The following is a 72,089-nucleotide window of genomic DNA, read 5'->3' on the forward strand; positions in this document are numbered from 1 at the left end:
AATGTGAATAACTCAGAAGACCGCAAATTACCGCAAGATATTTTTACAGATCCTTATTCAGGAAACTTCCAGCTTTAATTTAAGCCTAATTTGAACGTGTATATCTGTGTAGAACACAACTTTTACCATACATAAACATTAAATATCTCCATTCTTTCTATTTCGTCCTATATCACAGTTAAAAATAATCATTTTGTTGTGCAAATTACATAATTATATTCAAAAAGGATCATATAAAGTGGCAATGTTAGCGAAAGAACATAATAGTTAAAAAATAATGAACAGCATTATGTTAAACTTTGCCCGATGAAACTGACTTCACAAAATCATCAACTTTGAAGGCTCATATCTGCTAAATGGTAATAATAAAATCATTAAAAGTGTCAGAACATTATGCACACATTTCTTATGAACAAGTTCCATTAAACCGATTTCAAGAATTCCGATTTTCATTTTTGGACTTTTGTCCACGTTTTCGGCGATTCTCGCCACTGTGCGACGTCCCGGCAGTCGGTATGACGCTTTCCCTGTTACTCATCTAAAAACAAGTCAAAGAAATAATGAAACTATAAAATGGATTTGAAATTGCAGTAGAAGAGTATACGTTTATCAAGGTTGTACATTCGGGTATAATATAGGCTGCCTTCGGCCAAGATTTACCGCAAGAGAGGAATGTTCACATTTATAAACGCTGGAATTTCCAAGTTCAAAGGCTTTGAAATGCAAACATTTCCAAAATTTGTAATTGTTACATTATCATATTTCAAAGTATCTGTATTTTCAAATGTCTAACTTTTGTGATTTTAAAATTCAACTTCATTTCCACTAAAGGAAACCTATATTGCACCCGAATGTATATATTTTTTCTAGACATTTCGCAGGTGAATTATAAAATAACTTTATTATTCTACGTGAGAACGAATACACGAATCTGTGATTGTAAATGTTACGTCCCTAGTTATAACCTATTTTCGTCTTTCGCCATTCCAAAGAGGTCTTGCTTTGGAATCCGCAAACCGTCAGCGTTTTCTCGCTTAGCGACGACCGCGATACGAAATCAGGGAACTTGCGGAATGCGATGGCGAAAACCCTTTGCTTGCAGGCTTTCGCAAGCAAAGAGCGTGACCTACTCCCCTTTTGGGAGTATAAGTTATCGGTGCAACGCAAGTACGCCAGTTCCATGATAGCGTCAAGCAGAGACCGAAGTTCTGTCCGTTCGTGACCCGCAGTAGATCCGCGTTCAAGGCTACTCGAAACCAGGAAGATCATCGACGACGTGCTCGGCCGACGGTTCAACACGAGTGTATCGCCGCAATCTGAGATAGCAGATTCATAATTGGACCAAGTCCAGGAGTGCACCCGTGTGCTGTGCAGGACCACCACCAACCGCTTGTGTCTCCAAGGTCGAGTCGTAGCCGCGCGCCGCGAGTCTAGTGTAACGTCCGAACCGCGAACATAGCGTAAAACGAGACCTCTCGAGTGAATGAACTGTGAGTGAATACAAGAACGAACGAGTGACGTACAACACCTGAAGTCAGCGAAGGGTATGTAACGACAAACGAGAATATATATATTATTGAAAACCCATACACGTATCAACAATTACTAAACGCCCTATCCTGCATCCTTTATTACCCGCAAGGAAGGTCAAGGTACGCTTTAGCGTTTAAATCGGCAGAACCCAAAGATCAGAGTAACAGAGTAAGAACCACCCGTAAGGTGGGACGTAACAATTTGGTGTCAGAAGTGGGATACTTTTCGTTAACCATACGGATTCACGTAATATTAAAATTCAATAATTTCCGTTGCTTAACGCGCCGTAACTTGATCAAACCCTTGTCCACTCACAACGCTCACTATGCCTCTCGTTCACGACACGATTCCCCCTCGCAACTCACCACTGCCTCCGACAGCCTCGCCGTCCATAAGAGACACGAGGAGCCTCGGTCAATCCGGGACATCGCATATTGAATCATGGTTTATCACCGAAAGGGAGGAGAGAAAGGTGGATCGGATTTTAGAAAAAATCCCTGATTTCGACCCTGACAAGGTTTCGTTCGAAGACTTTCTAAACGCGATACACAAAGTAAAAGCACGAGTCTCCCCCCGGCCAGGAGACCACTTTTCTCGAAGGTCTGATGGATAAACTGGTCCAACACGTTAAATTTTACGTAGAACAGCAAGAATGTACAAGCGTTGTAGATCTGTTAAAATTGCTCCGGAAAAGATACGCCCCTAACAAAACATATAAGGAACTCTGCTTAGAACTCGCAAACCTCCCAATGAGAGATAACGAAACCGTTTTGGAATATACCCACCGTTTCAGCAGGCTCCTTTATAAGGCATCAGCCAGCGGTCGCGACGAAAAGGGCAAAAACTTTGACCCCGAAAAATTTGACATCTTAGCAGGGCGAGCCTTCATCCGAGGCTTGCCAGCAAAATTAGCTCAGGCTGTAATGACCGCAAGAAAAACAACGCTCACTAGTATCATGGACGAGGCTCTTTTAATAGATAAGAATGATGCAAAAATGAAAAAATTGGCCCCTCCGGCAAATTCTCATGTTCATCCTTTACCAGCAACCCCTGCTTCACCATACGACTACAATCGAACCTGGTCTGAATGGCGAGAACCGCCACCGCAGGTACAACCAGAATACCCTAGCCATCCCTGTGGCTCTTGCTATGCGAACACGGTTCAGCCCGCGGCCCCTCCGGCAAACACGTGCCAATCTCGGTACGCAGCTCCACCGTGCGGGTCCGGATGCCCACACGGCTGTGCACCATACGTACCCCCGCAGCCGTCTTGTTTCTGCGGGTGCGGCCACGCTCAAAGGGCACCACCCCAAAGTCCATATTACCGTAATTACCATAACGCACACGGAACTCAATATTCAGGTCCAACAAACTATTCAAATAATTATTCACGCGGACCTAATCGGCGCCAAGGACCACGCCGACCACTAGGAAATAGCTATCCTGAACGTGGGCGCGATCCTCCGCCGAGACTAGATAACAGACCGTCGCAAAGTAATACGCCGGAAAGAGAAAATTTAAACTTCAATCGCGCCCGTTCACCCGCGGACCATCGAGCGGGCGCAGCTTTTACGCCTCGCCGCGATCACCACCAGCCCCAAGCGAGTCCCCAGGACTCTTACAGGCTCCTTCGCCGCGAATCAGGATCCGCTCAAAGGAACTAAAGAAAGGAAACGGAGAATTTATAATAGACACCGGCTCGATGTTGAACTTGATTAAGTCAAACGCGCTACGGACCGACGCGCCGATCATTAAATGCGAGAGCGTCAGCGTAAAAGGACTGCAAGGATACATCGTTGCTGCCGGCATTATAAGCATTAAAATAAATGGAAGCCAAACTCTTTTTTACGTCGTCGACAACCCGGATTTCCCTGACGGAGTAATAGGATTATTAGGTAGCCCGTACCTCCTACAAGAAGAAAGCGAAATTTCTTTTCATCATAGAACCCTAGTAACGAGCAAACGGCCGATTCATCCTATCGGATTCTCGAACTCACGGGAGATAAAAGAAACGCTGACATCTTCTCAACGCAACCAGGAAGCCCCACGAGCGCTCCTCGGTGAACAGGAATGTACGAAAATTGCGTCAGCCGATTGCACAGACGATAACGACGAAGACGCGGACCGCGCCGTCGAACGGCTGACCCAGCAGAATCCGCAGGAGTCCAGTGACGAAACGCGCAACGTCACCGACATTACTGACCCACCTAGGCCGCTGACACCGCTGACAGACGAACAGCTGGAATTTCATGGCGAAGACCTAGGAGACTATGTCGTCACGCAACACTCCGACGTTGAAAGAATCCATAAAATTAACAAAGCGTTAAAATTAGATCACTTAGAAGATAAACCGCGACGCATGGTTGAAAGTATCGTAACACGTTACGCGGATAGATTTTTTATTCCCGGTGATCCCCTGAGAGATACGAAAACAATCGTTCACAACATCCCTGTGGACGACAAAACTCCGGTATTCACGCGACAGTATCCCTTCAGCGTTGACCAGGAGAAAGAAATATCGAAGCAAATTCAAAATTTAGAGGATTTGGGAGTAATAGTTCCCTCGAACTCACCATACAATTCGCCCCTCTGGCTAGTTCCAAAAAAACCAGATTCGAAAGGAAATGTGCGTTGGAGAATGGTCGTAGACTTCCGTAAATTAAACGCGAAAACAATCGACGACCGTTTCCCGATTCCCCGCATTTCAGATATTTTCGACCGGTTAGGAGGTGCGAAATATTTCGCTGTGTTTGACTTGGCAAACGGATTTCATCAAATACGCATGGCCCCGGAGGATCAGGAGAAAACGGCATTCTCAACTCCGGATGGACATTACGAATACGCGCGCATGCCGTTCGGTTTGAAAAACGCACCTGCCACTTTATATATTGACGACATAGTAGTTTACGGACGCACCTTGGAAGAAATGGAAACACGACTCGAAACGTTATTCCAACGCCTACGCGACAATAACCTCACATTATAACCAGATAAGGCAGAATTCCTGAAAAAGGAGGTAACCTATTTGGGCCATATCATCTCATCCGAGGGAATAAGACCAAACCCGGAGAAAATTCGAGCAGTAGAAAGTTTTCCGACTCCAACCACGCGCAAAACACTCAAACAATTTTTAGGATTGGTAAACTACTATAGGCGATTCATCCCGGATCTGTCACAACAGGCCAAACCTCTGACAGAATTAACGGGTCCCAAGAAACCATTTGCATGGACCGAAGCCCACCAGAAAAGTTTTGAAGAACTACGACAGACGTTGTGCAAAGAACCCGTTTTACGCTATCCGAATTTTGATGAGCCCTTTATTATCACCACCGACGCATCAGACATCGCTGTCGGCGCTGTCCTAAGTCAGGGCAAAATAGGCGAAGATCCACCTATCGCCTACGCATCGTTAGCTCTTACGCTGGCTCAGCAAAACTATTCTACAACGGAAAAAGAATGCTTCGCGATCATTTTTGCGGTCAAACATTTCAGAACATATATCTATGGTAGAAAATTCACGTTAGTAACTGATCATCGCCCTCTACAATGGCTATTCTCGGTTAAAGACCCGGTGTCTTGGCGCCTTGTCAAGGAATCCGGTACCTTTTGCATTACCAATAACACCTTCGGAAGAACCCATCGCAACCCGGGTAAGCGCACGTCGTGCGGCCCAACTTAGGCCAAGTTATGAGGAACCACCATCCTTGATCCTGGATGAAACACAACCCATAGGGAATATAGAATCGGAAGAAATCGAGCCCAATGCAAACTCCACCATGAGGGATGACAACGTCACCACGGAGCAAGAGCATGAGGCACTGGCGAGTAGTACCCCAAAACCAAGAAAACGTGTATCTTGGGGGTCACCTCTCTCCACCCGGGAACCTACGCAGATATCCACGGATTAAGGTGATTCAGAACATGAACCGTCCTCGCACGACCTCTCGAATACAGATACCGTCGGACAACCGACACGCATCTCCTGGGATCTGCCGTCCCCTTCAGAAATACTAGATATACCGCAATCAACATTTAGGACCCCCGAATTTACTCGTGAATGGAAGGAAATCGACAATATTTACGCACCAGATCCACCGGTCACCACCAGCCCAACAACGGCTAAGGCAACTCACTGCAAAATAGTAATTTCTAAAGCTCCTCTCACGGAGGGCCCTGGTAATATCGCGCACTTTATCCCTGCCGATAAAATTCTCACCAGCCCTACCTGCAGAACTTTAAAAGCTCTAGGAATGCTCTCCGAAACAAACCTGCTCACTGAAGACCTAACCGAAGGCCGTGTAATCGTTACCCAAGCCGAAGAAAGGCGAATCTTTAGCATGGTAGGCGCTAAATACTTCTTCCAGACTATCGAACAACACCAGACACTTACTTATTGCATGCTTTAAAACTGGCAGCAAAAATAGAAGGAGTAGATAATCTTCGCATCCCAACGAGCGGAGAAACGATGCACCAGTTAGATGCGCAAACCATACAACAACGATTATCCGAAGTCTTCAACGAAGAACCGATCACAATAACAATATGCACAGGCGAAATACAAACTCCACCAAAAGATCACAGAGAGGATATCATTCGACATTACCACGAAAGTTTAATAGGAGGCCACAAAGGAGTGACCAAAACGTATCGACGCATACGAAATCTTTTCGATTGGCCTAGAATGCATCGAGATGTAGAAGATTACATCCGATCCTGCAAAAGCTGCCAAGAACAAAAATTAGTGCGTATTAAAACACGAGAACCGATGCTTATCACAGATACTCCAGCCAAACCTTTCGATAAGGTAGCATTAGACACAGTCGGACCTCTTCCTTTCACCCCAAGCGGAAATCGTCATATCCTCACACTGCAATGTCAACTCTCAAAATTTTGCATGGCTATTCCGTTACCAGATATCCGAGCCGAGACCGTAGCAGACGCCTTCTCGCGTTACTTCATCGCAATGTTTGGCGCGCCACGGGCAATCCTCACGGATCGCGGAACGTCATTTATTAATCAAGTTCTTAAAGGAATAGCAAAGACTTTTGATATCGAACACGTTACTACCTCCGGTTATAGACCTCAAACTAACGGTTCCCTTGAGCGTAGTCACCACGTACTCATCGAATACTTAAAACATTTCATTGAAAACAAGTATGACTGGGATATTTTCCTCCCATTCGCAACATACTCATATAACACATCAACACACGAAGCAACAAACTTTTCGCCTTATGAAGTAGTTTTCGGCCAGCTAGCAAGAGACCCCTTCACTTCTATGACCCGTGAAGAACTCCTGACCTATCCTATACAGAAAACCTGACCTATACAGAAATTAGAAGAGATACGGCAAACAGCAAGGAAAAATCTTGAACAAAGCAAAGAACGTTCAAAACTGCAGTATGACAAGAAAAGTAAAGAAGTCCAATTCTCTCCCAATGACCAAGTCTACGTATTAAAAGAGCCACGTCTTAGTAAATTCGACCCTCACTATATCGGCCCGTTCAAAATCTGCAAAATAAGTGAAAATAACAACGCAATCCTCAGGGACGAACAGGGAAGAAAGTTCGTAAAGCACCTTAACAAGTTAAAAATCGCACATTCAAAAACTTTTGAAAACAAATCCGACAACACCTGGAAACCTCCCCCTTTCGACCCTACTTGAAAGAAAAGGTATTTATTTTAGGAAACCAGTAAATAATAACAAACCACTAGATAGTGCAACCAAACCACCATGGGCCCCTGGTACCTGCTGTTAGGAATCGTCTCCATCCAGTTCACGATCGCGAACCATATGGAAGGCGACTACTCCGTTACCCGGTTAAGGTACAACCCCGGACTGTATCCCGAGAAACTATCCCCGATCCGCACGTTTCGGACGACGTGGAGACTAGTAACAGCTCTGGATGTAGCGGAAATCCTAACCAGCCGCCCGGATACCATCTTCGCGGTGAACCGCATGAAGATCATGTGCAGGACCCAAAACATAACATCATGCCCCGCGGACACCCTAAGGGAAGACCTAGATAGAAAACTCGCGGAAGCAGTACGATATGAAAATTTATTAGCACACGCGCTCGGAAAGAATACGGTTAGAGTAAGACGAGCCCCTCTCGGATTCATCGGCTCGGTCAGCAAAATTTTGTTCGGAACACTCGACGAAACTGACGCAGAGTATTATAACCGCGAAATCGATAAATGTTAGGAATATTCAAAATTTGTATTTGTCGTGTACTCTCTCGAACATTCTAACGTCTGGGGTATAAAAGTGTAAACACCGGGCATAGGTTCAGTTCAATTGAAATCCAACTACCATGACGGGTAAACAATCACGGGAGTACCTTTGTGTAATTTCTTTATATACATCTATATGTTTGTGTTAAATAGAATAAACGTTTTCCTTTCATGTTTTTCTTTTCTAAATCTGTCGTGCACTTATTTTTATCTGCGCAAACAGGTTATGGGCCCAGAAAACGCGGATTAAAATCGGAAAGCGAAGTCGCGAAAAGTCCAAGTGCGTGGTAAAATAAGACGCGAGTGTGAAGTGCGCGAGAGAAAGCGGGAAGACGGCTTACAGTGCTCGCAACACGAAATGGCGTCCACAATTAAAATTGAGCCGCTCACAGAAGAAAATTATGATGAGTGGAAAATTCACATGATGGCCATTCTGAGGAAGAATGATCTGTGGGGGTATGTCAACGGAGAAATCCCGAGACCGGTGGCAGCGGAAAAATTGGCGGAGTGGGTCGTCAATGATGGAAAAGCGCAATCAGACCTTGTTCTACACATGAGAGGAAAAGAGCATAAACTGTGTGCGCGTTTGGGATCAGCCAAAGCGATATGGGACAAACTTCAAGAAACATTCGAGTCAAGCGGAGCGACGAGACGGTCGGCGTTAATGAAGAAATGTGTTGCGGCGTGAGCAATGATAGTAGTTCAGATGAAAGAAGACCTTTCGTGGAATGCTCACTTCATACGCAGACTTAACGGCGTATGAGTAGTTGAAGGATGGATGATGAATACACAGTGGTAGTACTATACGTTATATATATATTTTGCAATTACAGATGAACTAATGTTCGACGACGAGTGATGTCTACGTATAATGTCTTGAGAATTGTGTTCATGGTGTTTGTTTTACATTGCTTATATATGGTTACTTTTTCTTCGGACGGTGGTGATTGGCTGGTTGTTTGGGAGAGGGGGTGTGTATTTGTACAATTCTATTGGCTGATTTTCTTGGGATTTGGACTTGACTTTTGGCAAACTCCGCGTGGAGTACCGTTAGACACCAGGTAGTGTTTTCCTGACGCTGCTGGTGATAATAAACTAATTTGGGAACGTCTATGTTTCAGCGCAAATAGCCCTTGCCTTTGTCTATTCTTACGGTCGAGAATTAGCTATATTCTTGGACCGTGCGGCCCGGTTACCTGCTTTTTGGGCCTTGTCGCTTAGCGGCTTTTATTAATTTGTGTTTCTCTCTTTTGTAGTCTACCATAGAGATAGACCCTAGCAATTTATTTGGATTTTCTTTATTGGTCTTTGTTACGCAGTAACATGCCGCCCGCCTTGAACGACTGCGTTCAATGAAATTGATTACAATTATTGTTCATTCTAACTGACTATTAATTGTGAATATTTGGCCTATGTACTACAAAAGGTAAAAAAAATATCAGTTTCGCTAATGGGCTTACATTGTGTCTTTAACTATGACCTAACCCTTCCTCTATGTAACTTGCACATGACCTATAGATTAACATGTCCTTTTCTAGCCTAAGTATGACTAAGTCCGCTTGATTTGTATAACGCTTAATTAAGTAGTACCTATGATATAGCTGTTTATAATTATCACTTATGGTAGTATCGACGCATTGTCTGTTGGATTGTCTATTGGTAGTGGCGCGAGTTTGGTAATAGAACGCTTATACACTCCTGTTGGTGTTTTTACCGTCGCGACACGCACTACATTGTCTGTTCCTGAATGGACCGCGATGATGCGCCCGATGCTCCAATGCATCGGTGGAAGGTTGTCTTCTTTTATGGTCACCATCTTGCCGACAGTGATTTCTGTGCCATTTCCTAGGTGCCACTTCTTTCGAGTACGTAATTCATTTAAATACTCTTTGTGCCATCGTTGCCAGAAATGCTGCTTCAGCTTATGTATGTGCTGCCATATTGACAGTCTATTGGTTGGCACACTCCGCAGGTCGATTTCCGGTATGTTAATAAGAGATCCTCCAATTAGGAAGTGTGCTGGAGTTAAGGCAGTGAGGTCATTGGGATCACTGGAAATGGATGTTAAGGGTCTGGAGTTCAATATTGATTCTATTTCAATTATGAATGTATTAAATTGTTCATATGTGAACATTGCATCACCCACAGTGCGATATAAGTGTTGTTTAAATGACTTGACAGCCGCTTCCCACAAGCCTCCGAAATGAGGAGAGCGGGGTGGAATGAAGTGCCAATTAATTTCATCATTCAAGAGACTGTGTGTTAATGTTGATTGATTTTCTTCCGATAGAAAGAATGCTCTGATCTTTAAAATTTCGTTTTTAGCACCGACGAAGTTGGTGGCATTATCGGAATATATATGATTGGGCTTTCCCCTCCTAGCACAAAAACGTTTGACAGCTTCCAAACACGTATCAGTCGTCAGATCTGTCACAAGTTCCATGTGAACAGCTCTAGTTGCAAAACATACAAATATTGCTACGTACGCTTTCAATTTTCCCTTATTTCGAAACTTCTTCTCTTTCAACAAGAACGGACCACAATAGTCAAGTCCTACGCATTCAAATGGACGCGATTGTATAACTCGATTCTTGGGCAGGTCACCCATTACGTATATTGGTAGCTTGGGGTTCACCCTATGACAGCGTATGCATTTACGAATAATGTGTCTAGTGCTATTTTTACCGTCAATTGGCCAATAATTGTTCCTAACTGAATTTAACGTAGCCTGCATGCCTGCGTGCCAATTTCTTATGTGCTCCTTTGATATTATCAATTTTGTTATGTGATGATTTCGTGGCAGTACAATTGGGTATTTTCGTGAGTAACTAATTGCTGCATGTGTAAGTCTACCTCCCACCCGTATAATACCATCAACATCTAAAAACGGAGTTAAACATAGAAGTTCACTCTTTGGATGCACTTCCCGTCCCTCCTTTAATCGTTGTATATCTCGCGAAAAAGATTTTTGTTGTACTACTCTAATAATTTGATGATGTGCGTTCTGTAACTCTTCTACCGAATAGTTCCCCTTTACCTTGTTTTCTAATTTTCTATTTGCGATGGCTCTACGACAAAGAGCAACGAACCGATTTAATTTATGAATGGATGAAAATCGCTCGAATGTATCATTGCCTTCTGTGTTGTCTTGCTCTGCTCGCCCTGGACTCTCAGTAACTTGTCCGGTAACCGTAAGGGTTGTTGTAATTCGTTGATCAGGGACCGTTATAGACGATAACTCCTTGATGTTCCATCTACTTTCATCTTGCGAAAGCCACGCAGGTCCATGCAACCAATGCGTGTTGGATAAGAATTTGACGGGAGCTTGACCACGAGAGATATAGTCAGCGGGATTTTCATCCGTAGCTATATGGTTCCAGTCATCAGGATTGCTGTTTGCTTGGATTTCCGCTACTCGGTTTGCAACGAATGTTTTTAGAGTATGAGGAGATGCTTTAATCCAATGAAGTGTGATTGTGGAATCCGACCATAGTTTAATTTTGTCATAACTAATCTGCAATGCTTCAGACACGGCTTTTAACAATTTTGTTAACAAATGTGCCGCGCACAATTCTAATCGCGGAACGGTTATTGTTTTGACTGGAGCAACTCGAGATTTTGCACAAACTAACTGCACTGAACATTTGTTGAACTTATCTATTGAACGTAAATAAATACACGCGCCATACGCTTGTTCACTGGCGTCGCAAAAGCCATGCAACTGGTAACTAACGACATCAGCTAACGCGATTTGCCGTACTACCTTGAATTGACTAAGAGTTGGTAATGCTTCTTTAAGATTTGTCCATTTTTTGTGTAGTGATTGTGGTATTGATTCGTCCCAGTTTAGATTAGCCTTCCACAATTCCTGCATTATGAGTTTTGCTAGAATAATCACTGGTCCTAATAATCCTAGCGGGTCAAACAAATGAGCAATTTGTGAGAGTATAGACCGTTTTGTGGGGCGCTCATCCTTATCAAATGGTTTAATGACATACATTATCGTATCCTCGATCGAGTCCCAATAAATTCCTAATAATTTTCTAGTTTGATCGTTAGTGTTTAAACAAACATTTTGCACATGATTATCGTTGTTGGACTCTACCGCTAGTTCATGTTTATTCGATGCCCATTTATGAAATTCGAATCCTCCGCGCCTTAATAGCTTAATTAATTGATTTTTTAATTCTACCGCCCTTTCAACCGAAGATGTGCCGGTGAGCAAGTCATCGACATAAAAATCGTTTTTTAAACTAACAGCTGCTAATGGAAAGTGTTTGCTCTCGTCTTCTGCTAATTGTTGTAGTGTTCTGGTCGCTAAAAATGGTGCTGGTGCCGTACCTTGTGTAACCGTGGTTAATTTAAATACGCGCAGAGCGTCATGCTCATTATCTCGCCATAAAATCTTTTGATAGACCGCATCATAATTATTGACCTTGACTTGTCGATACATTTTTTGCACGTCAGCTGCAAGTACGACATTGTGTAGTCGGAATTTCATTATTGTGAATACTAATTCCCGTTGAATGGTGGGACCAACCATTAATGTATCATTTAACGCGATATTTGTCGTACTTTTGGCTGATGCATCAAAGACTACCCGCACCTTAGTTGATAAGTTTGCCTCCTTTACCACCGCGTGATGTGGTATATAGTAGCCTTCAAATTTGACGTTGTCCCGAGTAATTTCTTTCATGTGTCCGAGATCATGATATTCCCGTAAAAATTCTGAATATTGTTGCTTGAGTATTCTATCTTTCGCCAATTTTTGTTCCAATGAATAGAACCTACGCAGCGCCATTTTATAAGAATCGCCCAACATCCCTTTTTGATCATTGAATGGTAGACGTACAGTATATCTTCCATCAGATCCACGAATAGTAGAATCAACGTAGAATCTTTCACATGTTAATTCTTCGTTTGAAAGGTGCTTGTTTGTTGGTACCTCTTCCACCTCCCAGAATCGCGTCAATTGTTTGTCTACTGCGGTTATTAAATGGCACGACTTAGTTATCGCTACCCTTTCGGGGTTGCCGACCTCACCAGCAACAATCCATCCTAACAAGGTTTTTTGTAATACTGCGTTTGCATTATTGGATAGGCTAATTTGCCCGATGCTGAGTAATTTATAAAACAATGTTGTTCCGATCAACGCGTCGATTTCTGCCGGTTTATCGAATTCAGGATCCGCTAAAGTTATATTATGAGGGATTGTAAGAGCCCGTCTGTTTACCTGCCGCGAAGGTAGTACACCCGTAATTGTGGGGAGTGCCACAAATTCTACCTGCGACTCAAAGTCGTTGATCCGAGACCTAATTGTCGTCTTCACCTTATATTCAGCTCGCGTGGTTAATTGTCCAAGTCCCGCAAACGGCAAGTTGATTGTTTGCTTTTTTAGTTGAAGTTCATTCGCTAATTTTTCCGAGATAAAATTGCATTGTGAACACCCGTCTAATAATACTCTACACTCGCGCGTTTTGTTTAGTCGATCTAATATTTTGACACGTGCTGTCCCTAACAAAACTTCAGAATCATATGTTACCGCATAGCTCTTTTTTACTGACTCAACAGAATTAGACGGAATTAAGTTATTAGCAGGAGGCCGTTGTTCTACGTTACTACGTTGGGTACAAATATCCTCAAAATGTAGCAACGTATTGTGCTTTCGATTGCATTTTTTGCAGCCAGACGCAAGACATTTACTTGTATTATGATTATTGCGTAAACAGTTTATGCATAGTCGCTTGTCTCTGGCTGCGTTACTACGCTCGCGCGGCTTTAATTGCATAAATTCCGGACATGCATAGATATTGTGGTCTGCCTGACAAAACACGCATTCAGATCGCTTTTGGGCACTTACGTACGCCTGTCCGCGAGCTCCCGATAGCTTCTCTATTCGATTTGTGCCTCTATTAGTGATTGTAGGATTGTTGTACTTATATTTCGCGGTGCTACATTCTTCAATTTCATCTCCCCGCTCTTGTTTATTTAAAAAGGCAATTAGTTCATTGAATTTTGGCATTTGAGCATTATCAAGAGACCGTTCCCAAGTTCGTCGCGTTGCTTTATCGAGTTTTTGAATAATAATGTAGATTAAAATGGCATCCCAACTATCTACTGGTACTTGAAGAGCCTTTAATGCATTAACATGCATTAATGCCTTTTCTTTTAGTGTTCGCAGACCAAGAGGTGAATCTTTACTAATCTCGGGCAATTCTAAAAGCAGTTTGATGTGTGTTTGTATTATTTGCCGGGGTTTATCGCATCGTTGTTTGAGCATTTCCCAAGCTACCAAATAGTTTTCTTCGGACGCATTCAAAGATTCGATTATTGTGGCTACGCTACCGCGAAGTGAATTTTTTAATAAGTAAAACTTCTGAACCGCGGGAATTTGAGCATCAGTGTGTACCAATGACTGAAACGTGTCATGGAAGCTGTGCCACTCAATGGGATTACCGTCAAATGGACGAATTTCAATCTTGGGTAATAATGTATTTTGTTGAATAATGACCTTTGAATTACTCGCAGTTGATGTAGCCTGACTGATGTCAGCCGTAGACTGATTATTAATCGGATGTAACTCGCGAAGTTTGTGACTAATTAGATCAGAGCATTCATAGTAAATTTCATCAAATTGTTCCCGTTCTAAATCTTGATCTGCATCAAGCGACACTTCTTCTGCAAGATCTTCAATTTCGGATTGTACCTTTGTAAAGGCTTGATAGTATTCTTCTAATTTACCTTTACGTGTCTCTAATGCTTCTAGACTTAATTGTGCATGTTCATTCAAATGTTTAATTAGGCGTGATACATTTGCCTTGTTTACTCCGCGGGCTTTGATAAATGATTTTAACTTTATTGCAGACATTGCGAACTGAATTAATGATACTACTTAATTGAAATAGAATCAAAATAGGTGTATATGGAGAAATTGATACAAGGAAGTGGAGATTCTCTGACTCACGTATGTTGACCTTGCAGCTCTCCTTTGGGTTGAATGTTGTCTTCGTATTCAATGATTCTGGATGATGCTGAGATGACTGCTCTCCAACGGGATATGCAGCGATGTTAGTCGTCCGATGCTTGGCATCGGGAAGGTTGATGACTTTGTTTCCTTGCGTGGGTGTTGTCCAAACGGGACTTGTCCACCAGGGTGGTATCCAAATGGAATGATGATTGACTCGTTCGTCCGATGACTCCGCTCTATGGGATGTCTTCGCTGTTGCCTTACGCTCGACTTGGATGTACGTCGTGGCGTTGTGGTGATTGGTGAGAAGGGTTGTTAATACGTCCTGTCTCACTTTATGTATTTCACGAACAATATCGTGCTGTTTTATGCAAAGTGTTTATCAATTGATTTCGTTTCAATGTCACTTGTACCGATTTCACTTCACTATGTCGTTCAACATCCGGCTCGAAGGACCATGTTGCGGCGTGAGCAATGATAGTAGTTCAGATGAAAGAAGACCTTTCGTGGAATGCTCACTTCATACGCAGACTTAACGGCGTATGAGTAGTTGAAGGATGGATGATGAATACACAGTGGTAGTACTATACGTTATATATATATTTTGCAATTACAGATGAACTAATGTTCGACGACGAGTGATGTCTACGTATAATGTCTTGAGAATTGTGTTCATGGTGTTTGTTTTACATTGCTTATATATGGTTACTTTTTCTTCGGACGGTGGTGATTGGCTGGTTGTTTGGGAGAGGGGGTGTGTATTTGTACAATTCTATTGGCTGATTTTCTTGGGATTTGGACTTGACTTTTGGCAAACTCCGCGTGGAGTACCGTTAGACACCAGGTAGTGTTTTCCTGACGCTGCTGGTGATAATAAACTAATTTGGGAACGTCCATGTTTCAGCGCAAATAGCCCTTGCCTTTGTCTATTCTTACGGTCGAGAATTAGCTATATTCTTGGACCGTGCGGCCCGGTTACCTGCTTTTTGGGCCTTGTCGCTTAGCGGCTTTTATTAATTTGTGTTTCTCTCTTTTGTAGTCTACCATAGAGATAGACCCTAGCAATTTATTTGGATTTTCTTTATTGGTCTTTGTTACGCAGTAACAAAATGCGTAACCATGAAAATGCACGAAGGTGACGATTTGAGAAAACATGTCACCGAGTTTTGCGATACAGCTGCAAAATTAAGCGATATTGGAATAAATGTTCCTGATGAGATGTTGGTAACGTTATTAATGCACAGCTTGCCGGAATCCTTTGCAATGTTCAAGGAGTCTATAGAATCGCAAGAAAAATTGCCTACATTGGATGCGCTGAAAGTTAGACTACATGAACGTCTTCAAGGGCAAAAACTAGACGGAGAGCATTCCCAAGGCGCGTTATATTCGAGAAGATCGAACACAAGTTACCAAGGACCAAGCAATCAAAACAATAACAAATTCAGACGACCTGACCAAAGCCAACCGCCAAGACGAAGAGTCAAATGTCATAGGTGCGAGAAGGAAGGCCATATAGCGAGGGAGTGCAGGGCGAAGCAGCCAGTAAAATCAAAATCAAACTCTCTACGTTCAGAGGACAGCGAAGTTGCAAGTTCAAAAAATCAATCACACAAACAAAATACGATGCTGAGTACATCCGAAGAGGTCATGTACGCCATGCCGAGCAGTGACTGGTGTCTTGACAGTGGAAGCACCAGTCACATGTGTAATGAAAGGGATAGTTTTGAAGAATTCACACACACAAACTCTGAGTTAACGTTGGCGAATCATGAGAGTACGCGCATCACAGGAACGGGAAACGTCCGGTTGATGGTGGACGTCAACGGTAATCGTGAAATCAACTTTGAAAAAGTGTTGTATGTGTCAGATTTGCGCACAAATTTATTATCAGTGTCTAAGGCCACTGATCATGGTTTCGATGTGACTTTCCGCAAAAATTACGCGATTGTGACTAAAAACAGTGAAGTTTTTCTACGTGCAGATCGTCGCGGGGACTTATACTTTGTGAGAAAAGGTGAAAATTGCGCGAAAAATACAGTTTCGAGTAAGACAGACATCGATATTTGGCATGAGAAGTTAGGCCATCTCAACGAACGTGATATTAAACTAAGACTCGTACACGGTCTTAAAATCAACGACAATGAAAAATTGTCAGAGTGTGAAATATGTATTCGCGAAAAACAGACACGACTACCATTTAACAAAGCTGAAGAAAACCGTACGCGAAACCTGTTAGAAATAGTCCACAGTGATGTTTGTGGGCCTATGAGACACGCATCGGTCTCTGGCATGCGATACTTTGTCACATTTATCGATGACAAATCGCGCTGGTGTGAAGTTTACTTTGTGAAAAGCAAAGGTGAAGTGTTAAATGTGTTCAAACAGTATAAAAATGAAGTTGAGAACTATACTGGACGCAAAATAAAGGCGCTACAATCTGATAACGGCAAGGAGTATTGCAATCGCGAGTTTGACCTATTTTTACAAGAGCAAGGCATCAAAAGACGTCTAACAACGCCGCATACGCCACAGCAAAATGGCATTGCTGAAAGAAAAAACAGGACGCTGGTGGAAATGGCACGCTGCATGATGAGACAGGCGGGAGTACCACCACGTTTTTGGGCGGAAGCGATATACAATGCTAACTATACGCGAAATAGATGCTCGACAAGTGCGTTAAAAGGCGGCATACCTTACACAGTGTGGACGGGGAAAACCCCCACCTTAGGTTACCTGCAAGTCTTCGGTACAAAGGTGTTTGTGCTAAATAAAGAGCAAAACAAAGGAAAGTTCGATTCGAGATCGAGAGCAGGAATTTTTCTGGGCTACTCAAAAACATCTAAGGCATATCGCATATACGTGCCAGAGCTACGTAAGACTGTAGAAAGTAGAGATGTGAAGTTTTTAAGCTACTCTGGATTTCAACGCGAATATACTGAAATATTCGATGAAGAAGGCAGCGACGATACAACTCGTGTCGAACTGACAGGAGATGTCAACAAAAGTGCGCCAAAGTTAGTAAACACCGGCGACACACCTATAGAGTCGAGACTACCGCTGAATAGAAAGAGAAGAGCTACAGTGCCGTGGGAAAATCTAGTTCAACCGGCTAAGCGCGGAAGAGGTCGTCCAAAATTCGTACGCACGGGTCAAGTGGGAAGACCACGAAAACAGTACCACTCAGCTACAGAGGAAGGAAATGCGTATGAAAGTGAAAACGAATCCTTAGGAGAAGGGGAGGATCACGTCGACGACGAGGAATTTGAAGACGATGTTTTTGAAAACGCGAACTTAACAATAATATCAGGTTCTACTACATGGGCGCAAGCGAGCAAGATGGAGGAGGCCAATGATTGGATACGCGCATTAGAAGATGAGTTCCTTGCGCAAATCAAAAATATCACTTGGGAGATAGTTGATCGCCCAAAGAATCGAAAAGTCATTGGGAGTCGATTCGTTTTTTGTACAAAAATTGATGGCAAAACACAACAAAAAAAAGTACGCCTTGTTGCAAAAGGGTGTTCACAGAGGCCTGGAGAAGATTTTTACGAGACATACTCGCCAGTCGCACGATCAACGTCAATACGGCTTCTAGCAGCATTATCAGCGGAGATGGGGCTGGAAATTCATCAGATGGACGTGGTGACAGCTTACCTTAACGGAGACCTTGAAGAAAGTGTCTACATGAGTGTACCTGAGCAGTTACGTGAAGTGACAGAGAAAATCGTCAAAAATGAGCCAGTGGGCTCTAGTGGAAAAACAGTGAATGACAGTAAAATAAAAGAGACAGCAAAACGTTGGCTAAATAGCATGCAGCGAAACAGTGAGTGCGTATGTGTATTGAAGAAAGCGTTGTATGGGTTACGACAATCAGGACTTCAATGGTACAAAAAGTTAGTGAATAAACTGCGCACACTAGGATTTAATCCTTCGCCACAAGACTCTTGTTTATTTATATGCATGAAAAATGAAAAATGTATGCTAATTACTGTCTATGTAGATGATTTGTTAATTGCGTCGGATGATGACGAATGGTTGCAAGAAATAAAAGTGTCATTGTCAGAGTCTTGTGAGATTAAAGATTTGGGAAAAGTAAATCGTTGTCTAGGTATCGAGTTTTCGCGAAATAATGACAAATGTGTCTATTTAAAACAACGATCTTATACCGAAGACATTTTAAAACGCTTTAACATGGAAAATTGTAAACCCGCGATAACACCGAGTGAAGTGAATCTTAAACTAACGAAGCCAGAAAATGTGAATGAACGTGAAATGAGAATGTACCCTTATCAATCATTGATAGGAGCATTGTTGTATCTAGCGGTGACAACTAGGCCAGACATTGCATTTACTGTCAATTATTTGAGTCAATTTAATAAAAATTACAATGTTACGCACTGGAGTGCAGCCAAACGGGTGTTACGTTATCTTAAAGGGACACTAGATTACGGATTAAAGTACGAAAAGACAGGTTTATCCTTGTTTGGTGTAGCAGACGCGGACTGGGGAGGTAATGTTATAGATTACAAGTCTTACACTGGTTTTGCATTCATATTGGCAGGCGCACCGATCAGCTGGGAAGCGCGTAAACAACGCGTCGTCGCCCAGTCGACAACAGAATCTGAATATATAGCTTTGAGTGAAGCTACTAAGGAAGCAATTTATTTACGCGAAATTTTAAATAGTTTGAATGTTGAAACTGAATGTGTGAGAATTTTCAGCGATAATCAAAGCGCGATTGAACTGGTGAAGAACCATGCTTTCCATCCGCGCACTAAACACCTCGCTCTAAAATATCATAAAATACGCGATGAATATCAGAATAAAAGGATTGATATCCAGTACTTATGTAGCGAGCAGATGCCAGCAGATGCCAGCAGATATGCTGACGAAGGGGTTAAGCGGACCCAAACATGATAAGTGTGTGATGAACATTGGGATGAGTGATGTGCAAAATACATAATAAATACGTAAATTTTGAGGGGAGGTGTTAGGAATATTCAAAATTTGTATTTGTCGTGTACTCTCTCGAACATTCTAACGTCTGGGGTATAAAAGTGTAAACACCGGGCATAGGTTCAGTTCAGTTGAAATCCAACTACCATGACGGGTAAACAATCACGGGAGTACCTTTGTGTAATTTCTTTATATACATCTATATGTTTGTGTTAAATAGAATAAACGTTTTCCTTTCATGTTTTTCTTTTCTAAATCTGTCGTGCACTTATTTTTATCTGCGCAAACAATAAAATTTATAACGACCAAAAGCAAATAACGTCCTTAATTCATAATCAAACATACGTAATTAAATCCGAATTCCGTAAAGCTTATGATACGCTGAATATTCTTTCTAAATCGGCAACAACTATGAACACTAGAATCGAGCACATGCTTTATAAAACATCAGAAATTAGCAAACGAGAAGATCAACTAGAATTAGAACTAGCTATCTCCTCCTTGGGAACCAGACTAATCCGTCAAACCGACGAATACGTACTTACGCTATCCACCATAACTGACGCCGTAATGTTCGCAAAACTGGGAATGTTACATCCAATGATCCTATCACCGAACCAATTAATCACAGCATGCAAGGCCATCCAAACTTCAACAAATCTGGAATTCCCGCTCTCAATGGAAGAGTTGAGATCGGAGCAACTTCAGGGCACGACAACAATGAGTGCTGTATACGCAAAGGGAAGAGTAATCATCACGATAGACTTTCCTCTCCTAGAACCAAATTCCTATGAACTATACCACCTCTATCCCTGCCCCTCTTTCCAACAACTTAATGCAAATACTTCCACCCCTTTAATGATCCAACCACAAACAAACTTCCTCGCAATAGATCAAACAACCACTACCTTTTTCTCCCCTGACAGAACTTACCTCAAAACCTGTAAAAACCCTAATGGAAGATTCCTCTGTGAAATCACGCTCCCGCTCCAAAACTACGAGCAAAGTCATATCTGTGAAATTGATCTCATCTTGCGTCCAGAACACCTACAGTGGAAGCAGTGCACTGTGAAAGCGGCCCCAGCGAATAACATACAAATCACGAGGCTAGAAGCTCCAAATACCTGGCTATTTTCAATGAAACACAAAGAAGAAATCCAAATAAGGTGCAATAAAAGATCGGCTGGCTACGAACAAATCCAAGGCGCAGGAATAATACAGCTACAAAGCCATTGCGAAGCAATCATTGACCACGTCAGAATAATGGCATCCGGAATAAAAACCCAGAAATATAATTACTCGTTCAAACCAAGTTTCGGCCTAAATATATCCAACCTCATCCCAGACCTAACCCCACATCACATACAAATACTGACAAAAAACCAAGAAAACCAACCAAAATTCACACCCATCAACATAGATCCAGACAACCTTTTAACCTTACAAGAAGTAGACAATCAAGCGCAGGATATAGCACAGCACCATCGTGCTCTAGCCCACACAGCCTACACTACCTACGGTTCATTATCAGCCATAAGTGTTGTCCTTATGATAATAATAGCGGCAATAGGATACCGACACTACAAAAAGCGAGCAGAGAGCAGCAGCCAACCCAAATGTCACCAATTCACGCCAAAAGATATCGAAATGCAAAGCCAACCGACCGTCACCCCAACAACGGATCCATCAGATCTGCAGATAGCAGAATTACCAGAAACACAAATACCAAATGGAACAACGAACCCCGGTTTCGAGAAAAAATGAATCCTTTTCTATTAAAACTAAGGAACGGAACAACAGGATTGGAATGAGCAAAGAGACAAATCTGGATAAGCTATATATTGTTACATTGAACTTGAATCAATACATTTTATTGAAAAAGGGGCGCAATGTTCAACAGGCGGTCCTCATCCCAATCCCACAAATCTACCAGATACCGCCGATACTCCTTCCGGTGCTGACGGACGGCCTCCCGGTATTTTATGTTCATACATCCTGGGTGGATTACATAAGTCCCGTCGGTGCACTAAAACGACAAAAAAAATACATATTTAAAAAAAAAAAAAAATAGAGGAAAAACTTACCCAAGTGCGGAATAGCTCGCGCATAGGCGGAAATAGTTCCGTACAATTATATGCATACATATTGGAAGATACTTAAAGGCTGCCTTTTCTTTTCACTCAAGTAAGGAATACAACTCGACCGATCACTATATATACCACAAACTCCCCACCAGGTTTACCAGGAGCATAGCAACGTTTGTATTTTACGTCGACAATTTTTCAATAGCCACCGTGGAATATCTAACTCAGCGTATTCATAGACACGGCATTTCAAAATCAAGCCTTTTATGGTCATATAAATTTTCACTCGGCATCTATTTCAAAATTATCGACTGTCTAACGTGGGGGCGGGGGGGGGGTGCCCTGTTGCCACTTCCCGCACAATTTTTTCCACTTCATACGTAAGAACAATAACACAAAACCTGTACATATCTTCGACACTTTATACACATATTTCTTTTCTTTATATTTTCAACAGCTGCGCACCATTGTATTCTCTTCGGCACCTTTTTACTTTTATATTTTGAACAGCCACTTTTTATTGTAAATTTTTCACTATTATATATATACTTTGTGAGTGCATGAAAATGTATGATTGAGCAAATGAGGGTGGCGAACGACGAAAACACCTTACACAAAATGCCCTCGCGAGAGCATTTTGTGTCTAGCGTGGGGGGTGTTACGTCCCTAGTTATAACCCATTCACGTCTTTCGCCATTCCAATGAGGTCTTGCTTTGGAATCCGCAAACCATCAGCGTTTTCTCGCTTAGCGACGACCGCGATACGAAATCAGGGAACTTGCGGAATGCGATGGCGAAAACCCTTTGCTTGCAGGCTTTCGCAAGCAAAGAGCGTGACCTACTCCCCTTTTGGGAGTATAAGTTATCGGTGCAACGCAAGTACGCCAGTTCCGTGATAGCGTCAAGCAGAGACCGAAGTTCTGTCCGTTCGTGACCCGCAGTAGATCCGCGTTCAAGGCTACTCGAAACCAGGAAGATCATCGACGACGTGCTCGGCCGACGGTTCAACACGAGTGTATCGCCGCAATCTGAGATAGCAGATTCATAATTGGACCAAGTCCAGGAGTGCACCCGTGAGCTGTGCAGGACCACCACCAACCGCTTGTATCTCCAAGGTCGAGTCGTAGCCACGCGCCGCGAGTCTAGTGTAACGTCCGAACCGCGAACATAGCGTAAAACGAGACCTCTCGAGTGAATGAACTGTGAGTGAATACAAGAACGAACGAGTGACGTACAACACCTGAAGTCAGCGAAGGGTATGTAACGACAAACGAGAATATATATATTATTGAAAACCCATACACGTATCAACAATTACTAAACGCCCTATCCTGCATCCTTTATTACCCGCAAGGAAGGTCAAGGTACGCTTTAGCGTTTAAATCGGCAGAACCCAAAGATCAGAGTAACAGAGCAAGAACCACCCGTAAGGTGGGACGTAACATAAATAACCCGCGGACACTCAAACAGTCACAGTTGGCACAATACATTTCGCACACAAAATTATAACAATACGGTGACGATAATGAAACTTCACCCGCAATATGTCTAAATACCGTCTTAGGTGGAAAGTAAAATGTAGACGTGTTTCGGTTATTATGAAAGTGGCGTCAATCGACATTAAAAAAAAGAAATAAATTGAACTGTATGTTTATTATGTATCATGTTGATGTAATACGTAATAAATTCGCTACATCAACAATGTGTATCCATCACCCAATTCATGATACGATAAAAGATAAAAGAATTTTTAACAAGAAATGCAACCGATTTCAAAATGCACTAAAATGATGAAAAAAATAAGTGAAATGTAATAAACGGAAAATTTTGAATTAGACCACTTTCATATTACCGGCACATATAGTGAAAAAGACAGGAGTAGTAAGCGAAAAAGTACTTACAATGTTCACTTCTTGACGGTCACTTTTTTTCTGACGATCGAACTTTTGCTACCCTCAAAAGTGGACAAGGCCCAAACTATCTTTCTCACTCACTTAATATTTTGTATTTCACTTGCACCAATGACAGAGGGATACGTCAGCGGCCCGCGTGAAATTTCAGATGCGCAAAGATATGAAAACGTGCGGCGTGCCCGCGCATACTTGCGGGGTGTTTCTTCGCCGTTAGGGAAGTGGGAAAGGATAACTGTAGAACGAAATATGAATTGTTCCCTAATAACGTCCTTGATACGTCAAAAGTATACGCACAGGGTAATTGCAATAGTTTTCTTCAGCACACAAAAATCTATAAGAATCACTCAATAAAAATTACAAAATAAAATAACTATTGCAATTTATCAAACGTTGTAGTAGGTGGACGATTTTCACTGTGACGTTCATTTCGGACATGATTCTATTTGCAATGCCATATCTACATTATTATTCCACAGAATCTTTTGCTTTTACATTATATTATGTAGTTATTTATGTAGAATAATTTCATATGCGCAATCGTTGTATTCTTTTTGTATTTATTATTTTATTTATACTAATATACGCCCCGTTGCGGGTGGACGATTTTCACTGTGAGTGACTGTACCTGTCCTTTTCTCCTTATCTTTCGTTCAGCCTCTCAAGATCTGCATCTAATGCAGTGAGAACGAAAGCTGATCAGTTTTTCGTCGTTCGCACTACGGCAAAGACGCAGAAGGCAATCGAGTTTTTATATATGGAACATTCATAATTTGTGATTTGTTTCATTTCTGCGTAATTTGTAAGAAGTGTGTGATAAGTGTGTGCGACGTGCAATAATTCCATTGGTATGGAAAAAAAAAGGAAGGCGCAGATACAGACAAACGGTATTTGAAAGGCAATACAAACAGGAACAAGCCTAATTTATGTACAAAACGTTTGTCCAAAAATAAGAAGTGGCAACAAAGGTAAGTTATGTTTTACTTGAGCACATGTCATTACTTGAGCACTATTGCTTCAGTCATTGTTTTCCCATTTCTACGTTCATCATTTTTATTTAATTAATTAATAATGCAATTTATACTGTGTTTTGACTTACTTTTATGGGAAAAATCTGAGTAGTACGTCCCTATTGTTACGTTGCGCGTGCGACGGCGCAACGTAAAAAGGATAATTAAGAAATAAACTAGGAAGGAAAGACTGCTATTTCAACTAGAAAATTGAAAGGCAATTTCCTATACTTTTTACCCTATTCTGAGCGCGATGGTTGGTATCGCTGCCACCAGTCTCGAGCGGGTTAGCGCTCTCGACAAATTAAAAGACGAAAGATAATTATTAAGATGTTAGAATTTAGAATTTGAACTTTTGATCTTTCGTTTGGGTTCGTTCAGCGCTTTAGGTCCCGTACGGGTCCCTCCTTGAATCTGTATGTAATGGTAGGCGTGTATAACTAAAAGAAATGTGTTTGGTGTGTTTGAAATAAATTTGAAACTGTTTAACTAGTGAAACTGGTTTAATTATGAATAATAATCAAGAAATTAACAGAACATGGAAAGCCAAAAATTGAAGATGTTCTAATTTTGAAACTCGTTATTGAGGATACCAGTTTTATACGCATTTGTTAACAAGGGTAAAGATGATTCGTAAAAGTAACAAAAATATAATATATAAAAATATAAAAATATAATGATATGCGCGCGCTGAGATCACACTTGGAGGTTTACGATTTTTATAACGATCGCGGGAGATGATTGTTGCAATCCCGTTTTCCTCTGTATTAATTCGAAATTTGGCGTATTTCCGCCGTGAGGATACACCCTAGCCAGAGATACTCTCGGCACCCTCGAAAGAGCAGGACTAGGATGTCCCTTTGATTTAATAAAAGAATGACAGAAATTATAGAAAACGAAATCGCAGCACGATAATAATTGAACGTTTTTATCGATACCTCAAACGTTGGAACGATCTGACCGGAGGAATTCTCGGAACCCAAGAAGGGCTGGACAGATCGCCCGTTTTGCCAGTAAATTGTCGTCGTGTTCAAAAATGGTACAGAATCGACTTACCGAAACGCTGTTTAGTTATTACAAGATAATAAATTTGCTTGTAGATTTCTATATAGTATTCGCTGGTTAATCTGGAACACCAAAGAACGGTAAAATATCGATCACTGCACTTGTCGCGTCGGAAAATGAATTAAACGGACGAGTACGTCGACGAGAGACAAGCGATTACGAACAGGGAAAGAGCAAATAAATATTTAATTACGCGGCATGAAGCAAATACGATTGATTACGCGAGCAAACGATTTAAAACGAGAAAGAAAGATAGAAATTTAGGTAGAAGGAAAATTTAACGTGCGCGTCTATGAGTCCTTATTCAGAATTCTGATTATTTTAACTCGCACGGCACTCTGCCTCGCTACGCGGAGGACTTTACCGCAGAGAAAATATCGCGAAGTTCCGAATAACTCTGTCTCTCGGACACACGGGCTCAAGATCACGTACCTCGACGATTGATCGATCAAGAGTGTCGAAATTTGCGCGAGATCGACGGGCGAAGGGCCCGTCGCGCGATCATCGTCCTTGGAGGGGACAGATTGACGAATCGTGGCACGCGCTCGGAAGTGTCGCGTGCCCGGTGATTGGTTAAGACGCGCGAGCTAGACGAAGATTCCTCATCCCCTTTCTTTGGTGTTCCTTTTTCTTTCTAACACGTCGCCATGATAGTTTCAACGGTTTTCTAGAAACTACGCAGTATTTCCTTCAAATGTATTATTGCTAATTTATCAGTTATTGCTTTAATTCGAATATCCAAATGTTGAACTGTTAAATAATACTATTAATTTGACCAAAACACGAATGATCTTGAAATCGAGATATATAATTTAACAATTGAAGCCGTTATCCATTTATTTTTCCTTAGCAGGATCAGAATTATTTATCTTTCCTGATTTATAATAAGATCTTATCAGCGTAAAAGCGGACGATGCATTTACGATGATCGCAATGCCGATTATGCATTCATTTACAATCTTTCGCATAACTATTTCGGTGGAATCGACATTTCGTTAGCGATGAATTTAAACATTTCTACCGGAACATTCCTTTGTTCAAAATTCGTCGTTGTCGCTAGGTAGTTCTTAGAATTTCGAATACAATGATGTTTATTGCTTCGAACGACCCTTGATTTTCGAACGGCGGTCGAACGTTCGCGACGTTAGGCTTTGTAAAGGTTCTCATTTATTTTAGTTTCGTCGTTTAAATTCATATTCATCCATCCATTCTTTTCACACCATCATTCAGTCAGGTAATAATGATCCTGATTGGACCGGCTGACGCTTTGTGCAAATGAGAGGGAAAGAGTTTCCTCGACAAGGAAGTTATTACGGTTTTCCCGTTTCTACGCAGTTAACAAGGGAAATTCCCGGAATGCGAAGCACTGGATAACTGCGTAGCGCTGGTGTTGTGCTAACGGCTCTCTCTCTCTCTTACGAGCTAACGCGAGTTTTTGTGCGTTACCCGATTGTAAACTGTCTTATATATCTATGGTTGGCGACGATAGTTTCAAGGAGGGTCACGTAAACTATTGTAAAGAAGGAAACAGAAATAACCTTTCCTCGTGTACCTCGCATGAGAAATTCTCGGAACCCAAGGGCTTGACAAGATACACGATTCCAGGGTAGAATAGAATAAAGAAGAGAAAGCAATAGAAGAAGTCAAAAATAGAAAAGAATTAAACTCAAACTCTTCCTTGCACACCCCTGCATGAGAAATCCTCGGAACCTCGAAAGGCTTGTCAAGGATGTACAAGGTAGAGGAGGAATAAAAAGATTGGCGGAAAAGTGAAACACCCACCTCACGACCCTTACATGAGAAATCCTCGGAACCCCAAAGGGCTTGATAAGGGACGCAAGGCGGATAAATTTCAAAATTTCCGCCGGGGCGTAACACTATAACTTTTGTACCGATGAAACGAAATGTAGAAATTTTAAATTTATTTAAATAAATGTTATACATTTGTGAATACTTATTTCTCTTTTCTTCTTTACATATATTTATACAACACTAATGTAGCATTTTGTTTTCATTTGAAAAATGGCATAAAATTTATTTCAAACTCTATACGTTTTGAGTCAGGATTGGTTGCTATCCGCTGGCCACTTATCCGCTGTTTAGAAATAAGGATCGGGGGAACGTAAAGGCTCCGTTCAGAACTGCATATACAAGACTCCAAGAAAAACTCAATTACAAATGAATATTATTGATGTATTAGCTTCGGTTATATATTTAAATTCGACTATCGTAAGGCGGATGACATTCACTAGTTCATGATATTTACTAATTGAATTATAACAGACATTTCGTGCAGCCTCGCATATGCAGTTGTGTATGGAACCTTTATTCTCGCTCTACTACCCGCTGGCTTTATTTCTCGGCTGCTACGGCCCTCGTTGTATCCTTCTCTTTTACGATCCATTGATAGCGACAAAGTAACCGCGAGGATCGAAGAATACTGTTCGCTGAACCTACGTCGTACAAATTAGATTTCGAACCGAGAGACGATGATAAAATTTACTAAATAGGTGTAACACTGTCCCCTTTTTAATCTTTTATTATTTACGAATTATTGCAACAAGTGAAAATTGTTTAATATATTTCTGTTTGATAATAGTACGTTTCTTTATGAATGAGATACTAGACGCGATGTTAAGGTCAAGTCAGTTTTTTGTAAGAATACCGCGCGACGAATTATATAGCTATACATATCCTACAATCCTATTTACAATTTGAATATTTTTAAATTTCGAAGTATATTTTTTTATTGAGGTGTCACAGGATGGTATTTCAATTTGTCGCTATTGTCCTGAATCCGGGGAAATGAAAGTTCAAATTCCCGTAATTGTTTTATAACATTTATTATTACTCGGTTCCGTATATACTTTGGATAGTTCGCGGCTGCTCGCTCGGAGGTCTGGGATATCCCCACCGATGTGTACGGTTGACTTCGTTTAAAATAAATAAACGTAACCCAGATCTTGATCACATTGAATGGGAAAAAAAGAACGTGCATGTCGTCGTAGAACGTTCGATCCCATTTCGTAGCAATATCGATCGTCAAATCTTTCATACATTCCTGCGTACCAGAAATATTTATCCGGACGTAAGAAAAGTAATTATATTTTTTATCCGACTTCGAAAAAGAGGAGGATACTCAATTCGATCAGTATATATTTTTTTTCTATACTACATCATATTTTCTAAACATGTTTCATAAAAATATTGTTTCACTAACAAAATACTATAGTGTCATCATAATATTGTCCGAAACGTTCCCATGACCTCCTAAACTCGTGTACAAAACTGACTAGTCAATTGTGAATAGTTCGAAAAACTGCTTAGAAAATGTTTCTAACAATTGAATAGGTCTGCTTTCTGTCACCGGCGCGGTCAAGCAGGGTTTACCTCGGGAAAGGCGAACACGTGTTTATCGGACCCCTTCGTTTCTTCATTAGTTTACAACTTGCCATAAAATGAAATACCACCCTGCAGCCTCTCGTTGAAGAGATATTCTAAAACAAGGTTTCCCAAACTTTTTCTGCAATCGAACACTTCGCAAACCTGGACTTTTTCAAGGATTGAAAAGAAATCTTTTCCGAGCGGTCAACTGCACGTGTGCTTGTAAAGGCATACAGCCGTGAATCGCAGCAGAGACATGCCTGCTTGTGTCTGCGTCAGCTTGCGAGTAGCGGAGACGATTGTGCAGATATGTATGTGTGAAAAGAAAACGGGTCAAAAATAGACTGGCTCGATTCTATTCCAGTACGCGATTCTATCCCCGTACGTTGCCTCGATTCGCGGCTGTCACATCAAAGGCGAGCTGAACTCGCTCGAGAAACGTGTACTGTATGTATTAGAGTTCGCATTGTATTTTGTTTCTCCGTAAATATTACAAATCGCATTCAATCCTGAGCAAAATGCAGTAATTGAGATTTTACTGGATCTTCTTTTACTATGCCTGCTTTTCTTTTCTACTGCATGTTTTTCTTATTATTATGTGCAGTAAAAGCACAATAAATGCAAGGGAGAGTTGCGATCCAAACATTGCAGTCGAGGTGTCGATTCTATGTTTACCTGCGGTTCCAGGCAAGCGTGAACGTAGAAAGGGACAGACAGTAGAGGAGAGAGAGAGGTCCAAGAATTCAAAGCGAGGAGCCCAAACATATCGGTGTGACTAATACTAATTTAATTATAAAACTTTTTTATTTTTGACTTTTTTTAAATAAAATTGTTACTACCGCATTGGTGAGATTTTTCTCATTAAAATGATACCAAACACGATATAGTTTGAATTGTAATTACTTGCTAAAATTGATGTTAAAAGTTGGCGAAGAACCAGAGAGATCGAATCAAAACATTGCACATATAATATCCAAGCAAGGTGTCGATTCTGCGTCCGCACACATCGTTTATATGCAGCCGAGGTGTCGATTCGATGTTCTTTATTCTATTATTATTGCTTATTTATTTTATTATTATTCTATTATTATTGTTAGCTGGTAGATTACTTTAATTTTCAATAGGAAAAAGCATATTCTGAATAAATAAATAAATAAATATAATTCAAACTATATCGTGTTCGGTATCATTTTAATCAGAAAAATCTCACCAATGCGCTAGTAAAAATTGTATTTAAAAAAAGTCAAAAATAAAAAAGTTTTATAATTAAATTAGTATTAGTCACACCGATACGTTTCGGCTCCTCGCTTTCAATTCTTTGACCTCTCTCTCTCCTCTACTGTCTGTCCCTTTCTACGTTCACGCTTGGCTGGCGTCGCCCGTAACCCGCATTCGACATTTCGATTCTATAAACGAAATGCTTGGGTTCCAATTTCTGTTGCATATACATATCCCGGTTTTACTGTATCGTTCTCGAACCGAGACTTCAGCCCGAGAGAGAGGGAGAGAGAGAGAGAGAACGTGCGTGAATATGAAACACTGAATGAGTGATCACATGTATTTTCAAACAGAGCGAATGATAGATTCGATGAGGAAAGAGCGAGAGAGAATGAGTGGGAGAATGAGAGAGAAGCGCGTGTAGCAACCGGCAATTATAAAGGACAGAGCGATCAGATTTAGAGCGAGTGGCAAACCAAACAATTCCCACAGTAGCAATTCTTGTAAAATCAAATCGTAATTAAAATTTATAACAAGAATCTGAATTTAGGTATAATTATTATCTACAATATATATAATCCTTTCTTATTCTGGCATTAGCGATTCTGATGTGTTTCATTCGTGTGATTTTACGTTCATTCGGAAGCCAATTTACAATTAGTGCCAAAATGAGAGAACATGTTATATTCTATCTCTTTTCAAGAAATAACATCGCTGCTCGGCCGATCACTTTATGGTTTGCCGCTACCTCCGATCTCTCACTCGTTTCTCGTGTTCTCTATCGTCCCGTTTCGAGAACAAAGTCAAACGGTACAGCATACCTGCTCCGTAATAAACAACTTTTCGATCCCGAGCGAGTTGCTTATTTCGAGGCAATACTGTACTGATTACTCACATTTTCCTTGCAGGCAACAATTGACAAAGGCAGCATGCCTCACGGTAAGTGAAGGTACCGCGGCGGAAGCAGGTACCTGTGCAGGTACCTCCAAAGAAACTACATCTGCTGCGGACGATTTTCTTACGAAGAAAATATATGAAGAAAACATAGAACATATTGAAGAAATGGAAAGTATCGAAGAAATTGTACAGGAAGGAGATTTCTATACAGGAGAAGATCAATTGAATACCACCGATGAAGACGAAGAAAGAAATTAGGTGGTAGAGAAAGCCGAACCACAACAGTCAAAAGAACCAATTTCGGAAGGAATAGATTTTGCTGATTTTGCATATATATTCGAAGAAATAAAAAATCTTGCAAATCATTCACCTATTGGCTGTGGCATTCAACATTTCGAAATAATTGGATGTCAAAAATATGGCTTAGAAAAAACGTATGATGTACAGTGCCGAATGTGCAATTACGTAGGACAAATTCCGTGTCTTCGAAAGAATGATGGCACTATGGATATTAACCATGCCGCTGTTTCTGCAACAATGGTTACGGGCGACGGATATAATCAACTGGAGGAATTACTCTCTGGCGTGAACATATTTTGCATGACAAAAAGCATGTACGAGAAATGTCAGGATGACATAATCGATGGCTTCGAAGTGGCCGCACAACAAGAAATGGAAGAAGCTGGAAAAGAGGAAAGAGAATTGGCTATTGCAAGAGGCGATGTGCTTGCAGGCTATAATATACCATGGATTCCAGTTGTCGCAGATGGCAGCTGGATGAAAAGATTATACCGCAGAGGAGACTACAATTCTCTTTCTGGCGTAGGAGCCATCGTGGGATATCATACGAAAAAAGTGCTGTATATCAGCGTGAAAAATAAATTTTGTATGATTTGCCAAACAGCAGCAAAAAAGAAAGAAGCAGCGCGCGAACATCGCTGTTTCAAAAACTGGGGTCGTCAGCAAAGTTCAACCGGGATGGAAAGTGCTACTATCGTCGAAGGATTCAAATACAGCATAGAAATGCATGGACTAGTATATTCTGTATTAGTTGCCGATGGCGATAGCAGCGTGTACAAGAAAATATTGGACAATGATCCATATAAAGAGTATATGGTGCATATACGAAAAATAGAATGCACCAATCACCTGCTACGGAATTTCAGTAGAAAAATAAACGACATCGTAGCAAAAGGCCGCTACAAAGAGCTAAGAGCTGTCGTAAAGGACAATGCTCTGCGGTTACATACTGGAATAAAGAAAGCTGCAGAATACCGATTCAAAGAAAAAATCAGACTAGTCGATCAAATAAAAAATTTGAAGGAAGACATGAAAAATGTACCGAGTCATGTTTTCGGTGAACACAAGGAGTGTCAGAAGTTAGCATATTTTTGCAACAAGTATTCTGACCCGAACAGAGTAAATTATGTTCCATGATTGAAGCAAGGTGGTATATATCAAAGCATTGAAGAAGCGATGCAGCCACTCTTCGCTCAAGCTGAAAGTTTATTGTACGCTTTAAATAATAATGCTGTAGAAAGCTTTAATAATATAATTGCCAAATTCATCGTAGGAAAAAGGATAAACTTTGGACGAGGAGGATCGTATCAGGGTAGAGTCTCCGCTGCTGTCGTCCAATTTAACACTAAAGAGACGTTTAGTAAATTGAGTATAGCAATGAATAAAGAGCCGACAAACATCGTAAGAAAGATGGAAGAACGTCGGAAGCGTGCAGCAGAAATGGCATCTAAATATAAAAAAGAAGCGGAAGCATCCTCCTTCAGAAATCTGAAACAATCGTACGACCAGGATTACGGCCCCAGTGCAGCAAAACCAGATATGGAAGAGACTGTATACTCTTCCGAGTATGAAAGGCATATGGGTATACTCCATGAGTGGCAGACGATGCGGCACACGATTGAAGCGGAAACTCGCGATCAAGCGAAACGCGAAAAGTGGATAGCTTACAGGAGAAAATTATTAACCGCATCAAATTTCGGGAAGATATGCAGATTACGAAAAGATACACCGCGGGCAAATACTGTGAAGAGTATAATGTATCCGCAAATACCAAATTTACGTTCCCTCGAATACAGAAGAGAGAACGAGGCAAATGCCTTGAGGCAAGTAGAAGACGAATTAGAAATTCATATTCGACCATGTGGCCTCTTCATCGATGTCGTTGTGCCTTACTTAGGTGCAACTCCTGACGGCATTGTAGACGATGATATCATCGTTGAAGTAAAATGTCCAGAATCGGCGAAGGATTTATCGCCTGCTGAAGCAATAGAGCAACTTTCCGGCGTATTTTCCGGGGTGATGAAATGAACAAAATTCATCACTACTATTATCAAGTGCAAGGGCAGTTGCACATAACGAATAGACAATGTGCTCTATTCTGTTTATGGACGCCGAAAGGAATAAAAATTGTCAAAGTACCAAGATATGATACATTCTGGGCAACAGAGATGGAGGAAAAACTGAAGAAGTTTTATAAGGACTGCATGTTGCCAGAAATCATAGATAGTAGATTCAATCGGCACCAGCCGATTAGAGAACCATCGTATATAAAGACAGGAGGACCATGTACAAGTACACAGTAAAGGACACCATGCAATACGAATACACCGGCGTGTGTGCAGGGGATATGAAGAGCTGTTACAAAAAGAATGCAATACCAATACACCGGCGTGTGTACAGCGGATATGAATAGCTGTTAAAAAAAATGCAGTACCAATACACCGGCGTGTGTGCAGCGGATATGAAGAGCTGTCGAACACTGTTCCAAAATGTAAATACAAAGATATGTAAAAGATAAATACGGAGAGTGAAGAGGATCGTCTATGACGGGGGTGCTGGTGGGTCTCTTCACACTCTCCTCATAATTTATACTTGCAGCTACTTTTCCTTACTTTGTACAGGAAGAGTACAATGTATGACAGCGTAAGTATGACACTTATACTTTTGGTATACAAGTAGGTGGATGAATTGGAAATCATCATGAATTTCATATATGAATTTATTTTAATTATTTTCAGTGACCAGTATCAATGGTGAAAATCTTGTTCTACGAAGGGAGGAAAGGAACCAGGTCTTCGCAATGCAAGCATAAAGATAAGTAAATCACATAGATTTACATGTTTATTGCATGCAGATTGATTAGAACTGATTCTAACTTTTTATCGTAGGTTCAATGACAATTTACTCTTTACACCATTGTAAGAAATATCGGTCAGAAATAGGAAAGTAATAGTGGATTCATCAGGAAGTGTAGGTACCAGTTTTTACATGAAAGTAGTATAAATTCAGAAAGTAATTGTTATTAAACTTATTTATTTTTACAGATCAAACCAGGATGTACAGCATGATAGTTGAAGATATTCGGTATCGTCTCAACCACATTGTATACATAATGTTTGTTCAATAATTACTGTCAATTATCTTATAAGTGTACGCAGTTCATGTTCTACTGCAGTGTTTTATTAATAAAAAAGGCTTGTACTTTACTGGGCAGTATTTTAATCTTTTTTTCCTTAAATATTCATTCACTGTTTATATACTAATCTAACCCTAACCTAACCGTTGAGTATTTTTATATGGAAAAAGGTGTAACGTAAGGAACTTTATTTTTGTGGGATTTCCCATCTTTTATTTTTCCTTCTCACTTATAGTTCCTAACTCCAACGTAACATATTGTAGCATAAGCATATTTTAATTAATTAAAAGTATAATAAATTTTCTACACTTGCACTATCAACCAAACTTTGCGTTTAAATTTTGTCAAGTACAATGCGACAGCTGACTATTTCTTTTACATTCAGAATAAAATATAGAATTAGCCAAAAGCGCCCTCTCGTTTTCATCGGCCTGCCCTACATCTATGAGTATTACCATTTCGGTGCAGAAAAATCTGCTGTAATACCGACGTCCCGAATCGGTGACGTCACGTACTGTGTCTACCCCCTTAAAAATCTCCCTAGACCTCAGTAGGTCACTAACTGCGCGAGTTAAGTGCGGTCACTCGTGAACTGCAGTATAGTTAATTCGCAATGGGTTTGTTGATTCTCGTTGAATATTGTTTACTTAAAATTATCAAATGGGTAATTTATCATAGGTTGCCGACGACCGAGTTAGGATCTACCTAGTAGAGGAATAGTTTTTAATTGTGCGCCGCCTCCGAAAACTTTGAAATGTATTTGGTATCCTATTTAACGATTAAGTAGATATTATTAATAGCTATGGAATATTGGTATAAATGAAATAAAAATTATTTTACACTTTTTAGTGCATTTCGAAGTCGGATGTTTTTTTTGTTAAAAATTATTTTATTAGTTAAAGAAAATATACGATCAAAATTTTGAAATATACCTTTCATACGTATATTATTAAATTATAATAGCATAAACATGTTTATTATTTTTAAAAGTATTTTAACAGTATTAATTGCACTTTCTTCTACTTTTTCATATCTCTGTATATGTGATGATAAACCCGCAGTATTTTATCCAAGTGTCTGTTAACTTGCATACTTCGATCCATGTCTGGATTGAAAAAAGCCTCGCAAACCTCGCATTAACTGAATTTTTGTTCGTATTAAATGCGACCTGGTATCATTTTAAAATTCGCACTAAATCGAACATCGCACTATGTGAACTGGCATTAATCGAGACTTACCTGTATACTGGTTTTTGGTCGACGCGATATGTGTATAGAAATAGTAGACACAGGCGACAACATGCTGACCCATACACCGCCAGAGTAGGCGGTAGAATACACGTAGGCATATGTAGAATTCAATGTAGTAGTAACACTAGTTTTTCATGAATTTCTCGGAAACTAAAGCTTTCAGTTGGTTATGCATAATAAAAAAGTTCTTCAGCATCATGCCCCCGACAACATATTGAAGGGTCATTGAAATCAACCTATGTTGAGATTAGAAACTTTCTGTTTTTTGCAATAATAATCCTTAGCAATGAAAAAATGCGAAATGTTTTTTAACGGGACCAATCGGGAGTTATACTCTATAAGATGCAAAAAGTTGCGTTCCGATTTTTCCATCCATCATGGAGTAATTGGCGAACAAAGCCAGAAAAAAATAAACTGATCGAATTGAGTATCCTCTTCCTTTTCGGAGTTGGATAAAAATGAGAAACAGGTGTTCGTAGTCGGCATTACAGTCCGCAACGAACATAGAGAGTACCTCGAAGGTGCAGCAATTGAAAAGGCTCAAAAATATACAAATGACCTTAATATGTTAAAGTAGAAATACAACTTAAAAGAAAGTAAGGTGTTGTCAATTGTTGGCTGCAGAGACGCTCTACCAGAAAAAACAAAACAAAAACTAAAGATCATCGATTGAATTAGCCAATATCTTCATCGATTATAATTAAGAAAATAAAATTGCAGTAGAAATAGATTCGTTATCAAAAAGAACAAGTAAGGCCGTGATGGTTATATTATTATTATCATTATTATTATTACTGATGTTTGAGGCCAACCGGGCACTCAGTCCTTAAGGACCGTTATACCCGGGCCACGAGGCAGCCTCCTTACTGGCTGTGCCTTGGCAACTTGGCTTCTGTTGCAAAATGCAGAAGTACCGACACAAGGTCAGCCGAAATGCTTAGCGAAGCGGGTTTCAAGGTCCCCACGATTGATTTCCTTGGGGCCCTTAATTCCCTACATCTTCAGAGCACGTGGAGGGTCGTCTCATCCTCCTCTTCACACCTAGGGCATACCGCCTCACCGGTGAGTCTCGTGCATGCAAGGTGTTTCCTCGTGTACCAGTGTCTTGTCACTAGTCCCACGAGCATGCGCAGCTGCGCCCTGTCCAGGTGGATTAGAGTGTCACCTAGCTTCTGCGACGGTCCCTCAAAGAGGACCCTCGTGTGTTCCATACCGTTTGCGTTGCGCCAGAGCCTGGTAAATTCCTGGTTCAACCATTCCTTAGCCAGGCTCCTCAGCGCACAGGTTGAAACACCAATGGGGTACGTGGGGCATGACTGAGTGCTTATCGCCCCCAGTCGCGCCAGCTCGTTGGCCCTCTCGTTACTTGTGATGCCAGCATGACCTGATACCCACAGCAGTTTGACTTTGTTGTTCAGATATAGCCGTCTCAGTGTCAGTACGCAGTCCCTGCCTAGCTTAGTCCCTGCCTAGCTTCCACTTTGTGGAAGATACTAAGCGTAGCGCGGCTGTAGCTGCATATAAAGATGTGTTTGCCAGAGCGAGCCCTGTCCAGGTTATAGTTGGTACAGGCCCAGATGGCGAACACTTCTGCCTAGAACATTGTTACGAGCTGGCCCAACTTATAGGTCATACCGACCCTTGGGCTCAATCCCGATATCCCGGCTCCGGTTCCGGATCTGGTTTTGGAGCCGTCTGTAAACCAGACCAGCCCCCCCGGAGTCAGAATACTGTTAGGGTCGTCCAGCCATTCCTCCCTGTCGGGATAGATGATTCCATAGTTGTGGCTGAAGAGGTACACCGTCTTACAGTGATCACCACCTTAGGTCAGAATTGACTCTGACTCCACCTCCGTGACGGTCGTGGCGTGCCCGCTGTGCGATGGCGACCATTCTTCGGCCTGGTACAGGCGAATGGCTGCTTCCCAGGCCACCGCGATCATCATTAGATAAGGCGGCTTGATATCAAGCAGTGCCCCCATCGCCATAGTTGGTGTGGTGAGGAGCACACCTGTTATCCCCAACAACGCCATTCTGTGTGCTCCCTCTTCATGGAGGTCCACCACACAATTGGGGCATACGTTATGGTTGAAGGATGGCTTGGTAGATCCACCTTACCACCCTTGGTTTGAGTCCCCAGGCGGGATCAAACATTCTGCGACAGGCCCAGTAGGTGCTGATTGTTTTCCGGGTCTGCTTGTCCACGTGACTTTTCCGTGACAGGTGAGTCTCTTATCTAGTATTACACCTAGATATTTTGCCTCATCTGTGAGTTGGAGTTGTGTTCCAAAAAGGTGAGGAGTCTTAAAATAAAAGCGTCTTCTCCTTGTGAATAGGACCAACTCCGTTTTGCTCGGGTTGACCGTGAGTGAGTGTGATTGACACCACGTTTCAACGAGTGTGATTGCCATTTGCAGTCTCCTCGCCAATTCCAGGGGGTGTCTGGCGCTAACTGTTATAGAAAGGTCGTCGGCGTATCCCTGTACTTCAAAGCCTTCTAAGCTGAATATCCGTATGAGTTCATCCACCACAAGGGTCCACATTAGAGGAGATAGGACTCCTCCTTGTGGGTAACCCCTCACGATATCGGCCCTCACCATTTCCTCACCTAGGCTTGCTATTGCTGTTGTGTTTGCCAGCATATTGTGGATCCATCTTATGATGGAATCGTCGATGTTGTGTCTCCTCGCAGCCTCCTGGCATCGTGTGGGGTATTGTCAAATGCCCCTTCGATGTCAACAAAGATGCAGAGGGCAGATTCACCGTTCGACAGTGCTTCTTCAATGAAACCCACCAGGTTTTATAGTGCCGTCTTGGTAGATTTGCTGTTTTGATAGGCATGTTGAGAGGGAGCAGCGGTTTGCTGACCAAAACCTCATCTCTAATGTACCTGTCACCCAGCGTTTTGAGCAGGAAAGAGGTGAGGCTGATAGGCCTGTGTGCCTTTGCCGAGTCGTAGTTGTCCTTCCCTGGTCTCGGGATGAACACTACTTTGGAGTATCTCCAGGCTTTGGGTATATAGCCCTTCGCTTGACAGGATTTGAAGATTTGGCCCAGGCGTCTGTACAGGTCCTATCCTGAAGGACTGCCGGGAAGATCCCGTCTGTGCTTGGACTTTTGAATCTCTTGAACGAGCCAATGGCCCACTTTACCCTGTTCGTGTTGATCACCCTTTCAGCTGTTCCCTAATCCGCTGTAGCGTGGTTGGTGCGCGCGGCATTTTTAGGCCATAAGTGTATCTGAATCAGGTGTTCTAGAGTTTCTTTGTGGGTGTTCGTCATACTCCCGTTCGGTAGTCTGATAGGATCCATCCCCGGTGCGAGGCCTGTAGAGAAGACCTTCCTTAGACTGCAACTACAGGTAGCGCCTCGGTCTCTTTACAGAAGGTCTTCCAGGCCGTCCTTTTACTTGTTCTTATTAATTTTCTGTATACCTTCTGGGACCTTCTATAGTTGTTCCAGGCTGGTTCCGTGTTGGCCTTCATGGCTTTGTTCAGCAGTTTGCGGCCTTCCCCTCCGGCCTTGTCCAGTTCTCTGTTCCACCAGGGGACCCTTTTACTGTTGTTCCTGGTTTTGGTAGGGCAGGCTGCTTCATAGGCCTGAGTGATGACAGAGCTTAGATGCTCCACCGCCCGCTCAATCTTCCCTATGGTCCTGGGGCGTTGACGGTGCCCCTTCAGTCTGCCAGCCAGTCCCTCTTTGTAGAGTGCCCAGTTGGTGGCTTTAGAATTCCAGTAAACCTTCCCAGGACTGTCTTCCCTTTCCCCTTTCAAATTGAATGTAATAAGGCGGTGGTCTGAGAGTGTCACCTCGTTTCGAACTTGCCAGTCTTTAACAACCTGTGTCACCTTTGCGGAGCCCCGGATCAACTCCATTACCTCTTGTCTACGGGTGGTAACAAAGGTGGGAGCGGAGCCTGCGTTGAGGATCTCTAATCCCGTAGCGGTAAGGTACTCCAGCAGCGCTGTGCCCCTTTCATTGATATTGGTGCTGCCCCATACGGTGTGGTGCGAGTTTGCGCCACAGCCTATCACCAGGTGCAGACCGTTGGTAGCACAGTGGTCAATCAGTACTCTGAGTTCCCTCGTAGGCGGAGGGTCCACTGAGTCGTACGGATGGTACGCCAAGCAGACGACCAGCTCTGACAGATTCCCTCCGAGGCTAAGTTTTACCTTAACTACTGAGAGGTCACTTGTGCAGAATTCATTGAATTTCAGGGCCACTATCTTCTTTTTGACGAAGATGCAAGCCCTGGGTCTTTTGGATGTGGTATCATAATAGAGTGAGCCACATCCCGTTTTGAGCCCCCCTACACGTTCCTTGCAGATCCAAGGATCTTGCATGAGGGCTATATCTGTCTGCCCCATCGATAGGCGGCAGTAGTTGTTCTATGCGGATTCTAAATCACTGGCGTCAGCATTTTTTGTAATTTGACACCACACCGTCAGCAGAAATATGATACCCCCCACCCCGACAATATCCACCCCTCTCCCCACCCTATGACCTTGAACTGAAATTTGACACCACCGTCAGCAGCGCGCGCGGTCAGACGTCGATAATTTATCGGTAAACTGTTTTACCGTCCGACTTATCGACTAAACTTTTATCGATGTATTTAACAAACTCAGTTATCGGCGAAAATGAAAATATTTATTACAAAAATTTTATACACATTAAACTAAATATTAACAATAAAAATTAAATAAAATACTTTGTATGAAATATAAAAATTAGTTATAATAACGAAATGAAATCAAAAAGGTATTGCGTTTGTTATCGGGTCGTTACAAGCGGGTAAAAAGAGGACGAAACGAAAACAATCCAGTCTATATCTGCAAAACAGTATTAATGTGTAATGTCGCGAAGTTCTCCCTCTCACTGAGTTCTCCGCGTACCTTTTGTATGATTTGTATCTACGTTGTTAGCTAGGTAGAGGGGCTTACTTACCTTTCGCTGGGCGAGGATACCTGTAGAAATAGGTCGTCCTGGTGGATGTAGACGGTAGGGTAGATGTTCGAGTCAAGATCACACACTTCCGATCACAACAAATGTTTATTGGGTTTAAATACAATCCTTAACTTGCGCGCTCTTTACAGATGACGATTTGCTCTGTCGGGTCTCTGAGTCCCGTAGCAGAGTCGTACTTTGTGGATTTCTGTACGCGTATTTGAATTGAATCCCGGATTCGCGTTAAACGGACTGGCCGATTCTGAATGAATTTTACGGAAGTGATCCGGTTATACACTATAATTGATCTGTGACTATACTATAATTGATTGTGAACTGTTCCTGCACAAAATTTGATCTGATACGAGTTCTGTACTATAATTGGTCTGTGTTGTTTCTGTAGTATAATTTTGTCTGATCGCGGGCGGTTTGGTCTCGTTATTATATATTGATTAATGAGGTCGACTTTTGATTTGGCAATTCGGGTGAACCACCTCGTCCGGATCGTCAGCGTTCTTGCCGTACGACATCCCGGCTGAGTTGCTCACTCAGAATTTTTGCGGAGCGATGAATTTGGATGGTGCAATAGAAGTTCAAAGAATTTGTATCGCGAAATGTAAGTTTAAAGAATCTGTATGGCGAAATATAAGTTTAAAGAATTTAGGTCGCGAAATAGCGGCTTAAAGAGTTTGGGTGGCGAAATAGAAATTTTAAAGAATGCGTCACAGGACGTGACAAATGCAACGATGAAACGTTTCTATTTCTAATTTTTTTGCTATGAAACTTTTATCAACAAATGTGTGATATTTTTCTAATTAAAACAAGACCAAACATGACGTAAATCGGACAAGTTTTATTATTATTAATCAATTTAAATTGATCCAGTCAACCATTAATAACCAATTGAAGTAAAATCAAACCGATTTATGTCGTGTTTAGCTTCATTATTTATTTTAATCAGAAGAACCTCAACAATCCAACGATACTATCTTTTCCACGGTGAAACGAAAATTAGTCCAAATGCAATATTCTTTACTCAATGCCGATTTGTTTTACTCGCGGCATACCTTTGTAATCCATCTATCTCGGTTTTCCGCGTAATTCGTATTCTTTTTCCGTGTTTATGGATTCGAAGCTCCGCTGAGCTCGAGAACATTAGTATGTAGTAGGACAATGTCACACAATTTTATAGCCGGCGCAGGGGAAAAGAGGGATCCTTCGCACAACCCGCTGATTGTGGCACACACAAGCCGTGTGAGCAAAGGTGGGGCACGACCAATCAGACGCACACTCTTTCCCTCGGCCAAATTACGAACGACGAGCAGCAATCAGTTGGAATTAATACCTTGCGACGCTATCGTCAATTGAATGTATAATATATTCCGTTGAAGATAGTAATAGGTATAATAATCAAATTTATTTTTACAATTACAACTTTTTTTTTTTAAATTTATTTTAATATAATATAATATAAATAAGGAAAAGGATTCAATTCTGCTTTAAGCGAATCATTGTTTGCGAAAACAAACAAAACAATTCTGTTTTAAGCGAATATAAAGTAACAGACAATTTCTGATGTGAGCGAATCATTGTTTGTAAAAATATAAATAAGGAAAAGGGTTCAATTCTGCTTTAAGCGAATCATTGTTTGCGAAAACAAACAAAACAATGCTGCTTTCAGCGAATATAAGAGAAAGGAATTCTGATTTCAGTGAATATAAACTAATTCTGCTTCCAGCGAATACACATTCTGCTTTTAGCGAATACAAAGAAACGGGCCAATTCTGCTTCGAGCGAATTATTGTTTGTGAAAACAAACGGGTCAATTCCGCTTTTAGCGGCTAATTAATAAAATAAAATAATAAAAAAGATTTGATATATGTAATTATGGGTAGACTTATAAAAAGTGCATCCCGTATGAGAAAGAGTCGTGCGAATGAATCGGTCGATGTTAAACAATTACGTGTTTCTAAGGAACGCGAAAGAAACGCAAAGGCACGGCGTCAAGAAACTATTCACGATCGCCGTTCCAGATTGTCTGCAAAGCGAAAAAATACTCATTCGAAAGTATCGCGCGAAACGATAGACGAATGAAAACGTCGGCTAAGCAAAATTTCTAACTGTTTAAAGAACGAATCTACGGAGGAAGGATCGCGTCGTATTGAATTAATCCACAGGCATTTAGCGAACGAATCTACGGAGGAACGGTCACGCCGCATCGGATTAATCCGCAGGCGTTTAGCGAACGAATCTAATGAGGAACGGTTTTGTCGAATCAAATTAATCCGCAGGCGTTTAGCAGACAAATCTATGAGGGGCGTTCGCAACGTCTAATGGTTGCGAGAAATTGTATGCGGAAAGTACTGCTAAATGAACGTGTCGAATCAAGGAATACGCGTTTAAGGAATATGCGTGAACTAGCTAAAAAGCAGAATATATAAATCTCTATTATTCTCTTTCTTTCTAAAATCTCTTTTTCCCGTATACGCACTCGTTCCTCTCGGTAGGTGTTTTACTCTCTCTCTTGCTTCCTGGGGCCTCGTCTAATCGACAAGACGAATCCCCAAGCATAGGGCTGAGTCTCAACAGATCGTAGCGTGGTAACTGCTCTACCGAGTACAACACGCCGCCAGGTACCTAAGTCGTCTACAGACGATTCCGAGTCTCGACGTAGAACTTGGAGTACCCATGATCGACTGTTAGAGCGCCGCGGCCATCGTTCGACGAGATCCCGACGACGAATCCGATGACGCCCGTACGGCAATCTGGGGCCCGTGCGATGACCGGTCACGAGGGCCGGCCACCTAGTAGTGTCACCTTGTTTTGAGCCTTTCGACCCACACGAGACTCCTAGAAATATCGTTGCCACCTTTGTCTAGAAAGGATACGGCCTTAGAGGCGTTCAGGCATAATCCCACGGATGGTAGCTTCGCACCACCGGCCGCTCGACCGAGTGCGTGAACCAAATGTCCGAACCTGCGGTTCCTCTCGTACTGAGCAGGATTACTATCGCAACGACTAGTCATCAGTAGGGTAAAACTAACCTATCTCACGACCGGCTAAACCCAGCTCACGTTCCCTGTTGGCAGGTGAACAACCCGACGCTTGGCGAATTCTGCTTCGCAATGATAGGAAGAGCCGACATCGAAGGATCAGAAAACGACGTCGCTATGAACGCTTGGCCGCCACAAGTCAGTTATCCCTGTGGTAAGTTTTCTGACACCTCTTGCTGAAAACTCTTCAAGCCAAAAGGATCGATAGGCCGTGCTTTCGCAGTCTCTATGCGTACTGAACACCGAGATCAAGCCAGCTTTTTCCCTTTTGCTCTACGCGAGGTTTCTGTCCTCGCTGAGCTGGCCTTAGGACACCTGCGTTATTCTTTGACAGATGTACCGCCCCAGTCAAACTCCCGGCCTGGCAGTGTTCTCGAATCGGATCACGCCGGAGTATTATCGGCGATCGGCGCACGGCCTCACACCACTCTTGTACGCTTGGTTCTAGAATTCCGTGACAACCGGGTCGAAACCACGGTGCACGCGCTCCGCCTAACCGAGTAAGTAAAGAAACTATGAAAGTAGTGGTATTTCACCGGCGATATAAAATCTCCCACTTATGCTACACCTCTCATGTCTCCTTACAATGCCAGACTAGAGTCAAGCTCAACAGGGTCTTCTTTCCCCGCTAATTTTTCCAAGCCCGTTCCCTTGGCAGTGGTTTCGCTAGAAAGTAGATAGGGACAGGTTATTGTCAATGAAGAGCCATGTGGTGCAGTAAACACGCTCTGCCGTTCCGAAGCTTTCGCTTATACCGGCGATGTTAATGGCGCATAGCGCTTTGAGTTACCTACCACCCAACTCAACCTCCCACCAAGCAATTACGCTCACGGCGAACCGATCATCGCACGAGGCGAAGACCCAACGCCAAACTCTTCGTCGGCGTGAAAGGAGTTTTATTCTAGGACGCTTTTACTTTAACAAGCTTACCTACGTGGTCTCAGCTCAACCCACGAGGCGCTTCACGTCCACAGCCAGAGCCCCGTTTGCCACCGGTAAACCGGTGCCCGGGCCACACCACGGGGAGGAGGGGTTGTCACATGTCACCGCTGGGGCTGGCTGCAAGGCCCCGAGCGGCATCTTTGTGGCCCTAGATAGGGACAGATGTCTTTCGTGATTTTCCGTGCAGTTACTACCTTTACGGTTCCACCACACGGCCCCCATGGGCGTGGGATTGGGATACGCCCAATCAGCGCGTCCCCGCCTAAGCGGAGGACTACCAGATCGGCACCAGGTAATCACGGGCCCTGGTACCAGACCTCTGGTGGGGCCGAGTGACTTTCCAACACTGTACCAGCTATGCAGGCTGGTTCCCGAGCTGAGGGTGCTCAGCTCACCCGCCGAAGGCCCGAGTAGAGGTCGAGACACACCACCAGGCCCTCTTGCCAGCATGCGGCCTGACCATTGCCCCCGCGATGGTCCTTCCCACGGCCGGGGTCAGGGCATCAACCCTGAGGGCGCCCCGGTCCCCGCGGTACCAGTCACGACCACTGGTGAGATCGGCGTGGCCGAAGCCACTCCCATGAACGGAGGCCCCGCAGCCTCCGGCACTGGTCAGCCAGCGATTCGGGTGCGTGGGGACGCCAATCCCCACAGGACACGAAGCAGGAATCGATCGACAGGTCTTTCAGCCTGCTCGTGTCCCCCCTGCGCCATCCTCTCCACACCCACACACTCACGCTAAACATGCATACACATCATTCTTCTTCCAAACGCTTCTCTCGCATACGCGCAAAACCGTTCATACTATTCCTTGCATACTAGCACACCACTCACATCCACACTATCATCCTCTCTCCTTACCACGCCACATTCACTCAGGTCCCGGAGGTCCTCATACATTGAACATTCAGCCAACACATGTTTCCAATCCTCTCGCTCAGCTCCACATAAACACCGCTCACTTACACTCAGACCACGCTTATACAAAAATGCATTCATACTCCCGTGCCCAGTCAACAAGAAACATGCATACACATTCGGCTCAAACTGCACACACCTCTCTGCAAACCTAACATTCTGGATATACTCATACGTAACACGACTTTTCACACTTTCATCCCATCTTCTCTGCCAACAATCATACGCTCTTTCATCTACCATCTTCACACAGTCCTCCACCACTCTTCCATCCAAATCATTCGGAGCAACGATTTCATTTACACCCACGCTTCCACCACTCTCTAATCTACAACACACACCCCTCCTTACACACTCCAGGTCCCAAGGCAAGGTGCCCATCAACACTTGCATACTCTCCGTTGAAACGGTTCTACATACATTCAAGCATGCATACAATACCATTCGCTGACATCTATTCATCAAATCTCTCGCATATTCATATTGCATCACCTCATACCACACACTCGCACCGTACATAACACACGCAACAAACAGTCCCTTATATACAAGTCTCACCGCTCTCTTCCTCATACCCCATTCACTCTTCAACATTCTCCTCATCGCACCTACAACATTCATTACCTTGGTCCTCAAGTACTCCAAATGCACTTTGAAGTGCATTCTCTCACTCATCCAAATTCCCAAATACTTTACACTTACCACATACTTGATTGGTTTCCCATTCATACGCACAATCGGACGTCTACTCGCAGCCATACTACCTTTCAAAAGCATTGCCACTGTTTTACCCTCGGACACACTAACATTCACTTCCGCACCCCACTCACACACTATTGCCATCCACTCTGCTCCCTTTCGTTCAAGTTCCATTCGGTTCTGTCCCTCCACAATCAGCGTCAGGTCGTCCGCAAAGGCGACACACTTGCACCCGCATTCTCGCAGGCGCCGCAGGAGTTTGTTCATCCTCTCGATCCAGAAAAATGCACCGGAAGTGGATCCCTGCGGACACCCTCGCTCAACATCCTTCCACACAACGTCATTCGCACTACACATACACGCTACCCTCCTCTGGAAGTAACTTTTCCAGAGGGGCATCTCTTTGCAACCCGTCTCATTCAACCATTCAATCACACTACTCCACTCTAGATTATCAAACGTTCCTTTAAAATCCACAAACACTCCAAGCACATACTTACACTCACTCTCTTCCACATACCCTCTCATTCTTAGCCAAGCACTCTCCGTCGATCGGCCCCTACGAAAGCCGTGCTGTGCGTCATCCATACTACCACACACTCTCTTTTCATGCCTTTTCATCATCATTCGTTCCAGGGGTTTCCCCAGCACAGACAACAAGCTAATCGATCTATATGACGCAGGGTCCGAACGCGATTTCTCTGGGGACTTCAGGGGAGCCACCACACACGCTTTCTTCCACTCGTCCGGAAAATATCCGGGTTTCAAGCACTCATTATACAGTCTCAACAGATATCCCGGAATTGCATACCAAAGCATTCGTAACATTTTCACCGTTATTCCATCCATGCCAGGTGCCTTACCCAGTTTCGCTGCCATTACTGCCTCATTCACTTCATCCAATTCAAACTCCTCTATCTCATTCGTCCTCTCACCCACAGTACTTTCTCCTCCTGACATACTCGCAGCTGGGAAGAATCGCTCCAACAGCACTTCTGCACATTCTCTCCACGTGGAATAATTCACTCCATCAACATTCAGCGAACTCATTCTCTCCCGCCCAGTCTTACCTCTACACACCCTGTACACAGGGCCCCACGGATCCAGGTTTGACGATACACTCACGAACTGTCGCCAGTTCTCTTCTTTCGCTCTCAACATCTCCCGCTTGTACTCACTCATCAAACTTTTACCCTACCCAATCGCACATCCACATCCTCGCTTCTTCTCTTTCTCGCTCTCTGCTATAACTTTCTACTCCTTCGCACTTTAACTCTCAGCTTCTTCAAGTCATCCGTCCACCACACGGTCTTCCTGTCATTAACTCTTTTCTTCTCTTTCATCCTCTTATCATTCGCGCCCTGGATCCATTGCATCATGCACTCAAGCATCCCATTCACGTTTGTCCCATTGCACACATCCTGATCACACGTCGATGCATACTCCATTAAATCATTCTTGTATCCTTCCCAGTCCACGTCCTTGCACACCCATCGTTTGCACACACTCGAGGCACTCTGCTGTCGCTCATCGCACATCATCCTAATTAGTATCACATTGTGATCACTTATTCCCCAGTCTCTCTTAACTTCCCATTCAAAACGGCACCTGGCTGACAATTCATTCACCAGAGTGACATCAATGTCACTCTGTCCTCTCGCTCCCGGGAAAGTATAATACTCACTCGGCTCATTCAACACAATCATGCCATTCGCTAACACCCATTCTTCCAAAGTCCTTCCACGCATCTCATTCTCTCTACTGCGTCCCCCGCCCTTACTATACCATAAAGGCGAGGTCGCGTTCGCATCCATCCCAAACAACACACGCTTTCCCCTCACATGCTCTTTCACTCTCTCCATGTACGTCAGGTACGGCACAATATCATGGCCATATCTGCAGTACATTGACACTACATACAGCTCCTCAAAGTCCCCTTTGATCCACACACATACACCATATTCGTTTGTGCATTTACTCACACACATCGTTTCCACGTTCACATCACGAATAACCACTGCAGCCTTGGCAGGGTTACTCTCACAAACATACACTCGCCACGCGCTCGGTAAACCTTTCATACACCCATGCGACACATACAGCTCTTGTAAAAGAGCAACACTCACACACTGTTCATTCATAACATTGCCCAGATCACACAACACACCATACGCTCTCTGACTGTTACACTGCAATATTCATAAGTTCTCACTAGTCATCGCTAATTCTCGCTTTCTCTTTTTCCAGCATTCTCACATAATCCGGACATTCGCAGGACAGAACCGAATGGTTAGCATCTCTGCCTTTCATCTTGCAGTTCCGACACACACACATGCACTCCTACACTTATCCTTCAGATGTCCACTCTCTCCACACTTCTCACACAATCTCTCTTTCACACTACATTCACGCATCATATGTCCGAAGGCAAAACACTTGTAACAGCGCATGACGTTCACAAACTCTCTCACTTTACACGCTTTCCACTTAACATACACTCGTTCTTCGCTCATCAACACATCACGCATCCTTTTCGACACCTCCACGATCACATTACCCACATCCGCACCTTTCTTGCTCGCTCTACTCACAATACGCGCCCGTTCTTTAAATTCCATCTCCAGCATTCCAGCAAATTTTAAATTCTTTACATACAATTCACTCATAAACTCGTCATTCGTCATCTCATCCGCAACATCAAATACAATCAATTTCGGACCCACTCTCTTTGGCATCTCCACCTTGAGACCTAGCTCAGCAAACTTTCTGCATTCCCTCAGCATTTCCATTTCTCTTGCACTTGCCGCTTCGATCGCCACTCCTCCACTCCTAGTCTTTCGCACATTCAAACTTCCACTCACACCACGCATCACCTTCTCTTTCACCTGCTCACTTGTCATCTTCTCATTCTCGTCCATAGCCCTCACAACTACCGCAAAAGACTTCACCTTTGCTTTCTCGCTCACACTATCACTCATCACACGGTCAGACACACCAGTTACGTTCTTGCCAACAACACTCGCAAAACTTCTCGACTCAGGCACACAGACATGCTCATCCAAATTTCTCCTGCACTCTTCCAGACCACCAGCCAATCTCTCATTCTTCCCAATCATTCTCATCACACATTCCTCATACTCACCTACACAACCCAACACAAACTCACTCACTACCTTGGACACGCGGTTGGTTTCAGTGAAAGGAAATTTTCGCAGTTTCTCGCCGACCTTCCGCATTGTCCGCAGCTCCAAAAACTCCTCCTCCTCCTCCTGCATTATCGTCGTCCATTTCCGCCCGCTTCCTTCTTTTCTGCGGGCTCGGACTCCTCGAGCCCCACTTCCTGCCCTTCCCAATCAGCCCTCCACCACGCGAGCTGCTCGGCGCCCCACTACCGCCGCTTCCACCAGCACCAGCACTTACTTTTCCCCCCTCCCCGATATCCCCGAATTTGACATATTTATCCATGAGGTTTCATTTACATAGGACACCTCATTTACATAGGATTTCTCTTAGGGCTTAGGATCGACTGACTCGTGTGCAACGGCTGTTCACACGAAACCCTTCTCCACGTCAGTCCTCCAGGGCCTCGCTGGAGTATTTGCTACTACCACCAAGATCTGCACCGACGGCGGCTCCAGGCAGGCTCACGCCCAGACCCTTCTGCGCACACTGCCGCGACCCTCCTACTCGTCAGGGCTTCATGGAGGACCAAATTTCGTCCAGCCCCACTTGCCACTGACGGCGGAGTATAGGCGCGACGCTTTAGCGCCATCCATTTTCAGGGCAAGTTGCTTCGGCAGGTGAGTTGTTACACACTCCTTAGCGGATTCCGACTTCCATGGCCACCGTCCTGCTGTCTTAAGCAAACAACGCCTTTCATGGTATCCCATAAGCGTCGACTTAGGCGCCTTAACTCTGCGTTTGGTTCATCCCACAGCGCCAGTTCTGCTTACCAAAATTGGCCCACTTGGCACTCTGATCCAATAATAAAATCTCATGGCTTCATTTGATGCAAGCAAGCCAGAGATCTCACCCATTTAAAGTTTGAGAATAGATTGAGATCATTTCGGCCCTAAGGCCTCTAATCATTCGCTTTACCAGATGAGACTCGCAATAACGTTTCGAGCGAGTGCCAGCTATCCTGAGGGAAACTTCGGAGGGAACCAGCTACTAGATGGTTCGATTAGTCTTTCGCTCCTATACCCAGTTCCGACGACCGATTTGCACGTCAGAATCGCTACGGACCTCCATCAGGGTTTCCCCTGACTTCGTCCTGACCAGGCATAGTTCACCATCTTTCGGGTCCCAACGTGTATGCTCTAGGTGCGCCTCTTCTCGCAATAAGAACGAGACGCCCCGGGAGTGCGAGGCCTAATCGTAACGAGGCCCATCCTCCCGAGGTCGACACAGAGGATGACATTCACTTTCATTTCGCCTTTAGGTTTATTTATATCCCAATGACTCGCGCACATGTTAGACTCCTTGTTCCGTATTTCAAGACGGGTCCTGAGAGTACCCAAAGCAATAGCGTCGCCGACCGGTAATTCAAAGCTTGGCCAGTCCAAGGATTCCTCCTGCTAACAGCTGGCCAGGCCCGGGGACGGCGCATAGCCCGTACATCCGGGTATTATAACTGAACTTAGCTTGCGGCGGTCCTGCGCACACACATTCGAAAATGGATTGGTTGCGGCCCGATACCGTCTGAGTACCGTCACGCAGTCGGCCATGCAACCGAGGATCTGTCACGAACGCCGTTAAGGCGACGGACAGGCTCCGCCTCGGACCGTAGACCGACACGCAACAGGTCGCGATGTTCTACTAGGAGAGAAGTGCACGACTACCTCGCCGGAACGTTCGCCGAAGGTGGTGTGCCCTCGCTAATGGAACCCGAGGGTCCATCCGGGGCATCGCGCACCAACGGGAGGCAGCGTGGTTGACGATGAATCTCCCCATTCGATCTTTTGGGTTTCTCAGGTTTCCCCCTGAACGGTTTCACGTACTCTTAAACTCGCTTTTCAAAGTTCTTTTCAACCTTCCCTCACGGTACTTGTTCGCTATCGGTCTCGTGGTCGTAATTAGCCTTAGATGGAGTTTACCACCCACTTAGGGCTGCACTCTCAAGCAACCCGACTCTAAGGAGAGATCCTCCCGAAACGCGTACCGGTCACTACGGGCCTGGCACCCTCTATTGGTAAATGGCCCAATTCAAGATGGACTTGGACGCAATTCGATGTCTCGGGATAAACGGATTTCCATTTCCCAGCGGCGGTAGCGCGGGATTCAGTGCTGGGCTCATTCCTGTTCGCTCGCCGCTACTAAGGAAATCCTAGTTAGTTTCTTTTCCTCCGCTTAATAATATGCTTAAATTCAGCGGGTAATCTCGCCTACTCTGAGGTCGTCAATTTCTTTGGTTTCATCGAAAGGTGAATATTATGCTCGATGCAAAAAAAATAAAAAAATAAACGAAAAGAAGCAAAAAAGTAAACACGTAGAGAATCTGTGCGTGAATCAACCATTCGCATATTCAATTTTACCTCTCTCTCTCGTTTCAAAATGTTTGTATTATTTATCGTTCGATGAAACGAGCACAAGAGGGAAAAAAATTGAGACGTTCCCATGATTTTCGTGTTACTTCCTTTTTGCTTCAAAACATTTTGTGGACTGCAGCTTCGTCGTATTGCTTTTATCAATTTTTAACAATTTCAAAGCGAAGACAACTCGCAAGACGACCCATTTCGTCCCGGTTCAATTTTAACGTCCGTCCGTATTATTTTTTGTTCCACAAGAGATTTCGAATAGATTTCTTTTTCTTTATTTATCATCCCTTCTTTTCGAGCACAACGGAAGCAAGAGGAAAAGCAAGAGCGAGAGAGAACATTTCGCGTGTATTTCATTTAGCAATTTTAACCAACACACGATGTACTCTCCACACACCTCTTAAATTTAACTGCTTTTCTCTTCTTATCTCCCCTTAGCGCAAGGGTAAACCCCATTTTTCTCTTCTTTGGAACGCAACAAAACTTTCGAGGACTGGACGACCGAGCGGTGGTCGCGCGGTCTTCGCTTATCTTTAACAAACGAAGTAGTCCGTATGTATTCTAAATGTTGAAGCCTCCTAGGACTTTAAGCCATGCGAGACATTGAAATGCTGTTTTAACGGGAGCATGCATAATTGCTGCAAACATACTTTTATCACAAGTTCTAGCCACGCCACGGAGGCTTCGAAGTTCCTTCACCATTCGCTTTCCTCTCATTTGTTACACAGTTTCAGACTACGATCAGGGGTACCGAAACGCTGCATTGATTGTAAACAACCATTTTTATCTTGGAGCGGAGCGTTCCTTTACTCGTTCGATTTGTCTTGTCGCGTGTGTATTCGCTTTTTCGACGCTTTTTAACCATTTAACTTGTTTAGCGAAGCGAAACGCACAGACAGATAAAAGAAAGGAACAGCATCGCGCTTCAAACAGCGACGACCCATCTGAAGCGATCTTTTATTTATACACCGTTTGTAAACGGAGAGATATATAAAGCGCGGGGAATCATTCGAAACCCTGGGGCTATTCGAGCTTGCATTTCAGCAAATTATCATCTCAAACATTTCACTCGTTTGCTTTTTCTAAATTTATAGGAGAGCTTCTTTCGTTTATTTTTTCACACACTGTTAGCGAGTTCACGAGTTCTGCGAGGTCTGCGAAAGAATGAGACACGCTTTTGACGAGCACACTTAAATTTAATGAACAGATAAATTTATATACAATAGTCACAGAGTATCTACAATCACAAACACGTGATGCGTGGTCAGCGTGTTCAATAAATGAAGTTATGTACAATGATAATTTTATACATTGAGATGATGGTTATTATATAGCGAGGGCGACACTAGAAACTAGACAGCGTGGTCTGAGATCTTACGTGTCGCGTGAACTGAATGGCGATCTTAAATCGAATTGCGAGAACGGATAGGTACGTGTGTACGCGTCTAACGATCGATCAAGAAGAAGGAAAACGATCACGGCGTCGATCGTGCCGGTTCCGGCGTGGAGAGGGGACCGCGTGGACAAAGTGGGCCCGAGAGGTGCTGCCGCTATCGATAACGACGCACCAACGAATTATTTTCGTTGCCAACTTCGTCATGCTGCGTGTACGTGGGGAATTTCGCCAACACACACCTTTCGTAAATATCGTTTCTGGCAACGTCGGGAGCGTAGATTTCTACGAGTGAACAATCGCGTAGATCCGATAATTCCAGCAGGATGGAGAATCTTTATAGATTATCTTCCGAGAACTCGGTGCTTTCACGGGCGGTCGTTTATAAATTTTAACGAACGACTCGCGCGCCGTGACGCACTTGCGCTAGTTCGAAGAGATATTTCGAGGTTTGTTTCTCTCCTTTAACGGCCTGCATTTAGTGTATCTGTTGCGATTTTCGTCACATCGTTTCCACGACAAACGCCGACGAACTGCCCAACTATCGCTCGTACGTTGCGACTCTTTTTTTTATTTATCGTTCATTCATTCTTTCAATTTCGTTCGATAATCCCGCTCCGAAACGTTCTACTCACGTTGAACGACGGCGGGATGTTTAAAGAGCAATGAATTACTCTTTTTCGGGAAGCAAACGCAAGCAGTCTTTAGTTAAGAAAACGACCCTCAGTCAGGCGTGGTCCAGGAATTGTATCCGTGGACCGCAATGTGCGTTCGAAATGTCGATGTTCATGTGTCCTGCAGTTCACACGTTGAGGCGCAATTAGCTGCGTTCTTCATCGACCCACGAGCCAAGTGATCCACCGTTCAGGGTAATTGTAAAATTTTGTATTTCAAACTCTTTAGATCTTTAGAGTGTTATTTTCATTATTAACACACATTACATTCGATACCCACATCACTCTCCCACCCGGCGCGTGCAGGAGAGCGAATTCGGGCGTCGCCAACGTATTTGTTTGTTCGATCGTTGACGACACGATCGCGTCCAAAGACGGAAACCGTCGGAGAAACGCCCAGTGGCACGCTCCTCTCGACGGTCGGGCGTAAAGTACATTTAAAAACCATGAAAAGTACGATCGCTCACAAGGAATTCGAGCGCGCGTCATATCGCTGAATCGTGCGCGTTGCGAGATTCGAACAGACACACGGCCGGCGACGATCGGCCTAACTAATGGACACATAGTTTTTCAAAGACTCGCTATCGTCGCTTCGCAGTCGGTCCGTAAACAACACACATCGATCAGGCGGACGCACAAATCTTACTACGGTGCGTGTTTCGTAGATTCCAGGTTACCCGCAAGTACCTCTCTCTCTCTATTTCGAAAGAGGAATCTCGATGCGTCCTTTTCGGACAATGGAGAAATCTTTTTATCGCAACACGGATGGCAAAGAAACAACCAAAGCGTAGGAGCGTGGGGACGAGAGCGATGAAAAGAACGTCGCGAAAACAAAGTTTCGACGGTTGCTCGTTCTAAGACATCGTAAAACTCTCTCAGTTTTAACCACTCCTAGACGCTTCGTAAACTTTTAACAATTCTTCGCCTCCGCTAGTTTCATTTCGAATAGAGCGAACGCAACACGGACCAAAAAAACTCCGGTGATGCGAGATCATTTAGCAAAGATTAGACGGCGGGTCATCTGTATTCCTTTTTTCTCTTTTTTTCTATCTTTCCATTTAACTAGGGTGTCGCAACGACGGGTACATATATATATATATATATATATATATATATATATTGTATTTCAGTTTGAATGATCTCTCCAGTTCGGTTTGTAATAATATGATCCTTCTCTTTCATTTCGATCTTTCCGATTAAAGGTTAACCAACAGAAGCTGGTTTTTATATGACTTGTTTCTTTCAGGTTTATTTGTTTGTTACGACTTTGTTTGTACCCGATCAAGTAGACGACGACCCATAAGTGAAAGTTAGAGAGATAAAGGTCAAGAGACCTCACGCAAGCGTCTTTTACTTCCATTCACATCAGTCAGAGAGAAATGGTCCGGCGCCGTGCTCTCTGGCGCCGTTGATCGCACAGTTTTTTTGCTGGCGGTATAATTTTACCGCATCGCAGCGTTTTGGTATTTGTTTCTTATTGGCTCGAACCCGAGATTTTTGTGTTTTATGTCATATGTGTTTATTTATTATTATATCTCTCGTTTTGTATAATTTTTGGTCCGAGCTCAATAAACTTTTTTTATCGCTTTATCAATGATCCAATCTCTGGTTTTCTCTTGTATTTTTACTTGTTAATGATCCTTCCGCAGGTTCACCTACGGAAATCTTGTTACGACTTTTACTTCCTCTAAATAATCAAGTTTGGTCATCTTCCCGGTAACATCGGCAATGCCGAGATATTGCCGCGCACCAGTCCGAAACCTCACTAAATCATTCAATCGGTAGTAGCGACGGGCGGTGTGTACAAAGGGCAGGGACGCAATCAACGCGAGCTTATGTTGGGATCCGGGTGAAGAAACGATCGCTTTTTAAAATATAAAAGTTTATTCGATGGTTCCTCGTGACACGCCGAACTCAACTTAACGCAATTTTACAGTGAATCGGAAGTGCGCAGTGGAACAACGCGAGTACTTTAGTTGGTGGTTGAATCTTGAATTGTCTCCTGACCTATTGTCACGATATATATATATGTCTTCTTCGCTTAGTGGGGGAGGATGACTTTAACTCTTGATGCGTGAGAACGGAGGTAAGACTATCGCTGATGAGTCGGAGATCGCGGAATTGGATGGTGGGACATCCGGCCTAGAGTTCAACGAATTATTGGTATTGGATGGTGGGATATCCGGCAGTGAGTTCGACGAATTATTGGTATAGAATGGTGGGATATCCGGCAGTGAGTTCGTAGGGTTATCGTAATCAAATGTTGGTCTTCCAACACCTTCCCCCATAAAAGATTGAATTCGTTAGAATTCAATTTAAAATATACCTTATACAATTCAATAGTTTGGTCGAGTTCGCCGTTAGTATTAATTATATGTCACATTTATCTTTAAACTTGCAAACTACTAGTACAAACGTATATATAGATATGGGTATACATATATGATATTTTGATTATATCGCAATAATAATTTGATTATCATAAGAGTTTTCTAATAACTATTTAAGAGTCTGAATTATGATTTTAATTATTAACACTTAACTATTAGGTTTATGCTAAACATCTTTACAGTGGTGTGGTACTTTTGCGTAGGTTTCCTCTGTAATAGTTTCTGGCTGTAGGACTACATATGGGTGGTGGTGTTCGGCTTCCCTCACTGTCTTCGGTTGAGCTGATACTGCCAATTCCAGCAGCCCGTCTTCTATTGCTATACGTGACTACGTCCCTTGATATTTCTCGGTAGTCGCTACGAATGTTTGAATCGAAGTTACAATTAATAAAATTTCTTATCATAGGTGGTACACTTTCCCCGTTGTTTGGGTTTTTCGTAAAACAGAAAAATCTTTGTAGTAATCTTAGGCAGCCACACCAACGACAACATTTTATACAAATTACAGTTATTAGAATAGCAGCTATTATTCCTATGGCGATTGTGTACCATCGAGTGTGAGTAACAATAAATGGTTCGTTTAGATTATGAGTTAGAATTTGATCAAGCTCATTTAGTTTTTTGTTCGCATATTTAAAATCGGATAAGTCTATGTTTGTAAGTTTTACTAGTTCCAAATGTGCCGCATCAATTTTAACTTTGTCTATATTTACAACACAGCAATCACTGTCCACTATACTAATTGGAGGTGCGTAATGGGTGATGTTCCTCTTGGTCTGCTTTGTTGGTTCCAAGAGGTAGATATTGCTGTTCCCTTTGCATTGACTTTCTAGATACAGTATACCTGTCTGGTGTAGAACTATGTCCTCCATATGGTCTTTGTCTTCACGGCAAAGAATAGTTACAGTGGTTGGTTTTTGCAAAACGTAAATCCAATGGTTGTTTTGGATGTACGTCCATGTCTCGATGCTGGCTCTGATGGTCTTCGTATCACAATCTTCCGGTATTTTATCTATGTGAGGTGACAACAGCTGGGCTTCGCAAGTGGGTTGCTCGGCTGATTTCCTCGTGTGGATGTCCATGCAGACGTATTTCCCATCCAGATACATAATGCAACTTTTTAAATCTTGTAGAAGGGAAAAATGAGTCTTGGGTTGGGAAATGATTAGATAGGGTTGTTTGGGAGAGATGTACGAAAAGAGGGAGGTATTTTGAAATTGAACAGGAAGTGGAATTAAATGATAAAGATCGAATGTCGTTCTTGTTACCAGTGGATATTTTAAGGCGAATATAATAAGGTCGTTCGACGGAATTAATTGTAAATCTAACATATTATAAAATATCGGCAATGTCTCAAGGTTAGGGGATACTACTAATTCATATTCTCCTTTGTAGGAGGTCAACTCCTTCAGCAGAATTTCAGGCGTTACGATTAATGGTGATAAAATGTTGTGTCTTCCAAGATTTATTGCTTCTATGTATTTATTATATTTCTGCGAAATAGTATTACTTAGAGACAATAACGTTGCGATCTGTTGTCCTATTAAAGCTTGATCTTCCAATTGTGTTATATATAATCTTGTTTGAGTCATGAATTTGTTGATTTGATTTATGTTAGTGTTCAAAATATCTTCATTAGCTTTTAGTGAAGTTAATGATTGATTAAAATTTCGTATCGTACCAGAAATAATCTGAATTTGAGATTTTAATAAAGTTTGCGTCTGCTTATTATTATTTACTAACATATTAATACTATCCGTATAATATTGTGCATCATCTGCATCAGGAGTACCAAAAAGCCAATTGAGAGCATAAGATACACCATTCATTAAGCCGCGACGTTTACGTTTATTACTTTCTTGACCTGCCAATTGATACAATATTTCGTGTTTGGAATCTATGTTCTTTAGTTCATCTCTTATAACGTTTAAGGTTTGTTCGCAATGATAGTTTACATGATTATAATTTGCCTCGTTCAAAAATCTGGCTGTGCGAAAATTTTGAGACTTTAGATATGTGTTTTGTAATATTAGTCGAGCTTCCTTGAGATAGGTAATGTTTATGTGTGTTAGTAACGTTAATTTAGTATTTGAAATTTTTGCGATTCCAAATTTATTATAAAATATTCCACTTGAATGGGTAAACGGAGTGTTAGAGAAATAACGGCTGGTTGCTAGGATTGGAAGTGTGAGGAGTATCCAGAGTGTCTTATTCATCTGAAAAATAGTGTTTTAGAAGGTTAGTATTAGGGAAAATTTTCGTTATTTTATACGGACCCTTAAAATTAGGAGCTAACTTTTTACTTTGACCTGGTTTAGTTTGCTGTTGATAAATGCACACAAGATCGTTTTGTTTGAATACAACAGGATTGTTTTTGTTGTCATAGTATTCTTTGCTTTCTGTTTTGGAGGTTAAAATCTTATCACGAGCGATTTTAAATGAAGTGTTCAATTTATGTTGTTATGAGCGAATATAGTCATCATATGTATAATGGAATTATGGTTCTTGAATGATGGATGAGGGTAAATAGGGTTTGTTACCGAATAAAAGTTCATAAGGAGTATAATTAGTAGATTTATGAATTGACGTGTTATAGCTAAATATCGCGAACTGTATATATTCGTCCCAATCTGTTTGATTCGGCTTAATATAATGTTTCAGGTAATCTTTTAATGTTAGATGGTATCTTTCAAGTGCACCGTTTGTCTGGGGGTGGTAAGGTGTAGTGGATAGATGTTTAAAAAGGTTACTTAAGTGTTTTATTAAACCTGCCATAAAATCGGTTCCCTGATCTGATAGGAATGATTTAGGTATACCATAATGCATAAATATCTTAGTTAGAATTTTTGCTACGGTTTCGGCCTCATGGTTAGGAATAGGTTCTGCAATACAAAATTTTGTTAAATCATCCTGAGCTGTTAAAATAAAATAATTTTCAACAAAAAAAAAATCCGACTTCGAAATGCACTAAAAAGTATAAAATAATTTCTATTTCATTTACATCTGTATTCCACAGCTATTCATACAATCTACTTAATCGTTAAATAGGATACTAAATATATTTCAAAGTTTTCGGAGGCGGCGCAAAATTAAAAACTTTTCCTCTACTAGGAAGATCCTAGTTCAGGTGTCGGCAACCAGTGACAAATGACCCATTTGATAAATTCAAGTAAACAATATTCAACGGGAATCAATATACCCATTACGAATTAACTATACTGCAGTTCACGAGTGACCGCACTTAATTCGCGCAGCTAGTGACCTACTGAGGTATAGGGAGATGTTTAATAGTGCGTGTGATTCACCTTTACAGCCTGCTTCTTACTCTGCGTTCACATCAGTTTTTTTTGCGACAAATAATAGGAATTTCATTGTATCGTGAAACTTTAAAATATCATCACCGGTTATCAGTTATCGCACGTCATACATATATTTCTGCCCACCATTTATATGATCACAAAGTATAATAAGAAGCAAGATGGAGCGGGGAATAACACACGTTATTAAAAATCTCTCTAGACCTGGTGAGCGGCGCGAGTTAAGTATGGTCTCTCGTGAACTGCAGTATAGTGCATGTACATCAGGAGTGCTGCCAATTTCTGATACAATCGTTGCAATTACAAATGTTTTCAGCCGGACCTATAATATTTCTCTTACGACTTATTAATTACCAAGTTTGCCATACCACAATCAAATCGTTATTGGCAGCACTGTTTGTTCGGGTATTTTTCATTTTACACCGCCTCCGAAAACTTTGAAATATATTTAGTATCCTATTTAACGATTAAGTAGATTGTATGAATAGCTGTGGAATACAGATGTAAATGAAATAGAAATTATTTTATACTTTTTAGTGCACTTCGAAGTCGGATTTTTTTGTTGTTAAAAATTATTTTATTTCACACTTTTTAGTGGAACGAGCAGTATTTGAAGGATAGCGTATTAGCAACCAATTGGTAAAGAAACTGACGAAGTTTACTTGCAGGGACAACTTTTAAAAATCGCAGTCGGTGTATTCCTTGGAGGGTAACCCTAAAGAATAGGCTTTTTATTATAATAACAATAGTTATTAACGATAAGAAGTTACATAAATTTTGGGAAATTGAATCATCGTGGAATGATCTACGAAATGTGAAAACTTTCATCACAATCGGTGGATTCCTTGAACCAGAATGTATTTTGCAATAATGAATATCGTTCGGAATAAAAAAATGCGAAATGTTTTTATAACGGGACCAATGGGGAGTTGTACTGTACAAGATGCAAAAAGTTTCATTCCGATTGGTCCATCCGTCTCAAAATAATCGGTGAACATACACCGCACGTACATGAAATAGTACGTTTTTTTACAATAAAACCCGTTCGGAATAAAAAAATGGGAAATATTTTTATAACGGGACCAATCGGAAGACATGTCCTACAAGATGCAAAAGATTTCATTCCGATTGGTCCATCCATCTCGGAGTAATCGGTGAACAAAGCCAGAAAAAAAAAAATATACTGATCGAATTGAGTATCCTCCTCCTTTTCGAAGTCGGATAAATGAATCTATTTTCTTGTTCCGATAAAGGTAATGGTCCTACTATATCAATGGCTAATCTATCAAATGGTTTTTCTGCGGTTGTGGTAATTTCCATTGGTTGTTTTGTTGGCTTAAAATTTGTTTTGTTCAACTGACACGACTGACATTGTTTAATATATTTTCTTACATCTGTTTTCATTCCTGGCCAACAATATGCTTCTTTGATTCTAGAATACGTTCTCTGAAACCCACTATGTCCCGATAATTTACTGGCATGATTCTCCTCTAGTATCTTTTCTATTTCTTGCCGATTTCTAGGAATAATTTTAGATTTATTAAGAATTTGAATTTCGGTCTCAGTAAAAATGAACCTCAACATTACATATAGAAGGGATGTTTTAATATTAGGGTGTTTTTCCGGAATTACAAAAACGAATTTAGTGTCTTGTATGGTTGCTTTTAGATTTATTAAGGATGAAAATATGTTCTTATATTCAAGTTTGTCAAAGTGTAAGTTCATCGCAAAAAGTAAATATACTGTTTGGGTTTTATTTTCAAGTTTATATAACCCATTAATACTAGGTTTTATTCCGGATACATCAAAATTTGAAAGGATATAATCGGAGTACTGGTTGCTTTCATCTAAATCCTATGACCATAATAATATTATAGGATCCCTGATATTAGCTAATGATTTAGTTTCATTCTCATACGTTATTAGCTCCTGATTCTCATAATGGAATTTAATAAAATCTTGATAAGTAGCTTGATTTTGAGTGCTAATATTTATTGATGTTTCTTCTAAGGGAAGACGCGAAAGTCCGTCTGCATTAGAATTTACACGACCTGGCTTGTACTTGATTTCATATTGGTATTCGTTTAGGCGTTATCGCCATCTAACTAATTTAGATGTCGGATTTTTACAATTAAATAACCATTATAATGGTCTATGGTCCGTGTATATCGTAAACGTACGTCCGTATAGGTAAGGTCGAAAATGTTCTATTGAATTTACGATTGCCAATAGTTGAATAATTCTGTTCTGCTTTATTTAGTGTACGTGAATAGTATGCAATTGGTAAATCTTTGTCGTCCGTTATTTGTGAAAGTACTGCCCCAATTCCCACATTAGATGCGTCGCAAGTTAAAATAAAAGTTTTCGAGAAATCGGGATACTGAAGCAAGGGTTTTTGTACTAATTTCTGTTTCAACATATTAAACGCTTCTTCTTGTTCACGAGACCATACAAAAGTTTGATCCTTTTTTAGTAACATTGTCAGAGGTTTCGCGATGGTAGAAAAATTTGGAATGAATTTGCGGTAGTAACCAACCATGCCCAAGAACATTTTTATATGCTTTACATTCGACGGGCGCGACATATCATTAATTGCTTCAACCTTCTTTTTGTTAGGTTCTACGCCCTTTTCCGAAACTACATGACCTAAGAATTCACAAGACTTTTTTAGAAATTCGCATTTATTTGGCTGCAACTTGAGATTGTTTTCACGAAGTCTGGAAAAGATGTTTTTTAATTTTCTATTATGATCTTCTAAACTTGAACCGTATATGATCATGTCGTCTATATAAACTAAACATTGACGATTATTTAATCCGGACAAAACACTGTTCATCATACGTTGGAACCGGGCCGGAGCATTTTTGAGCTCGAAAGGCATACGTGTGAATTCAAAATGTCCGCTCGGAGTACTAAACGCGGTTTTCGGTGCATCACAAGGATTCATAGGGATTTGATGATAGCCGCTCGCCAGATCTAATATGGTGAAGTATATCGCATGTCCTAATTGATCCAAAATATCCTCGATATTCGGAAGAGGATATGCATCACCAATAGTCTTCTCATTCAGCCTTCTATAATCAACCACTATTCGCCATTTGCGTTCACCGGACGCGTCAAGTTTTTTTGGGACTATCCAGAGAGGACTCGACCACGGGCTTGTTGACGGTTTGATTATTCCCTGCTTTAACATTGTCTCTATTTGCTTATCGACTTCCTTTTTATGTATTTCGAAATATCTATAATTCTTAACGTGTACGGGTTGCTCATCTATCGTTTTAATTTCATGTGTACATACTGTGGTTTTCGTTAGTGCGTCAGTCGGTAGATGAAAAATATCGTTAAATTCGGTGCAGATAGATTTTATCGATGTCTGTTCTTCGGAATTTAAGTGATTCAGACGTAAGTGTTCGTTTAAGACTCGTAATCTGTTATCTAACTGATTGCTACTTTGATTTGGAGCTAACTGATAAATTCTTCCTTCTCGCGGTACGGGTTCTAATGATAATTCTGGAATAGGTATTCGTTTAGTCAGATGCGACGTATTTACTATGCTAATTAATGACTGATTTCCACCGATTACTTTGACAATTGCATTAGGAATGAGTATATTGCGATCTGTGTTTAATTCTTGAGACGAAACTATCCCTTCGCTTAAATTATAAGGATTTTGGACTTTAATAAAAATAATTGTTTCACTTCTTGGATTTAAGGTTATTTCAGATGCGGATGTTTGGGGTACATTGTAACCTAACGGGATTGGAAATGGAATGTTTTTAATAGATATTGTCGACTGCTCATAATCAATTTTGCAGTCTAACGAACGAAGGAAATCGTTGCCTATCAGTCCATCAAAAGGGATATTTGTAAGGGAATCTATTACATGAAATTGTGTATCTATTTTGTTGTTACGAATTTTCAACTCAACATTTGTTTGCCCTAAACTTATTACTGGAGAATTAAGAGAAATGCCATTTAATGATACTGGAACTGGATCAGTGATGTCATAATTGTTTAAGCTAGAAGCTTTTATTAATGAAATAGAAGCGCCAGAATCAACTAGGAGTTTCAAGATTTTATCTTCAGAATTTGCCTGTTTTGACTCGAACAATACGTAATTAAGCTCATTGGTATCGGATGAAATGAAAATTGTTATATTAGGAATTTCTCGAAATCTTGGCTGACGTGATTGATAGAATTCATTGTTGATTGCGGATTCTGCTCGTTTGTGATCGGAGGATTGGGTTCTTGTCGGGGATCGCGAAAATTTTGCTGCTTAAAATGTACGTTTCGTCTTTCGTACGGTAAGGTACTCGTTGAAGGTCGATTCTACATCGCTCGTTGGGAATTATTATATTCTCGTTTCCGACATTCGTTTATTACATGACCGAATCTTTTACAGTAATTGCATTGTACATTCGACTTAGGAGTGTTGTTCATTCTTTGAATTGGAGCACGATTTGGAACAGGATTTTGACGATACGGAGGAATTCGACTAGTATTTTGAAAATGGTTATAATTTGAAGTAAACGCGAACTGTGGTTTTCTATTCCTATAACATTCTTGAGCGGAATAACCATTCTTATTACAAGTCCTACAAACTTGTGTGGTGTACGTTAAGCGTAATGCTTTTTCTTCGCACACCGCGGCCGTGAAAGCTTGACTAATTGTTTTAAATTCGCGATATCTCAACATTTGCGATATCTGCGGATGCGAGGGATACACAAATCTATTTAAGGTAATATCATTGATCATAGCTAATCTACCCGCGAGTGTATCAACCATTGGGTCAGTTGAATGAAGGATTCCTAAAATTTTTGAAGTTAGCTCTTCTAAACGTTGATAAAATTGACTAACGTTTTCGTGGCGTTCCTGTTTCATGCTATTCAATTCTTCTAATAATTGATCAAGGCTTTTCTTGTCCTGATACATATTTATTAATAATTCAGATATTTCTGTCCATGTCGTTAGATTACAATGAACATCTATGTGTTCCCTTGCCTTTCCTGTGATTCTGCTTTTCACGAAAAACAAGAGCAGTTGAAATTGAGAAGGTTTGGCTAATTCGAAAGCTGAATCTACTTGTTTTATAAAACTTCGTAACTTATATCTATCACCATCAAACGTATCCGGTATTAGTTTGATTAAAAATTCTAGTGAAAGAGTTGGAGACTGCCCTGTGGAATGTACCGTCGTGTCTGTTTCAACCATTTTGATATAATTATATACGTCTACACTTCACAAGAACGATATGAAACGATGGATTATGGTCGGGAAATCAAGATTTATTGCAAGTCTGGACGGTACTTACGTTGTTTTCTTCCACTGCTGTCTACCCTCGGTGCTGGTTCGTCAGATCCAGTGTTTCCTTACCGGGATGTAGCTTCTTCTTCACGAAATTATCTTTGATGTGTCCAACTTTCCAATTGAAATTGGCAATTACACACAGTGCGGAATATTGCTCCGTATTAACAGCTGTACTATAACTGTTGGACACTATCCCACTTCTGACACCAAAATTTATGTTGGGATCCGGGTGAAGAAACGATCGCTTTTTAAAATATAAAAGTTTATTCGATGGTTCCTCGTGACACGCCGAACTCAACTTAACGCAATTTTACAGTGAATCGGAAGTACGCAGTGGAACAACGCGAGTACTTTAGTTGGTGGTTGAATCTTGAATTGTCTCTTGACCTATTGTCACTATATATATATATACATATATATATATATATATATATATATATATATATATGTCTTCTTCGCTTAGTGGGGGAGGATGACTCTAACTCTTGATGCGTGAGAACGGAGGTAAGACTATCGCTGATGAGTCGGAGATCGCAGATTTGGATGGTGGGACATCCGGCCTAGAGTTCAACGAATTATTGGTATTGGATGGTGGGATAACCGGCAGTGAGTTCGACGAATTATTGGTATAGAATGGTGGGATATCCGGCAGTGAGTTCGTAGGGTTATCGTAATCAAATGTTGGTCTTCCAACACTTATGACTCGCGCTTACTGGGAATTCCTCGTTCATGGGGAATAATTGCAAGCCCTAATCCCTAGCACGAAGGAGGTTCAGCGGGTTACCCGGGCCTTTCGGCCAGGGAAAACACGTTGATTCCTTCAGTGTAGCGCGCTTGCGGCCCAGAACATCTAAGGGCATCACAGACCTGTTATTGCTTAATCTCGTGCGGCTAGAAGCTGCCTGTCCCTCTAAGAAGATTTGTTTGTACGTTGGTAGTAAAAACCCACCGACCGAAGTCGGGGGTCTTCGAGATACCATAAGTTACGTCTATTTAACAGGCTAGAGTCTCGTTCGTTATCGGAATTAACCAGATAAATCGCTCCACCAACTAAGAACGGCCATGCACCACCACCCACCGAATCAAGAAAGAGCTATCAATCTGTCAATCCTTCCGGTGTCCGGGCCTGGTGAGGTTTCCCGTGTTGAGTCAAATTAAGTCGCAGGCTCCACTCCTGGTGGTGCCCTTCCGTCAATTCCTTCAAGTTTCAGCTTTGCAACCATACTTCCCCCGGAACCCAAAAGCATTGGTTTCCCGGAAGCTGCCCGCCGAGTCATCAGAGGAACTTCGGCGGATCGCTAGCTGGCATCCTTTATGGTTAGAACTAGGGCGGTATCTGATCGCCTTCGAACCTCTAACTTTCGTTCTTGATTAATGAAAACATTTTTGGCAAATGCTTTCGCTTCTGTCCGTCTTGCGGCGATCCAAGAATTTCACCTCTAACATCGCAATACGAATGCCCCCATCTGTCCCTATTAATCATTACCTCGGTGTTCCGAAAACCAACAAAATAGAACCGAGGTCCTATTCCATTATTCCATGCACAGAGTATTCAGGCGAAGGTAGCCTGCTTTGAGCACTCTAATTTGTTCAAAGTAAACGTACCGGCCCACCTCGACACTCAGTGAAGAGCACCGCGATGGGATATTAGTTGGACCGCCCGCGAGGAGCTAAGCCCACCGGTAGGGCGTGCCACATAATGCCAGTTAAACACCGCGAGCGGTGAACCGACACTGTGACACACAGATTCAACTACGAGCTTTTTAACCGCAACAACTTTAATATACACTATTGGAGCTGGAATTACCGCGGCTGCTGGCACCAGACTTGCCCTCCAATGGATCCCCGTTAAAGGATTTAAAGTGCACCCATTCCGATTACGGGGCCTCGGATGAGTCCCGTATCGTTATTTTTCGTCACTACCTCCCCGTGCCGGGAGTGGGTAATTTGCGCGCCTGCTGCCTTCCTTGGATGTGGTAGCCGTTTCTCAGGCTCCCTCTCCGGAATCGAACCCTGATTCCCCGTTACCCGTTACAACCATGGTAGGCGTAGAACCTACCATCGACAGTTGATAAGGCAGACATTTGAAAGATCCGTCGTCGGTGCTAGAAGACCATACGATCAGCACAAAGTTATTCAGAGTCACCAAAGCCGACGATGGACGAACGGACAAGCCGTCCGCCACCGATTGGTTTTGATCTAATAAAATCATTCCTCCCATCTCTGGGTGGAATTCTGGTTTGCATGTATTAGCTCTAGAATTACCACAGTTATCCAAGTAATGTGTTGTACGATCTAAGAAACCAAAACTGATTTAATGAGCCATTCGCGGTTTCACCTTAATTCGGTATGTACTTAGACATGCATGGCTTAATCTTTGAGACAAGCATATGACTACTGGCAGGATCAACCAGGGAGCTTAGTTATTATAGTAAATTTAAATTTTCGTCGACGGCTCCTCCCCAAAAGACCGATCGACGTTAAGACATTTCTTTTTTGATACACACATTTCATAAATTTTTGACCTCTTAAAGTGGCAAAATATTCTCCTCCGCTCATCTTTCTTTCATAAAGCACGAAAATCACTTTCACGCCGTGCATCCATCGTGCAAGCACGTAAACCACACACGCTGAGCAATATAATAAAAGATAGCGCGGACAGTGGCATGCTAGACAAATCGAGAAAGCGCGTACAGTGATCGTGCTGGTCATTTTGCCACCAAATTTTATAATCTATATAAGAGCGGGCCCACCAACCTCGTCTCTGTACTTTATACATTTCTGCTCCATCTCCACACGCATTTTTAAACATTAACGGAGAGAGTTCCGCGGACTTGTTTTAAATATATATATTATATATGTTGGAATCTCTCTCCTTTAGAAGTTTCACCAGCATTACTTCTTTCCTTTTTACTCATGTACAGAGAGAGTGACTTGTTATAAATTAATCTCTCTCCATACTTATTCTCCTCTCTGAACGTATCAGAGAGGATTTTATTTCTGACACCTCTTGATTTTTCTTAAACTCAGTAATTTCATTCATAATTCAGAGGACGTAATGTGTATTTTAGACTTTTAATATTTCTAAACAGTCTCCCTTCTAAAAGTGATAGAACGAATTTTCGTCTAACACTACTTTCTTGGTTCCAAAATTTTATACAATCTTATACTTTTTTAGTTCGAACCAATTTTGGTTACAGATAGTTGATGCTGAATTGGTATAAGTATACACATTTAAACTGCATACAGATCACCAGCCTTATATTACAAGGCTCACCACATATGGGCCATTCGGTCTTAGACACCGACCCGTGGTAATGCTGTGTGGAGATAAATAATAATTCGCAACGGAAAACCGGAACGAGAATAGTCGAGAAAGTGACCTTCCCGACCGGTCCGAGCGAATCGAAAGTGCCTTCCTATAAATACCGAACGGTCGGCCGCTAGGTCGGCGACGCATGGGCTTACGCCCAGGCGTATACCTGGGCAAACCGCCGTGAGAGCGTACCATCCCGCCGGCACGGTAAAACTTAGACTGAAAATTCGTCGAACATATCCTTTCATTTAATAACGTTCTATACATGAAAATTAATAAATTAACATGCACGACATAATAAATTGACATTTTCAAGTAAATCTTGGGTTTTATTAATATTTTTAATAATTTTGAAACCGCCCAGAACCGATGAGATGAAAAAATTAAAACGATATTTTTGCATTTTATTACGATTGTAATGTCGCGAAGTTCTCCCTCTCACTGAGTTCTCCGCGTACCCTTTGTATGATATAATTGAATCTAAATTGTTAGTTAGGTAGATGTTCTTACTTACCTTTCGCTGGACGAGGATAACTGTAGTGGCGAGTCGTCCGGATATTGGAGCGGTAGGGTAGATGTTCGAGTGAGGATCACACACTTCCGAGCACAACAAATGTTTATTGATTTTACGTACAATTCTTAACTTGCGCGTGTTTTACAAATGACGAGTTGCTCTGTCGGGTCTCTGAGTCCCGTAGCAGAGTCGTATTTTGTGAACTTCTGTACGCATATTAGAATTGAATCCGGATTCGCGTTAACGGACTGGCCGATTCTGAGCGAGTTTTCGGAAGTGATCTGGTCACGCTGAATTCTGAGTTTACACTAACTTGTACTGTTTCTGCGCGATAATCGATCTGATCTGATTTTTCACTATAATTGATTCTGAACAAAGATTGATTTGGTCTGGTTATGCACTATATTTGATTCTGATCTGTTCCTGTACAAAAATTGATCTGGTCGCGGGCGGCTTGGTCGCGTTATTATATATTGATAAACGAGGTCGACTTTTGATTTGGCAATTCGGGTAAACCACCTCGTCCGGATCGTCAGCGTTCCCGCCGTACGACGACCAGGGTGAGTTGCTCACTCAGAATTTTTGCGGAGCGATGAATTTGGATGGTGCAATAGAAGTTCAAAGAATTTGTATCGCGAAATATAAGTTTAAAGAATCTGTATAGTGAAATATAAGTTTAAAGACTTTGGGTGGCGAAATAGCGGTTTAAAGAATTTGGGTGGCGAAATAGAAATTTTAAAGAATGCGTCACAGGACGTGACACCTGGCCGCCTAGATTGTTGCATATCGGTACAATATCAACAAATAAATTTGGAGAGAAAATTTTCTTTGAGCGATTGTGTTATCCAAATTCATAGTTTGCGGTTTTATGAGTTAGATGAGTTTTACAATTTTAAGGTGAGTGTAATTACAATATTTGTTAGTTGGTGTGAATTTGTTGCGCTGGGTAAAAAAATTTTTTTTTTTTGCTAGTATTTCTTTGCGTTTGCGAATCGGTATGTTACAAAGAGTAAATAGTTTTCGGACGGCCATTTACTTCCCTCCCCGCTGAGATTGAGGCGGTAGGGGTGCGTAGCGAAACTACATATAGTGCGTGTACTGAATAATATTGTAGACCGACACTTCTGGGCTTCTTTATTAACTTTTAAATTCAAGGTTTCTAAAATGAAATTGGTAATTCTTAGATCCTCTATTGTGGCGGGTATGTGCTGAGACAGCGATGTTTTGCATGCGCTGGTTCCGAGTATTATCGGGTACTTCATCGGTTTAATGTCCTGTGTTTACTTGGAATTTTTGTGCACCCGGTGGGGTATTTGATATATATATATCCGTTGATCGGGTAGTATCGTCACTTGAACGAAAAATTTTGTTCTGCCTGCCATTTCCGTCCCAACGCCGCGCTAAAAGTCAATATGACATTCATACCATTCCCCGTGTTTATGGATTTATCAAGGCCTAGGAAGGAGGTGTTCGCATCATGGGTAAGTGGTCTTTTATTTTGTTTATTCATTATTGTTGTTAATGACCATTTTTTTTTTTTGTGTGTGCGTTATTCCCTTTTTTTCTCCTTCTTCAGCGTACTGATGGCCGCTTCATATGGTGCCATGGAATGATAAACTTGGCGTATAAGCGTACGGTACGAGAGTATCGCCGCAACTTTCGGCGGTACCTTGAAGAATTATACGAGTGGGATGAAGACCGAATGTTGAATATCGCCCCCTTATTCGAGCAGGAGTGAACTGCCCAACTTTTTGCTTTTATTGTTGAATGAAGGATTTCTTTTATGTTTATAATTATATATTATTACTATTATTATTATTTTTTTGAATAAATCCTTTGATTATAACTTGTTGTTCACTGTGTCCTCCACTTCCTTTCCCTTTCCAATCGTATTTTGAGTTAATATTTATTGTAAGATTTTTATTGTATATTATTACTTTGTAGATCTTGTTACTTTTCATTTTTATTTTTGAATAAATTTTTATTTTGTTTAAAGTTCGCGTGTGTTTATTTATGCGTATTCCTTGCGTTCCCTCTTGCGTTGCGTTTATTTAGTTTCATGCTTCTAGCGTAAAGACTTGTATTCTTTCTTGTTTTATTGGTTGTGGTGGTTTGATTTCGGGTGGTTTGATTGTAGGTGATCTGAGTGCAGGTGGTCGTTGTGGGATAGGCGGTGATATCCCCCATTTTAGGCTGTTTGGTTGCTCTATCTTTATTTCGTTCAATTCGATGTCTTCGTTTTTCGTTAGGCATTTTCGTCTTGGGAGCTTTTTGATGTTTTTATTGTTTCTCAATGTCACTAATAAGTATGTAATTGAATTAAAGATGGCCGCCAATAGATGTAGGGACCAGCCATATAATGTATGCAGTGTGTATCCTCTTATAATTGTGTCAATTATTAGCTTGCAGATATGAATGATTATAAGGATCATTATTACTGCAGAGCTAATTGAACCGAATTTGATGAATTTTTCCACGAATTAATTCCACGTATTTTCTGCGATGTGGGATAGCGTGTTTTCTGTAAATAGGTTGTTGATTAGTCCTCCTTGTACACTTTCTTCTCCTAGCATGCCCCTCGCTATTGTGTTCAGCAAGGCTGATTTTTCTAGGGGGAACATGATGTGTTGTTGGAGCTCTTGGAGGTCTTCTTGTGAATAAATTCCGCTTGATGCTAGTGAATTTATTTCTTTGTATTCCCAGGAAATATTTGTGTTAGGTTTTAGAATTCCTGGATTTTGCGCTTGTCTTGGTGTTGGTGTTAGTGCTATCCAATTGTTGTTTATTTTGTAATATTGTGGAATGATTGTGTTACATTCTATCTGGGTTCCTGACTTCATTAATATATGTGTTTTTGGTGTCAGGAATCGTGTTTGGTTTCCGGAGGTTACTGGTAACTGTGTATAGCATTTGTCTGTGTGGAGTAATTGCACTTCCTTTGGCGTGCATTTTATGATGTGTACCACCTCTCCTGCAATCCTAGCAATATATCCCGGTTTTTCCATTAAATTGTACGCAAATTCGTCTGGTGAAATAGAGGCTATGGATAGAGAATTGTAGATTGTTTTTCTTTCTAGTTTGCATTTTTCACTTAAAATATCTAGATATAAATTTTGTATTTGAGCCCTGAAGTGTTTTTC

General features: G+C 41.9%; 2 protein-coding genes and 1 non-coding gene across 3 annotated transcripts; all 3 read right to left on the reverse strand.

Moving 5' to 3' along the window:
• Window positions 1-9,385: 9,385 nt before the first annotated feature.
• Window positions 9,386-15,631, reverse strand: LOC123988783. Its single transcript, XM_046289528.1, has 4 exons — window positions 15,566-15,631; window positions 14,732-15,095; window positions 13,628-14,601; window positions 9,386-13,000 (listed from the first exon to the last, which is right to left on the reverse strand). The coding sequence occupies exons 1-4, from the start codon at window positions 15,629-15,631 to the stop codon at window positions 9,386-9,388; spliced, it is 5,019 nt and encodes a 1,672-aa protein (XP_046145484.1).
• Window positions 15,632-39,286: 23,655 nt separating this feature from the next.
• On the reverse strand, window positions 39,287-40,309 carry LOC114882009. Its single transcript, XM_046289529.1, has one exon. It carries the CDS (start codon window positions 40,307-40,309, stop codon window positions 39,287-39,289), a length of 1,023 nt encoding a protein of 340 aa, XP_046145485.1.
• A 13,839-nt stretch (window positions 40,310-54,148) lies between these two features.
• LOC114881162 lies at window positions 54,149-54,303 on the reverse strand. Its single transcript, XR_003790221.2, has one exon. It is a non-coding gene; the product is annotated as a 5.8S ribosomal RNA (ribosomal RNA).
• Window positions 54,304-72,089: the final 17,786 nt, after the last annotated feature.

Source organism: Osmia bicornis, unplaced genomic scaffold, assembly GCF_907164935.1.
Source record: "Osmia bicornis bicornis unplaced genomic scaffold, iOsmBic2.1, whole genome shotgun sequence".
Lineage (NCBI taxonomy): Eukaryota > Metazoa > Arthropoda > Insecta > Hymenoptera > Megachilidae > Osmia > Osmia bicornis.

What these genes read in the sequence shown, in the direction of transcription:
- LOC123988783 (XM_046289528.1), bottom strand. Translation starts at nt 15,631, where the DNA reads ATGGACGTTCCCAAATTAGTTTATTATCACCAGCAGCGTCAGGAAAAC. An exon ending in GAGCTGCAAGGTCAACATAC is followed by an intron (nt 14,602 to 14,731) that starts GTGAGTCAGAGA and finishes CATTTATCAAAG; the next exon opens with CCCGCGGAGTAAACAAGGCA. An exon ending in GAGCTCGCGGACAGGCGTAC is followed by an intron (nt 13,001 to 13,627) that starts GTAAGTGCCCAA and finishes CCTTCGCGGCAG; the next exon opens with GTAAACAGACGGGCTCTTAC.
- LOC114882009 (XM_046289529.1), bottom strand. Translation starts at nt 40,309, where the DNA reads ATGGGGCAGACAGATATAGCCCTCATGCAAGATCCTTGGATCTGCAAG.